The sequence below is a fragment of the Thamnophis sirtalis genome, unplaced genomic scaffold (assembly GCF_051295495.1).
Source record: "Thamnophis sirtalis isolate CommonGarterSnake01/CBP01778 unplaced genomic scaffold, rThaSir2_p1.2 scaffold_7, whole genome shotgun sequence".
Taxonomy (NCBI): Eukaryota; Metazoa; Chordata; class Lepidosauria; order Squamata; family Natricidae; genus Thamnophis; species Thamnophis sirtalis.
The window spans coordinates 3,582,819-3,654,907 of NW_028261387.1; positions in this window are offsets into that span (position 1 = coordinate 3,582,819).

The window sequence follows — 72,089 nt, forward strand, 5'->3', positions numbered from 1 at the left end:
GTTGTCTAGGCTATGAGCTAGGAATAGAAGAAAATCTCACCCATCAGATTTATAGACTAACCGAGCACCTGTATGCCTTATTCAGCTCTGCACTTTTCAGAATTATGTGACAAAATTGCATATTCCTATTGAAAAACAAATGTAAACAGTATGCCAAAAATAAAGGAAAATAAAGGAAAAGAGAAGAAGAAGAAAGAAGAAGTGTGTATAGAGTACTATTTAGATTAGGAAAGTAAAAACATTATATTCCTCGTGTAATTTTTTTAAATTATTGGTTGTGCAAAAACTTCCCAGTTTAGTTTAGGGCTGATTTGGAACTACATAAAATAGCCTTATTTGGCACCAGTCTTAAGATGTTCCAGTCTGATTGTCTGATTAATGTTAGTGTTGTGGCCCAGCAGGAGCCGTTGGAGCTGCCACCAGACTCCGACACCGAGGGGCCCTATGAGTCGGCTCTGGAGGATGTGGAGGACCCTGGACAGGGTTCCGACTCCGAGCAGGGCGGAGAGAGGCAAATTTCTAAATATGGAGATCTTATTTGGGTTTTTGCATGATGGAAATCTACTTCAGTTAAATCAGTCATGAACACTTATTTAAAAGACAATTAATCAAAGGGAGAGATTTGCTTCCTTGGGCCATGATTCATTGATCACAAAAGAAATATATTCAATACAAGTTAATACAAATTTGAAAAGATTTGTAATAATGTATTTGACTGAAACATGTCAATTGTAATTATGAAAACTATAAATTAAATGCTGAAGGGTTGGGAGACAGAAACTCAAAAATATTAAATTCAGTTGTATTCCTAACTCACTGTGAACCTGTGTTGCTTAGTGAAGGTTAATAGAGCAGCTACAAATGACACTTGAGGAATCATTTAAGCAACGGTCCCCCACAGGTTGTGCATTTTATTATATACTAATTCTTAGTATATTGAAAGGAAATCAAATGAGCTTTTGAAATCTTACTGCAGGGAGGTAAATTTGAGCTAATAGATATAATTGAGAGCTGGTGGGACAGCTTCCTTGGTTGGTATATAACAACCGAATAATATAGCTTGGTAGAAAGGAACATTAAAATGAAGAGAGGTTGCTATATCTCATAAAAATGCCTCCCTCTGCATTGAAATTTAAGATTTAAGAGAAGAATTCTTGAAAGTCTCTTAAAAGCCTGAGTGCAACTTTTCCCTCAGAAGATAGAGGATTGCTTCTCCTTTACATACTCCTAACCAATAAGAAAGACTTGGTAAATAAGTAGAATCAATTAGAACAGCAAGGGTGAATCATTTGAGCTTAGTTTGCCAAAAATTTGGAAAACATTTCATTTGACCCTGCTGATATGTCACCTCGATGCAAGATCTTGCATGATTCCTGGAGGCCTTGGATGCTGTGTGAGAGCACAGGACTCTCATAAAATTTCCAGAGACTGCACAAGACGACACCCCAAAGGCCTCCACCGCATCCAAAATTAAATGCTTTCAAGAATATGTGTTGTCAAACGTTGGCGAACACTGGCATGTCACCCAAGAGATTATGGCATTGACAGATAAGTTCACCATCACTGAATTACGGTAAAATGTTGAGGGAAAAGGACCATTCATATAAACTTCCTGCCTGCCATGCAGTGGTGGGTTTCAAAAATTGTTCGAACCTACTCTGTGGGTGTGGCCTCCTTTGTGGGAGTGGCTTGCCGCCCATGGGACCGGATATGAAGATGCCGACGACACTTGTCAGAACCACCTTAAATTACCTCACACACAGTACTGGCATGCATAAGAATAGGATGTAAACTTGTTTTTTCAAAAGGCATCTTTGGTTTGCGTTAAAACAACTTCAACACACGCAATGTTCTGATTGCACCACAAACGCAGTAGTCATCCTTACCTTTCACAGAGGCACCGAGTTTTATAAATAGGAGCATGATAGTGTAGAATAATCATATCCAAGGACCAGTGGTGGGTTTCAAAAAATTTTGGAACCTCTTCTGTAGGTGTGTCCTGCTTTCCAGGTCCACTGGTGGAATCTCTTCTAATTGGTTCGGTAAATTTGACGAACCGGTTCTACCAAATAGGTGCAAACTGGTAGGAACCCACCTCTGCTGCCATGGTATGAAAACATCTACCAGTCATTTGTTGCAGACATATCCTTATAACATAGCTTCGCTTCATTGCTAAAGTCAGCCTAAGTTATTCAGCACAACAGTAGTGTGTTATTCATTTCGGAAAAAATAATGAATATTGAAGGAGTATTTTTTCTTGGTAATAGCATGTGATAATATATGAAATGGAGGTGATTAAGTAGGATGGCTGCTAAAAAGCAAATGGAATTTTTAGATTATTTTCTAAATTGTGGAAAATAATACATTCCTTACAGTGTGCCTTGTCAAGCCTCTTCTCAAGTTCTAGGTCAAATCCTGAACATTATCATTTAAAGAAAATACAGAATACTGGAGCAGGTGTAGAGTAGGGCAAGAAGCCAGAATAGGGTTTGGGATATTTAAGTCTTACAAGAAAAAGATGGAAGGTCCTAGATATGCTTAGCCTTAAGAAAAGACAACAGAGGAAGAATATAACCTCACATTTCAAATACCTAAAGGAGTGCCAACACAGAAGAAAGTAAAAAACTAACGTTCTACTTTTTGAAATTGTAGAATAATGATTTTAAGATTCTTAAGATTTCAAAAGGGCAGATTCAGGCTCAGTGTTAGAGAATTTTTTTTGCTAACAATAGGAATAGTTTCACAATGAAACTCATTATCAAGAGAGGCGTTTAGGGAAAAAAACTGGACAGCCATCCATCAGGAATCCTTAGTTTAGATTCCAGCATCATATATTAAGAGGGGTGGGCTTGAAGGGTCCTCAGTGGCTCTTTCCAGGTGTGTAATTCTGCGAAGCTTGTAACAGTTTAACAACCTTTCAACCAGCGATTGCCGAAAACATTATACTTGAACAAAATGCGAGATTTTCTTTCTGACTCTCAGCTGAACTTTGAGAAAATAGTTTTTTGTTATAAGCACTTGCCTTCAAGTGATCATGCAATTAATTCACTTTTATGCAAACATTTGCTGGGCCAAGCCTGAAACATGCTTTCAGCATAATAACCTACCATTCTCTGGTTTTCTTATTCAGAGCTGAAAACAGTGAAATTGTCAAATGGAGAAATCAGACATCAGGATTTTTTAAAATCATTATTACTATTTCTTTATACTGGGTTTCAAATAGAAGATGTAGATGGAATAAAGTGCACGGAATAATGTTGAGTAATGTCTCGTTCAAACATAAAGCTGTTTGGGAAAAAAAATAGGGCAATTTTTCACATTGTATCTTCTGCAAATGCACCTGGAAGCCCTGTCAAGAACCAGCTGAGAAAATAAATAGACCCTCCGATATTTTTTAAAAGAGATACGAAAGCTTGGCCAGCATATCTGTGTATGGAAAGTTCAGTTTCCAAGTATTAAGTTCTACAGAAGCATACAATGTCTTTTGCAGAATTACACAATAGCTGAAATACTCCAAGTCTGTTGTGGCCTGCCGGTGGCCTGTGGAACTGGCAGCAGAGTCAGACAGTGAGGAGGTTGGGAAGGAACCAGAGGTGGGTTCCTACCAGTTTGCACCTATTCGGTAGAACCGGTTCGTCAAATCTACCGAACCGGTTAGAAGAGGTTCCACCAGTGGACCCAGAAAGCAGGCCAGGTTCCAATTTTTTTGAAACCCAACACTGGTCCTTGGATATGATTATTCTACACTATCATGCTCCTTTTTATAAAACTCAGTGCCTCTGTGAAAGGTAAGGATGACTACTGCGTTTGTGGTGCAATCAGAACATTGCGTGTGTTGAAGTTGTTTTAATGCAAACCAAAGACGCCTTTTAAAAAAACAAGTTGACATCCCATTCTTATGCAGGCCAGTGCTGTGTGTGAGGTAATTTAAGGTGGTTCTGACAAGTGTCATCGGCATCTTCATATCCGGTCACATGGGTGGCAAGCCACTCCCACAAAGGAGGCCACTGGTGATTAAGTTGGCCCCGACCCTGTAAGCCTTTCCTAAGACATTAAAAACCTAACTGTTTTTCCAAGGGTTTGATTTGTGTACTTCAGTAAGCTGTGCTGTTTAATATTGGTTTGTTCATTTCAGAAAGTTAAGAGGATCAGGCTTTCTGGAACCTAAGTGTGAATAATTAAAAGTAGGAGTCTTGAGTCCAGGAGGACACTCAAAAACTATACACCAGCTCAGTCCAGGGGAGCGTTACTATGTCCAGAGTCAAAGATAACACAACACCAGACCTTGGGTGCCAAAAACTCAATGTCACTGGCACTCAATGTCAATCATTCTGCAAAGGTTGAGTTGCAGTTGGTTCCCCCCGCCCCAATCCAGATTCTCTCAGGCTCCTGTAACTGGGTTAATATTATTCTTTGTGAGTTAAATTGTTTGTGACGATAGGCGTTTGTTTTTGTTGAACGGTTGCTGTTGGGTTTAAGTCTTATATGCTGCTCAGACTTATTTATGAGAAACAGGTGGCCTTATCAATTATTTAAATAAATAAATATGGTTAATCTTCAAACTAGATAACAGAGAGGACAGCATTCACCTTTACAGAAATTCAATTTTAAGTTAATTATGAACTAATTTAAACTTTAATCTATTTCATTATTCTAAACTGAAAAGTAGGTAACCCTTCCCTTTTTTAAAATAGATAAATGTTGCCATTTGTTGGCGTGTTTTCTTTCAATAATAGTGCTATATTTCAAAGATTCTCCACTGCATCTGTTTACCGTTCTAACTGATCCTTGGTCTTTTTGACATTTATGTATAAAGTCAAGTTATTCTCATTAATGTAAAATAAACAAACCTTATGATCATCTCATTGCTTGCATTACCATGTATACGAATGGCTTTTCTTTTTTTTTTGGTAACAGACTGACTGGTTTATAAGTGAAGAAATTTGTACATAAATGTTTGTCCTTAGTACATTAAACACATAAACAGCTGTGTTTGTGGTACTGGAGCATCATTAGCTCATGAAAAATTCATCAAATGTCCCGAGATCTGTGCTGCTTATTTAAAAATTCATACAAAGTTTTGAAGAGTAAAAATGGCTTGACAAGTAGGCATGCCACAAAGAAACTGACACATCAAGGGAAGAAGATCAAACAAGAATATAGCAGGCATATTCATACTGTAGGCTGTAGAGCCAGCCTGGTCTCCAAGGGGGTTGAAAGAACAAGTCGACATAAAATAGAAAGAAAGAATAGAAACAGAAATCTCAAGGTGGAAGGAAGACAGACCATTTGACATTCAAAAATTGAATTTATTTTTCCTGGTTTTTTTTTTGACATCCAGTCAATAAATACACCTCTCAATACCTTATTTCATTCAGTATAATAGTTTCCATACGATGAAAGTCCATCGAGCGAAGGCAATGCTGCTTATTTTGCTACAATACATTCGTATCATGTATGTTCATACCTAGCTCATCTCTAAGCACCAGTTATCAGCCACACACAAGAGAGAGAGAGAGAGAGAGAGAGAGAGAGAGAGAGAGAGAGAGAGAGAGAGAGAGAGAGAGGAGGGAGGGAGGAGAGAGAGAGAGAGAGAGAGAGAGAGAGAGAGAGAGAGAGAGAGATATTAGGAGGCTTCAGTTTGGAAAAATGCAGAAGAAACTTGTGGGAAGTCATGTGGGAGAACAGCCTAGCAAATATTGAATATCCTGAGTTGGAATATTAACTCAGCGAAGATTGGATTGTGGAGCTGAAAAACAAAAGGGATAGAATCCCTGGACAAAAATGTGTATCTGGTTAATTTCATTTTTGTTATTGTATCTACCGTGTGTGTGTGTGTGTGTGTGTGTGTGTGTGTGTGTGTGTTTAGATTCAATTTGATTCTCCTTTGGAAAAAAAGGGCATGGATGCAGTGTCCAGAATGAATGTCACCATGTACAAGATATAGGAGGAATCATAGCAGTGTAAAGCCCCAACACTTTTATATGGATGTTACGCACATTCTCAAAAAGAAAGGTTTTTATTATGAGATTCTTTAACCACTATCTTGCTGATTTTGACCTATAGCCCCCTGCAGATACCGCTGAATATATTATATGTGTGTATGTTCAAAAATATACTTACGGTAAGTTTGTCGGTGAAAGTGTTATTAGGGCAACATTTTCTTTTATTTTTTTCCCCACCCATTCTCTGATTTATTTGGTTTTGATTTTTTCCCTCCCAAAAGGAAAGCATTTAAATTTTCTCTTGAAAATTGGCATAAGCCTTTGTTCACAAAGTGGCTGAGAATGGACACAAGTGTCCGATTTTTCACTGTACAATTATTACTCCTACAGGTGTGTGACCTTCCTAATTTTCCATATGTACATCTAGTCCCTCAGGAATATCAAGGATCTCTTCTGATGAAGTTGGAGAAGCAGAAGTAGCCAAAGGATATTATAGGAGATATACATCTAAGAACAACAATGATGTCTGATAAGTTATTAACTGAAATTAATGATATGTGCCAGTGGCTTAAATAGCAGAAGACCAACCAGTAAAAGAAAATGCTTCTCTCGAGTAACTGGCCTCCTTAGAAAGCTAGGTATTATGCCAATTAAGTGAATCAGAATAATAGTTCAATAATCCAATAATCATGTCCAAGGACCAGTGGTGGGTTTCAAAATTTTTTGGAACCTCTTCTGTCGGTGTGGCCTGCTTTCCGGGTCCACTGGTGGAACCTCTTCTAACCGGTTCGGTAGATTTGACGAACCGTTTCTACCGAATAGATGCAAACTGGTAGGAACCCACCTCTGAATAATACATAGAAATATGTTTACATAGAAATATACAATTGTCTATGCAAAAAGGAAATAAAAGGGAGGGGTGGGATATGTGTTTGCAAGTTTGCAGATATCATGGTGTTACTGAATCAGACAAAAACAGTGTTAGGTCAAAGATCGTATTAGTCCAATCCGTTCAATGGTTATCTAGTCTTCTTTTTTTTTTTTTTACATCAGCGATGACTGGGTGGATAGAAGATCAATGATAGAAAACTACTGAAGATTGCTTTGCACTCTTTTAATCAATTGCACTGTGTTAGGCAATCTAAACTTGCAATGGCATGGGATAAATCTAACAGCATACTAATTTGAGGTTATAGGAAATGTTGCCTGAGAATGAAGGAAATATTTCATCTAAGATTTTTTTAAACAATGCCAAACTCTCTTTTCTATCTCAAGAAGCCCATAAGACATAATTGAAAGTCTTTTCTAGAGTTCATTACATAGATGATGTTATATCGAAATATTCCTCATAGGTTTTTTTTTTTTAACATGTTGGAATTATATACCGCAATGATTTCTACTGCCTAAACGAGTAGAAATTACATTGTATAGTATATAAAATAACATGATCTTATCAATAAAGTAACATGCAGTAATTTAAATCAGGGGTGTCAAACTCGATTTCATGGAGGGCCGCATCCGGGTTGTATTTGATACAGTGGTGGGATTCAAATAATTTACCAACCAATTCTCTGCACTAATGACCAGCTAGGTAGGTGGGGCTCGGTGGTCATGTGATCATGTGGGCGTGGCCAACTCAATGTCACTCAGGTCGATGGACGCTTCATCTTAGCTATTACAATGTAATAAGGGTTAACTGAAGAGGCAGTTTCTGTAAGTAGAGCAATAAAGATGAGGCTAGAAACAACACCAGAATGTTTCCTTCCTGCCTTCCTTACAGGATTAGCCCTGTAAAGTGGGAAAAAACAAAAGGAGATTTCTTCCAACAACCTGTTCTCCCAACTGCTTAGAAAGTTACCAACCGGTTCTCCCAAATCGGTGCGAATTGGCTGAATCCCACCACTGATTTGATATTTGGGGGCCAGGGTGGGCATGGCCAGCTCAATGTCTCTTGTGTCAAGGGTGGCCGAACTCTGTTTTCAGCTGCAATGGCCTCCTGAAACCGTCTGCCAGCAGCCTTCCATTTTGGCTGGCAGAGGCACCATAGGCTGATCCTTCACTGTTTCCGGAGTGGCCCCCACAGGCTAGATCTAAGCACTATGTGGTGCCAGATCCAGCCTCCAGGCCTTGAGTTTGTTGACGCCCGTGATTTAAATCATTTGTAGAAAACATATCTGAAAAACAACTGAGATGTAAAACCTTTCCACAAATACCACTTTTTAAAGGGGGAAAAAAAAGATTCCATAAGCCATATTTAGCAAAGAAGCAAACTAACCAAAAATACAGCCATGTAGTTTTTAACTTGCCCTTATTCATAAAAACTTTTTATTTTCCATTGTCATAACATATAACCACATGTATACTATTACATAGCCAATATCATGTTGTTAGTTAGTTAATAATTACGTCAGTTCATCTTGCCATCAACTCCCGAAAAACAAATAAAAAGAAAAACCAATTATTGGCTCTTCTGCTCTCCATACACCCTATTTATACCTTATCCAACACTTTCTTCTGCCTCTCTCCACCCACTCCATACCTCCTTTCTTCCCTCCATCATCCTTTTCTACTCTACTTCCCCTTCCTTTCTCTTTCTCCTCTCTCCCCTTTCCACTCCTCCTTATTCTCCTCATCTTCCCCCTTGCCCTCTCTCCTATCCCTCTCTTCCTCTCTTTCTTCTCTCCTCTGCTTCCCACTCTTCCTCTCATTCACTTAGTGTATTTCAGCTTCTGAGCAAGCTCCCTTTTGTGTTGATGGTCGGACTTTAACCATTTCTATAGTGCATCCACTACAGTTTATTTGTTTGTTTGGTTATCAAATTTATTTGCTACCCATCTCAAAGTTTAGGTGACTCATATAGCATTTTGTGTTGATGGTATTTATACTTCCATTTCAATATACATAACATATCTTTGTTTTAAAATAAAAAAATAAATATTTTTTTTAACTTGCCCTTATTGAAAATAAACAATTGTCAACACTTTCAACCGGAACGGAACTTTCTTCAAAAGCCTAGCCCTTTTTTAAAAAACAACTATGTCCTCAAATGCCAATAAAGAGGTGGTTGGATGACCTTTAATAAATAATGAATTCAGAAGCGTGCTTACTAATGCAGAAGTCATGGTTTATGAGTCTATGCTGTGTTGGTAACAGGCTGGATCATTACATACAGCAACAAAATGTACCAACAGCTTGCAATGCTAGTATGCTGAAATAATTAAAAAAATCTATGTGTTTTAAAAGGAGAAAAGTAAAATCATGATAGTAAATACTGGTATCTGCACCTTAGAGGCCCATTTATTCAACAGCAAGGATTGTGTCTCCCTGAGAGATCTCAAAAGCCTTTCTAGCTCATTGACTCAAGACTAAATAACCCCCAGCTGCGTAAAGAACAAATACCTGTCAGATAAGTCTGCTAATGGTGTGCTGATCTATTAGTGCCCCTCCTTCCCCAAGTCCCAGGCTTTTGCCCTTAGATTTTTCAATACCTTATATTTAATATTTCCTGGTGGGGTGATAAATAATCTACTGCTTAAGGAAGGATCAACAATGACTCTGTCCTCCTTGTTTGAAGACAAACTGTGCTGGTCTTTATCTTATTTATAGGAACAGAATTTTGGAGATGAGTGGGAAGGACTATTTCCTTGCATTTCTCCAATGCTTGAGAGCCGAGGTGGTGCAGTGGGTAGAGTGCAGTACTGCAGGCCACTTCAGCTGACTGCTATCTGCAGTTTCAGCGGTTCAAATCTCACCGGCTCAAGGTTGACTCAGCCTTCCATCCTTCCGAGGTGGGTGAAATGAGGACCCAGACTGTGGGGGCGATATGCTGACTCTGTAAACCGCTTAGAGAGGGCTGGAAGCCCTATGAAGCGGTATATAAGTCTAACTGCTATTGCTATTGCTATTGAATTACACCCACACTTTGCTGACCATCCCCAGCCCCGTCCTGTTTCTGACCACTCTCTCTCTCTCTCTCTCCATTATTGTTACTAAGAGCAAGAACAATTTTGTACAAGCTACAATCACACTAGGCTACTAGTGTGAGGGACACGGTGGCCCATTGGCTAAGACCCTGAGCTTGATGATCAGAAAGCTGTTTGAATCCATAGTACAGCTTCTTCCAACCTAGCAGTTTGAAAGCACTTAAAAAATGCAAGCAGAAAAAATAGGGACCATCTTTGGTGGGAAGGTAACAGCTCTCCGTGTGCTTTCGGCATTTAGTCATGCCGGCCACATGACCATGGAGACATCTTCGGACAGTGCTGGCTCTTCAGCTTTCAAACGAAGATGAGCACTATCCCCAAGAGTCAGGAATGACTAGCACATATGTGCGAGGGGAACCTTTAGCTTTACTCTCATCATTAGATGTGTAAGAGGAGAATAATAATGGCTTTGTTCTTAACATATTAGGAAAATATTAGGTGAAAATTCTGCAAAGGGACCATTTGGGTGGAGAGGGTGATTTGTGTTGCTTATGATACATGGGTAGTCATTGAATATACCGATATACATGCATACACACTGATTTAAATATTTAACATGTTTGGTTGGTTGTTGAAACATTGTCTCTTGTTTCCTGAAAGCATTCTCATCCTTCAGGAAAGAGGGTTATTTTTGATCTTGTTCCCATGGACCTGGAGAATTTCTTTTGATGTTGTTCTGAGCTTACTCTTATTTTGGGAAAGTTGAAAGGGGGTACCAGTGTGGATATACTTCTATATTCTTCAGCCCCTTTAGCAGTTTATGCTTCTCATTTTGAAAAAAAGGCACAAGGAAGAAGTTCCCTCATTATATCTTTTCTCTTGTATTTGATGGAAATAACAGAATCTCTTAGAGTTGGGCAGCTGGCAAAATTTAGAGAGCCTACAGACTGATGGCCATATAATGTGTGTGTGTGTGTGTGTGTGAGAGAGAGAGAGAGAGAGAGAGAGAGAGAGAGAGAGAGAGAGAGAGAGAGAGAGAGAGAGAGAGAGAGAGAGAGAGAGAGAGAGAGAGAGAGAGAGAGAGAGCGGCAGGCAGGCAGACAGATAGACAGACAGACACAGAGACACAGAGACACAGAGATGATTCATTTATTCATGCATTCTATGATCATAATAAAAGATTTTGATCTGAGTTACAGGCATACACACTTTGTTTGCTCTCTGTAGGAAGATTCTTTGTCCCATTAGAAAAAAAAAAGCAGGATAAATTTTTATACTGTATTAATTCTAAAGATTGTTGTTCATCATCCAATTTGCCAACAAGAATGTTGGAGGTTGATACTTTTACCACTGTGAAAAAACTAGACAGATTCTGAGAGGAATAAATGCTTTCAATATGGGGTTTTAAAAGAAAATCACAACTGACAAGACTTCTTAAAATAAAAAAAATATGAACCACATTCCTCCAAATTTATAAGCCATTTTTATCTGCTTTGATTTAATATCAGTTCTTCTTCTTTCATTTGCAGTTCCCCAGTATGTTATATAATATTTATGAATGTTGAACATCTTTAAACTTAGAATAACGCTTTCTACTGCAGGCCATTTGGCTTGCTTCAACTGAAAAAAAATAGTGTAATTGTTTAATTCTTGCTTTTAAAAAAAGCACGAAGAAACATGGTTTCCCGTGAATGAGAATTCCACAGGTAAAGTTCAGTTCTATCAATCATTGTCCTTCGGCCAGACTTAACTCACAGGTATTTGGCCAAGTTTAAGTGGGACACCACTAGAAAAGAAACTTATAGGTAATGATTAATCCTGCAAAATCCTTGTTTACTGATTGCCTCAGTTAGCGGCTGTTCAAACTTACAGTGACGCTGAAAAAAAATCAATTTACAACTGGTCCTTGGACTTATGGCTGTCGCAGCATCCCTGTGATCACATGATCACCTTTCAATTTCTTGGCAACCATGTTGTAGAAAAGACAGGACACGGGTGCCAGCTCTTCAGAGAAGGAAATGTTTATTGCGCAGGTTCAGGAACAATGGCCTGAACCATGAGTGAAAGTCAGGAAATTCCTTATATAGTTTATCGCTTTCAGTTAAAGCCATCTGTTAGTTTTGGAATCACCCCTCAAGATTTGCCCTTGAGTTACAGCAATATTATGTCTCCAGGAAGTCATAATACATAGTCAGCCAATGGACACACATGCATGTATTTTGAGGAACTAATAATGTGTCTACCAGACAGATTTATAGTCAAGCTAGCAGATAGTTGAAAATAGACGCTTTGCGCAGTTGAAGCTTAATATCATGAAACCCTAGTTTGGTTCAGGCTTGAGGCCTACTTTGGTTCAGCCTGCCACCTTAACCAGAAGACATTTATGGCGGTCACAGCTTCCTGAAGTCACATGACCATCATTTGCAATTTTCACAGCTGGCTTCCAACAAGCAAAGTCAATGGATCCCCATCCAGCAGCAAATTGCGAGTCGTAGTCATTCATTTTCTAAATTAATTGCAATGCACTTAAAGCCATTTTTTTCCGTGGGCGTCAACAGAATGTGACAAATAATATGACAATGTCATTATGCAAAGGATACAATTCACACAGAGTGGCATCCGATGTCAGAACACACGTTCATAATGGTAGCACTTACTTGATGATATCACCATATCACCATATATTATACTGTAACGCGCTCTACATGGGGCTGCCCCTGAAGAGTGTTCGGAGACTACAATTGGTCCAGAATGCAGCGACGCGAGTGATACTGGGTGCACCGAGATACACCCATGTTATACCCATCCTCCGCGAGCTGCACTGGCTCCCCATTGGTCTCCGAACACGCTTCAAGGTGCCGGTTATCACCTTTAAAGCCCTACATGGCTTAGGACCCGGATATCTATGAGACCGTCTTCTGCCACATACCTCCCAGCGTCCGATAAATCACACAGGATGGGCCTTCTCCAGGTGCCATTGACTAGATAATGTCATCTGGTGGCTCCTCGGGGGAGGGCCTTCTCTGTAGCTGCCCCGGCCCTATGGAACGATCTACCCCCAGAGATCCGGACCCTCCCCACTCTCTCGGCCTTCCGAAAGTCTACTAAAATCTGGCTGTTCCGGCAGGCCTGGGGTTGTTGACCTCATGAACGAGGTCCAGCCCCACTAAGGTTGAGTGCATGATGCGTCTTTTTAATTTGTTTCTCTCTATTTTAAATCTTTTAGTATTCTTTTAGAATTGTTTTATGTAAGCCGCCCGGAGTCCTTCGGGATTGGGCGGCATATAAATTTATTAAACCTTGAAACCATACCTGTACAATTCTTTCAGCATCATCACAGTTAGCTTAGGTTGCTGCTATCCTCCCTCAAAAAATACCGTGTGTTATGAATCTGGAATGGATTGCATGTACCTCTGTCTCTCTCCCTCTCTTTTTTTCTTTTATTTTGAGAAAGACACAAGTTGATTACAGAGGCTTTAAAAGGGAGAGAGAAAGCAATGCAGGTGCGTCTTTTTTGACGTCTCCTCCTCCATTACCACTAACTGCAGGCTAATTTTCAAAGCTTCCACTACTCTTGCACCTCTTTCTAATCCTACATCAAAGTCTATTTCCAGCTGTGCTAAGTGATACTTTGTTTTAACCAGATATGAATCAAGCTTTTCAGTTGCTCTTGTTCTTTATTCTTGCCTGACCCATTTCTATCTGAGATTACAACTGAATTATCACCTCCATGCTGACAACTCTGCTGTCATTTTTGTTTGCAAGTTTCTCCTTCTCTCTCTCTCTTTATTTCTTCTCTAAAATAATAATAGGATACTGGTCCTGTCACTGATTTGTCCTCCTGGAACATTAAAGCAATACTGCTGTATCTTCCACAGGAGGATTCCTAGGCATTGCATTCTCACAAAGCTAGTTCTTTTTGTGGATTTTGTAAGGATGAAATGAAACAGATTGAAAATCTGCAGATTCTTCACATAGTCATTACGTGAAAAAAAAGTTGTTAGGCAACCATAACACATATTCAAATTGGAATTAAAGGTTTTCAGAGATAAAAATTGCTGGTGACTCCCAGCTCCTATATATTTTAACAGGCATGCTATATGCTAGAGCAGGGGTTCCTGAACGCCTGGTCCGAGGGCTGGCACCAGTCTGCAGCATGCCAGAAATCAGGTTTCTGCAAAGAAGTGAAGGCCCATTTGTGGGATGCAGGCAGCATGCGAAACCACGGCCCATCTGGTCCATGGGAAAACCTTTCTTGGTCCCTGGTGCCAAAAAGGTTGGGGGCCACTGCAGTGTTGGGTTTCAAAAAACGTTTGAACCTACCTCTTCTAACCGGTTCGGTATATTTGACGAACCGGTTCTACCGAATAGGTGCGAACTGGTAGGAACCCACCTCTGGGTTAACCCCATAGAACTCATTTATTCATATCCTAAATGCATCCCTAATAGGTCTTACCCAAATTTATATTTCTTTATTATTTACATTACTAAGTGGACAACTACTGCTTTTATAAAGTGCATGCCTCAGAATTCTATTTTCGCCTATGCAGCCAAACAGACTATATGACTTGAATAATTTAAACAAGTGCAATTGCACTATCTACCCAAAAATAATTTGTATTTTGTTCAATGGGTTTTAGTTCCAGGTGAGCATTGCCTGTGGAAATATAGCATCATCATTAATCAAATCTACCGAACCGGTTAGAAGAGGTTCCACCAGTGGACCCGGAAAGTAGGCCACACCTACCGAAGAGGTTCCAAGATTTTTTGAAACCCACCACTGGTCCTTGGATATGATTATTCTACACTATCATGCTCATATTTATAAACCTCAGTGCCTCTGTGGAAGGGAAGGATGACTACTGCGTTTGTGGTGCAATCAGAACATTGCGTGTGTTGAAGTTGTTTTAACGCAAACCAAAGATGTCTTTTAAAAAACAAGTTTGCATCATATTCTTATGCATGCCAGTGCTGTGTGTGAGGTAATTTAAGGTGGTTCTGACAAGTGTCGTCGGCATCTTCATATCCGATCACATGGGTGGCAAGCCACTCGCATCCAGTCACATGGGCGCCAAGCCACTCCCACAAAGGAGGCCACACCCACAGAGTAGGTTCAAACAATTTTTGAAACCCACCACTGATAGATAGATAGATAGATAGATAGATAGATAGATAGATAGATAGATAGATAGATACATACATACATACATACATACATACATACATACATACATACATACATAATTTTTACCTAACTAAAATACTCTCTCATGTCCCATATAGTTAAAATCCACAACTTTCTTTTACAGAAAGAAGAATATTTGCTCAGCAATCTCTTTACCCCCTCCCCACTCCTTTTCTCTAGGGATTTGAATATGGGATTATCAACATACAAAAGAATCAAAGGCACAGTGGTAAATCCTGAATAAAAGAAGAACTATCATTTCTTAACCAAACCATACTGTTAAAAAGAGCTTGTATAGTCCATATTTTATTTATTAACAAAATAAAGACTAATTTTGGAAGTAAAAGAAAAGGTAAAATACTCCCCCCCCCCCCCCCCCGGAATAGGAAAAAATTCCTATTTGATTGCAACGGAATGCTTCAAGTTATAGAGCTGGCCTATTTTGATATAAATTAAACATCTGAAAAAAGCATTTTGCACAAATAAGTGTTGAAAGGCTTCTGCCTTATTTCATGCCAGGCTATTTGCCCAACAACTAACTACAATACCTTTGACTTTCTAACTTCTTAGAAATCTTTCACCTAATACAGTATCTTAATCCAATGAACCTGGGATACAGGCATACAACATACAGGAAGCCCTCAATTTAGGAACACAAATGAGTCCAACATTTCTTTTATTAAACGAGACATTCGTTGAGTGAGCTTTGTCCAATTTTACGACTTTCCTTGCCACGTTCACGTTTAAGTGAATCACTGCCGTTGATTTGTACCTTTTCCAGTTCTCCGTTAAAATTTCCCAAAACTTCCCTTGCCTTTGAATAGAATTCAATTGAAATCTCTAGCTGTTTAAAAGTAAAAAATCAAACCTACTGATTTATCCCAGTGAAATCAAATCTTTTTTCTGCTTTCCTTTCAATAAAAGGAAAGCTTTTCTTTTCTGTAAAAGTCTGATAGGGATGTGTTTCAGGATAATTATATCTGCATTATCGATCTTCAATCATATATTGAAATGCTGTTGCAGAATCTGATCTCTTGTCTTTTTTCAATTATCTGCATCCGTTTAGTAATAAATAAATAAATAAATAAATAAATAAATAAATAAACAAACAAACAAACAAACAAACAAACAAACAAACAAACAAATAAAATTCCCATGGAAGGTTTGAGTCAATTGCCTAATTTGTTTACAGTTTATCCAATGCAGCTTTATAGAAAAATTAATCTTTTAAAAAATAATATTCCCCTTTATTCATTTTAAGATTCTTACCGGTTATGTAAGAAACTTTCTGATAGGTTATACTTATGCACTTCAGCATTTACTTTTTATGCTTTATTTTGAAATTTTCCTGTAGTGAAGAGATTAATTTCATGAGACTGGGGATTGATTGTTTTTAAATCAGATGTTGAATAGGGACTTTGATTTTCCAATCTGTTATTATTTGAGGAATGAAACAGATTTTACTTCTCAGTCAGATTGCTATCTTTTATTTTTTTAATTAACCCAGTTAAGAGGATGTCTCCTAGCTTGTTAAATAAATCATGGAAGTTAGAATATTTTTAGAAGTGTTAATACAAGTTTGCTGTCAGATACTGTAAAACATTCATTGATATGTGTCAGATTGTAATGCTGATTACTACAACTTGTAAGCTGTCATATCATATCATATGTTGTATAATAGACACTGCAGAATGTTGGTTTCTCTCAAAAATAAACAAACACATGTTGGATGTCTAATGATAAATCATTCAAAAATTATCTGGCTAGTATCTATTAACACATTCACAGAATAAAATTTTGGAAAGCAAATTAATTTTCATCACTTGTAAAGTGCTGCTTTGAGCTTTTAAAGTTGGATATAATCACAATCATTTAATAAATTGTTTTTTTACTAGGAAATGCTGTGGAAAAAAATAAATTATGCTTCCTCTTTGGAAGTTCATGAGATACTGCTCAGAAATGTATCAAATTCCTTTTAGTGGCAGTATAATAATCCTCCCATTATATATACCATAATAGCCATCATTCATTGAAATAACAAAAATTCTGTAAATTCCCAAACATGAATAAAATATATCTTTAGCATCTTTAGCAGAGTTGGCATTCAGCAGATTCTGACCAGTTCTGGAGAACCGGTAGGGGAAATTTTGAGTAGTTCGGAGAACTGGTAAATACCACCTCTGACTGGAGGTGAGAAAATTTCTTTCTCACCTCCCCTTTAATGTAGTGCATCAATGGCATCTACAGAGATGTGTCTCAAAATAGGGATCTGTTCTGACCCCCCTCGTCCCAAACCAACACACACTCTGAGCCAAAGATACGTTACGGCCTTTAATTAACGGACAGACGGGTCCTTGGCAGCAAACTGGCACAGACAAGCTTGGGCAGCAATCCAGCACAGATAAGCCATGGCAGCAATCCAGGCTGCCAAGCTCACAATAATGTTCTCCGACATTAGTTCCTGCGTTGACTTCTGCAAGAGGGGCATGTACACAAGCAGTCCTTTTTATAGTCTGGAGAGGAGCCTAATGACAACCAGCTGAGTGCAATTACCTCCTGTACTTGCACAACTGTTCCTGACGCCTATTAGCTCTTTGGTGCCGGAACAACTCACTGCTGACCTCAGGCTCACACTCTCTTGTCTCCTCCCCACTGGTCCAAGGGTCAGGTGCCTCCTGGTGGCCAAACAGCCACTCTGCGCCCTGTTCAGAGTCGGAACCCTGTCCAGGGTCCTCCACATCCTCCAGAGCCGACTCATAGGGCCCCTCACTGTCGGAGTCTGGTGGCAGCTCCAATGGCTCCTGCTGGGCCACAACAGGGATCGATAGTACACTTGTGCAAAAGGGCAAAGCTTGGATTGTGACACTGCATCTCTCATCTTGCCTATTTTGACACCGCCCTGATCCTGCTGTCCATAATTATCCTAGAGGGTGGCAAAGAGGGCAAGAGAGGAAGCATACGTCATAACATTGTGACATCCCCACCGCATAGTTGTGTGCAATACTGAAACCCAATTAGAAAAGGGAGAGGTTTACATTTTGATCTCGACACAAATTTCTTTGTTTTGGCATCACTGAGATTCAGAGAAGATACCTGTAGTATCATAATTATATATTATAAAGCTGGCTATACAGTGATGTAAGAGAAGTTGCAGAAACATATAATTCACACAGTTTGGACACATGGAAGCAGGGGTGGGTTCCTGCCAGTTCTAACCTCTTCTATAGAAGAGGTTCCACAAATCTACAGTGCCGTTTAGAACCAGTTCCAGCTCCCTCCCCCCGCCTGTCCTCACATCATCAAGATGAAGAGCGAGAGGAGGAATTCTGGGAGTTGAATTCCACAAGTCTTAAAGCTGTCAAGTTTGAACACCCCTGGGGTTTTTTTTCCTAAAGGGTTAGTGGTTCAAGGGTCCTGTAACTTGACAGTTTGAAGACTTGCGTGCTTCAATGCCAGAGTTCCTGAGCCAACATTTTGGTTGCTAAGCAAGAGCGTTGTCAAGTGAGTTTCACCACATTTTACAAGTTGGCCACACCCACCCAGCCACATGGCTGGCAAGCCACTCCCACCCAGTCACATGGCCAGCAAGCCACTCCCACAAAGCAGGCCACACCTACAGAAGAGGTTCTAACAAAATTTGAAACCCACCACTGCATGGAAGTCTCTCAAAAGCTGCCTGCATTCCAGAATTCAACTGGTTTAATTTGATCAGAGGCAAACCATAATTATTTTATCACGTCTACGTTTCAAAATTTATGAATCATACAGGTTGTCCTCCACTTACAACAGTTTGTTTAGTGACCAATCAAATTTACAACAGCTCTGAAAAAAAAAGCGATGAATGGCCTTTTTGAACACTTATGACTCTTGCAGCATCCCCATGACCACATGACCAAAATTCAGATGCTTGGCAACTGACTCACATTTATGATGGTTACAGTGTCCTGGGGTGATGTGATCACCTTTTGCAACCTTCTGGACAAGCGAAGTCAATGGGGAAGACAGATTCATTTAACAAATAATTGTTACTAACTTAACAACTGCAGTGATTCACTTAACTGTGGCAAGAAAGATTGTAAAATGGGATAAAACTCTCCTAACAAATGTCTGACTTAGCCACAGAAATTTTGGGCCCAATTGGAGTCGTAAGATGAGGATTACCTATACTCTGAAGAACTGATGGGCAAGAAACACCTGAATTCTGGAAAAACTTTCCAGCACGATCAGTGGTGGGATTCAAATAATTTACCAACCAGTTCTCTGCCCTAATGACCAGCTGGGTAGGCAGGGCTCGGTGGTCATGTGATCATGTGGGCGTGGTCAACTCAGTGTCACTCACATCAATGTCACTCACTTCGCCTTAGCTGTTACAATGGTAATAAGAGTTAACTGAAGAGGCAGTTTCTGTAAGCAGGGCAATAAAGATGAGGCTAGAAACAACACCAGAATGTTTCCTTCCTGCCTTCCTTACAGGATTAGTCCTGTAAAGTGGGGAAAAAAACAAAATGAGATTTCTTCCAACAACCAATTCTCCAAACTGCTTACAAAGTTACCAACAGGTTCTCCCCATAGGTGCGAACTGGCTGAATCCCACCACTGAGCATGATGTATTTCAATACATCTGGACATATGAAAGAAGAAAGTGTACCATTGCATCTTTGTTAATGAATGTTCTTCTTTGATGGTACCAACAGTTCAAAGAGAAGATCTCAGTTGGAAGCTAATGAAACAATGTAGTGTTATTATTGAAAATCAAGCCATTCAGCAGAGCTTTCTGTTTTCTCCCAATCATTCCGTCTTTTCTTTTCCAAACAACTTATTCTACAAACGTGTAAATGACACTTCTCCTTTCACATTGTGCAAGCTCCGTGGCTCTTACTGAGATACAGAGATGAAATTTGTGACTTCGTTAATGAGATGTTCTTCTTAAGAGCTTCTCAACGTATCCTTGGGCTAAAAAAAGAAAGAAAGAAAGAAAGATAAAGACACCATGTTTATGGAGCTTCGCAGAAATGGTTAGTAAAATGGAAATGAGTGCACAGTTAAAACTGCCAATTTATTCTGAAATCCAAATTTATTTCTCTTCACTCTTTTTCTCCTTTCTCTGTTACATGGTTGTTATCAGATTTGATGCTATTTCTAAAAAAAATCACTTTTAAAAACCTAGACTATTTTTACAAATGAGACAAGAGTGTTTAATTTGTAGATTTAGGGACTAAAGACCAAAAAAGAGGGGGATCTTCTCACCCAGTTCCAGTCACTGTTCACTAACTCTGCTCCAGCACCAGTCTTAAAAGTTTGTCAGCTGCCCCAGCTTTGTGGCAGCCATGTTTAGGCTGCCTCTTCTCCAGGCCATGGCTGAGAGGGAAAGAAAAGTCCCGGGTCAACAGGAGAGTTGCGACTCTCTGGGATTTCACAGGTCACCCCTCTTTGTTTTTCCTCTCCTATAGGAGGGCTTTGGCTCCTTTTGGAGACCACCAACCAGGAGAATTTGGCACGGGAGCATGGAGACCCGTCCCTGGTTTCCGATCTCACCACAACATCAGCTGATTCCCTCTTCTTAAGAGTTTCTCAACTTATCCTTGGGCTTAAAAAAAAGAAAAAGAAAGACAAAGGCACCATATTTATGGCACTTCATAGAAATGGTTAGTGTTGCAGGAGCCGTTGGAGCTGCCACCAGACTCTGACAGCGAGGGGCCCTATGAGTCGGCTTTGGAGGATGTGGAGGACCCTGGACAGGGTTCCGACTCTGAGCAGGGGCAGAGAGGCTGGTTGGTCACCAGGAAGCACCTGAGCCTTGGACCAGTGGGGAGGAGACAAAGGAGTGTGATCCGGAGTGTGATCCGGACGTCAGCAGTGGGGAGGAGCCAAGGGAGTTGTTCCTAGATGCCCGGTACCGGAGAGCTAATAGGTGTAAGTAACAATTACGCAATTACAGGAGGTAATTGCACTCAGCTGGTGGTCATTAGGCTCCTCTCCAGACTATAAAAGGACTGCTTGTGCCCCTCTTGCAGAAGTCAACGCAGGAACGAATGTTGGAGAACATTACTGTGAGTTTGGCAGGCTGGATTGCTGCCAAGCCCTATCTGTGCTGGATTGCTGCCAAGGACCTGTCTGTCTGTTAATTAAATGCTGTAACTTATCTTTGGCTCAGAGTGTGTTGGTGTGGGACGAGGGGGGTCAGAACAGATTAGTAAAATGGAAATGAATGCACAGTTAAAACTGCCAATTTATTCTGAAATCCAAATTTATTTCTCTTCACTCTTTTTTGCCTTTCTCCATTACATTGTTGTTATCGGATTTGATGCTATATCTAAAAAAAATCCCTTTTTAAAAAAATGCCTAGGCTATTTTTACCATGAGTCAAGAGTGTTTAATTTGTAGAGGAGTGTAGATGGAGACAAAGGTCAATCCTTTGTTGAGGTGCTGAGAGCAGCTTAGAAGTCTTTTTATATTGAGTGCATTTCCCACCTACTTACATCTCTCAAGGATCTCTCTCTCAGAAGTTCAAAAGATCTGAGATTGATTTAAAAACCAAGAGAAATATTAAGCTTGATTCATTTCGTGCACACAAACCCATTTTTTTTATTTACCTGATTATATAATTTGTTTCATAACACATTGTATTACCTGAAGCTAATAGAAAAAAAAATGCATATATCAAGAGTTGTGTAACGAAAAGAAGGGACGCAGTGGCTCAGTGGCTAACACACTGAGCTTGTTAATCAGAAAGGCCAGCAGTTCAGTGGTTTGAATCCCTAGCGCCATGTAACGGAGTGAGCTCCTGTTACTTGTCCCAGCTTCTGCCAACTTAAAAGTTCGAAAGCATGTAAAAAATACAAGTAGAAAAATAGGAACCACCTTTGGTGGGAAGGTAACAGCGTTCCATGCACCTTCGACATTTAGTCATGCCGGCTACATGACCACGGAGACGTTTTCAGATAGTGCTGGATCTTCAGCTTTGAAATGGAGATGAGCACTGCCCCCTAGAGTTGGGAACGATTCGTATGCATATGCAGGGGAACCTTTACCTTACCTTACCTAAAGAAGAAAAAAAGTATTATCCCATATTCGAAGAGTGCTATATCATATATTATAAATAAATTGCTTTTTATCTATAATAGCTATGAGCAATTGATTCAAGTCAAGTATAGACTAGCCTTTCGAATGTTGTAGAATAATTATTATGAGTAATCAACATAAAAAAATCCACATCTTAATATTTTGATACCAAGGTGTTCTGACCCCCTCCTCCGTCCAGTAACGACTGCCGAGACAAGCTTAACTGGAATGTACTTTAATAGCAAGACACCAAAACCTCGGTGGCTGAAAGCCAAGCAGAACAAACAGATAAGGACCTTGGCAGCAACTCAGACAAACTCAGGTAGCAATAAACACAGATAAGGCTTGGCAGCAATCCAGCCTGCCAAGCTCAGACACAGTTCTCTGACATTCGATTCTGTGTTGACTTCTGCAAAGAGGGGCGTGTGCACAAGTAGCTTTTTATAGTCTGGAGAGGAGCCTACTGACCACCAGCTGAGTGCAATTACCTCCTGTACTGTTCCTGATTCCTATTAGCTCTTCGATGGCGTGCATCCAGGAACAACTCACTACTGGCGTCTGGCTCACTCTCCCTTGTCTCCTCCCCACTGGTCCAAGGCTCAGGCGCCTCCTGGTGGCCAACAATCCTCTCTGCACCCTGATCAGAGTCGGAACCCTGTCCAGGGTCCTCCACATTCTCCAGAGCCGACTCAGAGGGCCCCTTGCTGTCGGAGTCTGGAGGCAGCTCCAACGGCTCCTGCTGGGCCACAACACCAAGGTATTTATCAAACAAGCACAGTCACTCAGAATAGAGTTGGAAGGAACCTTGGAGGTCTTCTAGTCCAAACCCTGGTCAAGCAGGAGACCCTAAACTATTCCAGACAGGTGGCTGTCCAGTCTCTTCTTAAAAACCTCCAGTGATGAAGCACCCACAACTTCTGAAGGCAACTTCTGTTCCACTGGTTAATAATTGTCCTCACTGTTAGGAAGTTTCTCCTTAATTCCTTTTCTCCTTGCTTAATTTTCATCCGTTATTTCTTGTCCTGCTCTCTGGTGCTTTGGAAAATAAGTTGACCTCCTTTTCTTTGTGGCAGCCCCTGAAGCCATGGATGTTACAACGGCACTGAAAAAAAGTGACTTATGATCATTTTTCACACTTACAACTGTTGCAGCAACTCTGTCAGCGTTCCAAGTATCATGTAGAATTAAATCAGAGTCCAAGGCAAAACGATCCTTAAAGTTCCAATTTAATAAAGCAGACATCTTAGCACATCTGTGTTAATCCCAATTCTGGAAATTACATCACAATTCCACCCAGTTAAAAGTTCACGATCTTGTCCCCACACCCACAAATCCATCACATGGTCCAATCTTCTTCTTCCACGCTGGCGTCTCCACCCAACTGCTTCCGGTCAGGTGTAAAAATGCGAAGACAAAAGATGAGCTTGGTTTCTAGTAAAGAATGACAACAATACATTCCACAATCCTACTCCTGTCTATTCCCCCCTCCCATCAACTATACTAATGAAACAGCATAATGAAATAAGAGAAAGTGTGGCAGGCCAAAATTCTAAAAGGAATATAATTGCAGGCCTGACAGCCTCATGGTCTCGTAATCAAAATTCAGATGCTTGGCAACTAGTTCATATTTACGACGGTTGCAGTGTTCCAGGGGTCATGTGATCACCTTTTGCGACCTTCTGATAAGCAAAGTCAATGGGGAAGACAGATTCAGTTAACAACTGTATTACCAACTAAGCAACTTCAATGATTCACTCAACAACTGTGGCAAGAAAGGTCATAAAATGAAGCGAAACTCACTTAACATATGTCTCCCTTAGCAACATAAATTTTGGGCTCAGTTGTTGTCATAGGTCGAGGATTAGCTGTATTCTTGGGGACATCCAATCTGGTACTTATAAAGTAAATAATTGTTTTAATACCCTTTATAGTCCCTTCCCTCCGAAGACAAGCATATGTCTTTCCCAGTCTCTGAAATGGTTGTCTGGAGGATAAGATGTGTTGCATAATTTCCGGAGGTGTCACCATTCTAAACAATAAATTGCACCCTCTTTCTTTGATAACAAGACAGAAGATAATCACTTGCTTCTGGTTCTAGTAATATCAATCAAACAAGATAATAAAACTGCAAGAAGTATCTAAGTATGCCGATGCCTCGTTGACTATAGTACCGTCTTGATATAATCTCTTTTTAGCAGGTTATTGATAGTATACCCTGAGCAGCGGAAGAAATGATGATGATTAATTTAAAAAAAAGGCAAGGAACAATTTCCCAAAGATTCTTATTACTCTTTTTTGCAATCCAGGGCAACTAGAAAAGCTCTGAATCAGAAGCAGAAAATCAAAAAGAATACTTTTTTTTCCCTCCAGTTTTTTTTTAAACCCTATGCCTTTTAAAAAAAAACTCTACCACAATTCCTCAACTTCAACTATCCAACAGCTGATTTTATCTTTTATTCTGGAACTACACACATCATAATACAATTAAAGGGAAATCATTCTCAAGACTATCAAAACTTTCCAAATAAAGCCACATTGTGGTATTGGTAGAATTGCCTCTTCCCAACCTCTATCATGAAAGTTGGCTAAATATTGGCATGTTTGTTTCATTGTGAAGCTAATTTGTGCCGCTTGAAAATGCTTATTTAAAAATGCAAATCTTCATTAGCTAGACTTGATGGAGTCCATGACACAATATATTCAAACCTGGGCTATATTACATATTAGGTAGACGTCTTAGCCATTAAGCCACAGGCTCTGATCCATGATGGCTAAGCTTAATGGCTAAGACGTCTGCCTAAGATGCAATACAGCACAGGTTCGAATCCCAGTAAGGGTATGGCTAGCTGATGAGAGCTAAATAGCTTGAAATAGATCTATACTAGTCTCCCTTTGTTTATTTATCAGCACAAATACAACATATTTGTGCTGATAAATAAATAAAGGGAGACTAGTATATATACTATATCTTTTTATTTGTGCTGATAAATAAATAAAGGGAGACTAGTATAGATCTATTTCAAGCTATTTAGCTCTCATCAGCTAGCCATACCCTTACTGGGATTCGAACCTGTGCTGTATTGCATCTTAGGCAAACGTCTTAGCCATCAAGCCACAGGTCTCCTCCTGGAGGAGATTGGGATTTTGCAATAACCTTTCCCTGGAGTGGGGTGGGAATGGAGATTTTACGGTATCCTTCCCCTGCCATGCCCACCAAGCCACACCCACAGAATTGGTAGTGAATGAATGAATGAAATGAATCCCACCACTGATTCAGGCCCTGCCTAATAACAAATAAGACAGGTTCAAATCTAGAGTTTATTATGTGATCTATTTCCTATTCCTTTTCTAAAGAAGTATAAAATCAAAGTGTATTTCAAAAGACCACTCTTAAACTCTGTAACAATGAAGCAGGAAAAAAAACACAGATAGAGACTATGGGGGAGATAGAATGTCTTACGTTATTATTCAGAATTATATAGCAATTGGAACAAAATGCTTAATGAGAAAAATTGATGGCTGTGTAAGTCATTGTATATATTATGCTTTAAACAATTAGCAATACATGTATTTGCAGCCAGGTGGAAAGGAATTAGAAAAAGCCATGTCTGCAGAAATGGCGGAAGGTAGGTTGGAATCTATTAATACTTTTCTGGAAGACTTGCAGTAAATTGGCAGTAATAATTAGGATAACAAGAGGGCTTGCTCCTCTCCTGAACTGCACTATAAAAATGAAGAAACCTTGAAAAGAACTATATTCTGATGCATAGAATGTTTGAATTCTAAATGTATATCAAGTTGCATCAGACTGAACAGAGTAGATGGACTTAAAGAGCATGAAACAAAGAAATGAAGGTTTTACACTGAGCTGCATTGCTAAATTCAAGGCAGAAACATATCCAGGCACATAGGCATGCACACACAAACACACATACACACACCAATCTGTTGTGGCCCAGCAGGTGCTGTTGGAGCTGCCACCTCCAGTCGGCTTTGGATGATGTGGAGGACCCTAGACAGGGTTACAACTCCAAACAGGGCACAGAGAGGCTGGTTGGCCACCAGGAGGCGCCTGAGCCTTGGACCAGTGGGGAGGAGACAAGGGGGAGTGAGCCGGAGGCCAGTAGTGAGTTGTTCCTGGATGCACGCCATCAAAGAGTTAATAGGCATAAGGAACAATTGCACAATTACAGGAGGTGATTGCACTCAGCTGGTGGTAATTAGGTTCCTCTCCAGACTATAAAAAGCTACGTGTGCACACACCCCTCTTTGCAGAAGTCAACGCAGCATTGAATGTCGGAGGACTTTGTGTGAGCTTGGCAGGCTGGATTGCTGCCAAGCCTTATCTGTGTTTATTGCTGCCCAAGCTTGTCTGTGCTGGTTTGCTGCCAAGGACCTGTTTGTCTGTTAATTAAATGCTGTAATTTATCTCTGGCTCGAAGTGTGCTTTGGTGTGGAATGAGGGGGGGGGGTCAGAACACCAATCCTAGTGAGAAATATCCAGGAGAGACATTTTTAAAACTTGACGGTTTTGGAAACAAGTTGTGTAACTTGGTAAAAAATATTTAAAGAAGTAAATAATATTTGTAAAAACCAGAGTACATTGAGAGGCCTTATATACTATATGTATGGGACATGCCTAATTTCTTCTTTAAAAAATAGCAAACATATATAAAAATAACATGCAGGAAAATAATATCTGTAGATCTGGGTCGAATTATGGGGTTCTTGGTGCTGTTAACTCAGTTCTTTGCATGCAGTGATCACTGAACACTTGTAAGTGCTGATAATGTTATCTAATTCGACAATGAAACATCTGCAAGAAAACCACAAGGCTCAGAGAGCACCAAGGATCCCACAGTCATAACTGTATTAATTACACACACTCACGATTCTGCTATATACACATGAACACATTAATTCGACCCTCCTGCCTTTTTACAGCTCAGCTGTCTCTTTTACACCGAGATCCATAGAGTCTTATGCCTGTGTCAGTGGTAGGATTCAAATAATTTCCCAACCAGTTCTCTGCCCTAATGACTAGCTGGGTAGGTGGGGCTCGGTGGTCATGTGATCATGTGGGCGTGGCCAAGTCAATGTCACTCAGGTTGATGGGCGCTTCGCCTTAGTTGTTCCAATGGTAATAAGGGTTAACCGGAGAGGCAGTTTCTGTAAGCAGGGCAATAAAGATTAGGCTAGAAACAACACCAGAATGTTTCCTTCCTGCCTTCCTTACAGGATTAGCCCTGAAAAGTGGGGAAAAATCAAAAGGAGATTTCTTTCAATAACTGGTTCTCCAAACTGCTTAGAAAGTTACCAACCGGTTCTTCTGAATAGGTGCGAACTGGCTGAATCCCACCACTGGCCAGTGTATTCTGTCACTAAGCATCATCAAATCCTTGTCCTTAAAATGAGGGCCAATATTTTCCTACCTTTGCCCACTGTAATTATCGAGCAATGGGACTGGGAAATAGCAGTTAGCAATAGCAGTTAGACTTATATACCGCTTCATAGGGCTTTCAGCCCTCTCTAAGCGGTTTACAGAGTCAGCATATCGCCCCCACAGTCTGGGTCCTCATTTCACCCACCTCGGAAGGATGGAAGGCTGAGTCAACCTTGAGCCGGTGAGATTAGAACCGCTGAACTGCAGATAACAGTCAGCTGAAGTGGCCTGCAGTACTGCACCCTAACCACTGCGCCACCTCGGCTCTTGCATTGAAAGGGTTCAATGCATCAGTGAACATTATGGAAAAAAATAAAATAAAAGAAATTGGGGAGGGTGAGAATTCATTAAAATTCCCCTTCCCCAAATCTGTTCAGAATAAAGAACAGAAATTGTAATTGTAATTGTAATTTACATCAAAGAAAGCTTTGAAATGCATCACCAACAAATATCCGAGGACCTTACTTTAAAAGGGGAAATGAGAAAGTAGAGAGATCATTAGCCAAAGCAGTGGAAACCAGTGGAACTTTTTAGCCAGGGTCCTACAACTGTTTCTTTAGAGGGATTAGTAAATTCCTCTTCTTAAAAGAAACATTTATCACCTTCACTCCTGCTGGCTCATATCAGCCAGGATGAATAGGGGTACAAAGACCAAATGTTCAATTTCTCTCTTCTGAGGAACTTATCCCCGTCCTCAGGCAGAACAAACTGAAACTTGTCCCATAAAATTGAATAATTGATTGTTTCAATCATCTTAGAAGAATCGGTTCTGGTGTGAAATACAAATCAGATTTTATCTGCACAGTGTCCTGCAAATTCATCACAGTGAGGTTTTTGGAAGGCCTTGTCACACTGCCCTGGGGTTTAGGAAGAAATAACTCTTCTTCACCTGCCCCACAGCTTCCTCTTTAGACAATACGGCGCTAAATGGAGATGGAAAAGAGGCCCAGAGAATTGGGCCTTACAGAAGATCCAACATATGTTTCATTGTGTTGAGTCACGGTGGATGAATCACCACCTCTGGACATCTACCAGTTTGTTGAGTCAAGAAAAGAGGTCAACTGATCATTTATCTTTGCTGTATTCATTTCAACAGAGGGAAGGATTTCTATGCTCTGAAGTTGAGATATTCTGAACTTCTTCTGATCATCTTAAACCAGACCCCGCTTGAAGTACTTCTGTAACTGCAGAAATTTAATAGACATATTGGTGGTGGAAATGCCAAAACAGTTGTTTACTTGCACATCCAAATTGTGCAGGAGTTTTGGCTTGTCAGAAGAGATTTCAGATTTCAGATTTAGTTTATTTGTATGCCGCCCTTCTCCGGGAGGGACTCAGGGCGGCGAACAACTCAAAAGGGGAAAAGGGAACATAAAACACAATACACGTAATTAAAATAAACAAGAATCATACAGCCATACGAGTCGAGAGTGGAAGGGAACTCATCAACCCCAGGCCTGCTGGCACAGCCAGGTTTTGACGGCTTTCCGGAAGGCCTGGAGAGAAGTGAGGGTCCGAATCTCCGCGGGGAGTTCATTCCAAAGGGCTGGAGCTGCTACAGAGAAGGCCCTCCCCCGGGTGGTAGCCAGATAGCATTGGCTGGTGGACGGAACCCGGAGGAGGCCGACCCTGTGTGATCTAACAGGTCTTTGGGAGGTAATTGAGATCTTGTATACCACCTGGTTATGTATTTCTAAAGCATATTTTTCTTCTTCTTCTTAGTAACTTTCATTTTTACTACTGTGCAATGTTTCATCCACAGAGTCATTTTTGCTTCTCTCCCCCCCCTCCCCTCCGATCTCCCAGGTAACACAACTGTGACTCTCAAAGTGACCCAAAAGCAAATATCAGATTCACGTTGAGTTAGAAGATAATTTATATAAGACTTTGAAATAGCAGAAGAGTAAACAGAGAGAGTATCTTCTGTTTCTTCTAGAAATATAGGCAGGGAGGGGGGGAATTAGGAAATATTTGGACATATTGAAAGAAAAATCAAGGGATAAAAAATTAGATTAAAAAAGGGCATGCTGCATAGTAGGTTATTGAAGGCAAAAGGAGAACATAATGACAGAGGATGAGATGGTTAGATAGTGTCATGAATGTAGTAGGGGTGGATTTGACTAGACTCAGGGAGACAGGAGAGGACAGGAGAGTTGGGTGTGCTATGGTCCATGAATGTTGAATGTTGTTGTTGAATGTTGATTTTATTTATATGCCGCCCTTTTCCCCTGAAGGGGACTCAGGGCGGCTCACAACTCAACCAGGGAAGGCGGATACAAACAAAAAATTAAATGACACAAAACAATACATAATTTAAAACACACGACAGTCATACCATTCGAGATGGGGACAACAATTCTTTAGCCCCAGGCCTGTCGGAACAGCCAGGTTTTAAGGGCTTTGCGGAAGGCCTGGAGGGTGGTGAGGGTTCGAATCTCCACGGGGAGTTCGTTCCAGAGGGTCGGAGCAGCCACAGAGAAGGCTCTCCTCCGGGTAGTCGCCAGTCGACACTGGCCGGCGGATGGAATTCGGAGGAGGCCTAATCTGTGGGATCTAATCGGTCTAGTGGAGGTAATTGGCAGAGTTGGACACAACTTAGCAATTGAACAATAACAACAAAAGCATAGTATTGGTGGTGACCTGGAAAAACGATGGCTTGCTTTTGACTGCGTTTGAAATGTGTTCATTCAAAACTTCCTGAATAAAAAGGAATTACTAAAACCATGTTTAAATATAAGGAAAAAAAATACAAATAAAATATATGCCAGCAGCCATTTTCAGCATTGAACACAAAGCTTTTTTGATCATGAAAAACCCAACTTGTCTCTTAGATCCTGATACAGAAGGATGGGCCTTGACTAGTTGTCAGCTGTTGGTTCCCAAGGCAAATTATAAATTTGTTTTTTTATTATTATTATTATTTTAGGTTTTGTTATTGATATTTTCCCAGAAATGTAGTACCCCAAAGTATCTTTGCCGCTTAGGGGAACACTTAATTTGTCCAAATGGGTGAGATATCCCTACCAATGTCCGTACTAAGTCCTTAACAGAGGCAGGAGACAAGACTTATTTGCTCATTCCCAACACCCTTCATGTTTCATACAAAACATTTAATAAGGGATTTTTTTTAATGAAAATGCAGGACCAACAGTTAATAGGCACCCTTGTTAAAATAAATAATTTACCTATTAAGAATTATACATTGCTGATATTAATCAGAGCATCCACAGAGATGATAGTTTGAGAATTAAAGATCAACTTCTTAAGCTGGCATTCTCGCTCATTAGTCACAAGGCAAGCCCTTGCTTTCTTTTCCAGTTCTTATACTGTAACTAAAAGTCATAAATAGCTTGTGCAGAATTGCCCACTGCATGATAAATAAATTGAGACAATGAGCTTGAGCTTATAAAAAGTGACAGTACTGCAGCCTCGCAGAGAGGAAGCAGATCAGTGGTGGATGAGTTTTCTTGTTGGAATTACAGCAACTGCTGCAGAATGATTAGTGAGAATAGCAATAGCAATAGCAGTTAGACTTATATACCGCTTCATAGGGCTTTCAGCCCTCTCTAAGCGGTTTACAGAGTCAGCATATTGCCCCCAACAACAATCTGGGTCCTCATTTTACCCACCTCGGAAGGATGGAAGGCTGAGTCAACCCTGAGCCGGTGAGATTTGAACCGCTGAACTGCTGATCTAGCAGTCAGCTGAAGTGGCCTGCAGTGCTGCATTTAACCACCGCGCCACCTCAGCTCAGAAGGAAGAAATTGTTACCTTGACCTGTAACCATTGGGAGTGGGGGAGCCATTGAGACTCAGAAATACATGGAGATGTCATTCATTTCACATTTAAAGTGAAGTGGCCATGATAAGCTGTTGCCTGTTGTGCTACCTGGACCTTAATCATCCTTGACATTTTCGCTCCTCTGAATTTTTTTTTCAAACCTCGCCCTACTGCCCCTGCCTACCCCAAAGATATTACGAAATGGTATTTGAGGATAAAAAATATACGTCAGAAATAAATGAATGACTTTATGATGCTCGTAGAGGCAAAGTGCAAACTTTGAGAGGAAATGCATCCAAAAAGGATTTGGGCAAAATTTGGTTTTTTTAAAAAAATCTAAATTGATTCAAGTCAGTGGTGGGTTTCAAAAATTGTTGGAACCTACTCTGTGGGTGTGGCCTCCTTTGTGGGAGTGGCTTGCCACCCATGTGACTGGATGGGAGTGGCTTGCCACCCATGTGACCGGATGGGAGAGGCTTGCTGCCCATGTGACTGGATGGGAGTGGCTTGCCGCCCATGTGACCGGATATGAAATTATGAATTAGTACTTAGGTCGGTCCAAGTATCTATTCAGAAGTTAGTGGTTAGAAGCAATCGTAAAGCAAGATATAGAATTGAAACTAGAAATATTTTGTTGGCTATTTGAAAGGGAGTATAATATATATTTAATTTTACACATGTTAGCAGCTGCTGGAATTGTGCTTGCACAACAGTGGAAAAACAGAGATATGTAAATGAATAAATATTACAATGTACAGGAATAAATAAATTGACAATTAAAATCAAGAAGGCTTTGAATACTTTTTCATGTGGGATTGGTTTTAGCAATTGCCAACTAACGGAAACAGAAATTAGAAATCCAAAAGTATGAAAAAAAACATCAATTATGTAAAGAAAGGTCCCTAAAATGTATAAGGAAATATTACTAGATCATTATTAACGTGTAGATAACTGCGGGACATTACACACCCACCAGTGGTAGTTTCAAAAAATTTCGGAACCTCTTCTGTAGGTATGGCCTGCTTTCCGGGTCCACTGGTGGAACCTCTTCTAAACGGTTCAGTAGATTTGATGAACCAGTTCTACCGAATAAGTGCGAACTGGTAGGAACCCACCTCTGATTCAAGTTGAGGATTTCATCCAAAACCTATTTCTTCTATGTTTACTTTATCTTTGTCTGCTCCACCCACTTCTACATTAATTTGGAATTAGCTTTAAACATTTAAATGTGTTTGTCAGACATACTGCAAGTAGCTCAGTGATTCGAGTGCAGTATACAGGCTACTACCACTGCCTGCAATGTGGCAGATTGAATCTCACCAGGTTCAAGGTTGACTCAGCCTTCCATCCTTCCGAGGTGGGTCAAATAAGGACCCAGATTGTTGGGGGCAAGAGGCTGACTCTGTAAACTGCTTAGAGAGGGCTGTAAAAGCACTGTGAAGCAGTATATAAGTGCTATTGCTATTTGATGATAAATATATCAGAATATTTGGCAAGTGGAAAAGTCAGTGATTAATTAATTTCTGGTGAACACACTTGTACAGAAAGCATGGATACAGCAAGCAGATATCATTTTTTTCCACACATTTTTATTTTTTATTATTTATTTATTCAACTGATATGCTGCTCATCTCATCTAGAGGCAGCTATAGACAAATAATTCTTTAATGAAAGTCTAAAAAATAATTCATATATATAATAATTTATCAGCACAAAGACAACACAAATGTAACAAAGGCAGCATTAAAAATAATGGCTTTCTGTCTGAATGGTCTCTTGGGATGAGCCGATAGACAGAAAAAGGAAGCAGTATGCCCCTCCCCCCCCAATATTTCGGTATACCAGGGGTTGTGACACTAAATACATACCTATTTCCCTGGCTCAGCTGATAAAGGAGGAGAACCTGTGGCTTAGTGGCTAACACAACTGCCTAATATGTAATACAGCCCAGGTTCAAATCCCAGTAAGGGTATGGCTAGCTGATGAGAGCTAAATAGCTTGAAATAGATCTATACTAGTCTCCCTTTATTTATTTATCAGCACAAATGCAACACACACACACACACACACACACACACACACATGTTGAAAGTTAACTGTGGTTTGTAAAGAAACTGTCGTTTGTAAAATAAGCAGAAATTGACTGGGTTTGCACATACTGTCAAGCCATAACACTTGTTTTACAATACAATGGCTACACTAATTGCTGATCCAAACTCAAACAGACCATATGATGACTTGGTCATGTGAACATAACCCAATCCTTGTAAATACTTCAGAACTTGTCTCAATCGTCTGACATATAGAGGCCAAAGTTACTCATTAGTGTGTGTTAACCTTACAAGTTTCTAAATATACTGGCCTACTACTGATCCTTTCGGGAATCACTGTAAACATGTAAGCATCACGAAGCATAAAGGGGAAATGTACATTTAGCATTGAAAAACAAATTGGCTCCTTCTCTTCTATTGTACCCCTCTTCTCTTGTCAGAAATGTTCCAGATTTGCAAAATCTCAACTCCATGGCATTCATCGTTTTCCATGGTGGATAAAAATGCTGAACGAAATCCAAAAGGAGATCCAAGTTCAGGAAGAAGGCATATTCTGTTGTTTATTAAGGAAACATAATGTAGTAGGACCAATGCAACAGAGGCAGGAAATAGAATTTTATCTCCCAACCAGAATGGTACAGCTTTCAATACACAGGAGATGATTCATGTTTCTTGATGAGGAATCTACCCACCCCTCCTCACCCCTGCGTCTTTTAATTGCTTCGAATAATTTTTAATAGAGAAAAATGGAAGGAATGGGGAGAAATGCCTCTGGCACACTATGAACTTGTTAAGATAATGTAGATTTCTGGAATCCATCCTAATACGCATTCTCAGCATATACGCCTTTGATTAGCAAGGAACAATTTTGGGGAACGTGATGCATCTGGCTGGCAATATGATAAATCATTTAATGAAACACAATCCAAACAAATATACAGGAACTGTTGCTTCAAATGCAGAGGAGCGTTACGAAAAAAAAAAAGAAATCTTGCGATTTATAACACTACACACACTCAGGGCAGAAAATGTGAATGGATCATTGAAATTCTGAACTCTTTTCCCCATAGTCTGGGAGCTGCTCCTTGTGACCTACTTATAGTAACATGCTTATCACAATCCTCAATATTTGAATATGTGAATGCAGAGCTTAACACCTTCTGTTGAGTATAACAATGAAATCAAGCTAATTGTGCCACAGGGTTACAATGAGAATGGATAACTGTGGGCCACATAACTCTCTTTCTCTGTGTGTTTCCATTCTCTCTCTCTCTCTCTCTCTCTCTCTCTCTCTCTCTCTCTCTCTCTCTCTCTCTCTCTCTCTCTCTCTCTCTCTCTCTCTCAGCGCTGAAACCATGCTACTGAATTGCAGTGTCAAACCTCTGAGAAGCAATCACAATTCCCTTCTATTTTTCAGCATGAAAAAACTCCTCTTCAAATTAACTCTTCCCATGCAAATTGAAATAATGGAATTAGCATTCTTGCAGAATGACTACCATAGACACCTGGACCTTTTTTTTTTCTTAGGCAGGTAGATGCCAGAAGACTATTTATGTTATATTTTCTAAGAATTCAGGTGTGGTTTACGGTGGCCTGACAAGTATATTTGGAAACATGTTACTTCTTGGAGACTTTCATTCCACTCCGAATTAGCCATCGGTGTAATTTAGAAGTGAACAATTATGCATAGTGTGTGAATAACAAAATAAGGCGAAGTTTTTTATTGATAAGGTTTATATTGCATTTGTGGGGTGTGGGGGAGACATTCTGGGCAACTGTCAGTAATAATAGAAACATAATACATGGAATAGTCCAATAAACATGCAAGAAAAATGTGACACACAATCAAAAAATATCATCCAGCTCTAAGGTCTCCTGGGGGTTTCAATGCTACTATCCCCATGCCAGGCCAGCTCTTAATGTCTTTCTGGAAACCTAAGACTATGGAAAATCTGTCAGATCTCAACGGTGAGGGTGTTCCATAAGTCAGGGGCTGCCACAGAAAAGGCATGCTTCCTAGCTGCTACTAGATGGCAACATGTAAGGGAAGGATCCTGTATGTGACCCAGTGGGACCATAAAACATCCTCAGGAATGGTGGGATTCAAAAACAAATTACTGTCGGTTCTGTGGGAGGGCCATGGCTTTGTGGGCATGGCAGGGGAAGGTTACTGCAAAATCCCCATTCCTTCCCAAGAGGCATCCAATACCATGTGAGTTGCTGCATCCTCCGAGGCAGCGGATCCCGGAGACCCCCTTGGTTTACCGAGGAACTCCGGGAGATGAAGCGCCGGAGGAGATGCCTAGAGCACCGTTGGAGGTCCGATAAGTCCGAAGCGAACCGAGCAATGGTAACCACCTGCACCAGGGAATACACCAGAGCACTTAGGGCAGCAAAAAGATCGCACATAGCCACCCTGGTTGCATCCGCTGAGTCCCGTCCAGCCGCCCTGTTTAGGATAACCCGCTCCCTATTGAACAAAAGGGAGGCGGGGGAACCCTTGCAGGGCAAGGCTGAAGAGTATGCCCAATTCTTAGCGGACAAAATTGCTCGGTTTCGGTCGGACTTGGACTCCACCCCCGCAGTTCCAGCCGAGGCACAAGGGGACCAAGTAGAACAGCTCTGGGTTGAGTTTCAGGACGTTACCCCCGGGGATGTGGACAAGGCCATGAGAGCTGTAAGTACCTCCACCTGTGTTCTGGATCCGTGTCCCTCATGGCTGGTTACGAACTGCAGTGAGGTGACACGAGGCTGGATCCAGGCGGTCGTGACCGCCTCCCTTCGGGAGGGGAACTTCCCCGCCGCACTGAAAGCGGCGGTGGTGAGACCCCTCCTGAAGAAACCATCTTTGGATCCAGCTGTTCTTAATAGCTATCGTCCTGTCTCCAACCTTCCCTTCTTGGGGAAGGTTGTTGAGAAGGTGGTGGCCTTCCAGCTCCAACGGTCCTTGGAGGAAGCAAACTACCTAGACCCCTTCCAGTCAGGCTTCAGACCCGGTTACAGCACAGAAACCGCTTTGGTCGCATTGATTGATGATCTCTGGAGAGCCAGAGATGAAGGACATTCCTCCATCCTGGTCCTCCTTGACCTCTCAGCGGCTTTCGATACCATCGACCATGGTATCCTTCTGCGACGACTGCGGGGGGTGGGAGTGGGAGGCACCGTGCTACGGTGGTTCTCCTCCTACCTCTCGGACAGGTCGCAGTCGGTGTTAGTGGGGGGGCAGAGATCGTCCCCTAGGCCCCTAAATTATGGGGTGCCTCAGGGCTCGGTCTTATCCCCCCTGCTATTCAACATCTACATGAAACCGCTGGGAGAGATCATCCGCAGGCACGGGATTAGATACCATCAATATGCGGACGATACTCAATTGTATCTGTCCGCCCCGTGCCAACTCAATGAAGCGGCAGATGTGATGAGCCGGGGTCTTGAGGCCGTTATGGACTGGATGAGGGTTAACAAGCTTGTGCTCAACCCAGAAAAGACCGAGTGGCTGTTGTGTTTTCCTCCCAAAGATTTGACTAATATTCCAACACTCAGGCTGGGGGGTCAAATTTTGCACCCCTCAGAGAGGGTTCGCAACTTGGGAGTCCTCCTGGATCCACAGCTGTCATTTGACCACCACCTAACGGCTGTGGCCAGGGGGGCATTCGCCCAGGTTCGCCTGGTGCGCCAGTTGCGACCCTACCTGAATCGGGAGGCTCTCACAACAGTCACTCGGGCCCTTGTGATCTCTAGGCTGGAATACTGCAATGTGCTCTACATGGGGCTGCCCTTGAAGAGCATCCGGCGGCTTCAGCTAGTGCAGAACGCAGCCGCGCGAGTGATCGCGGGTGTACCTCGATTCACCCGCATAACACCCATCCTCCGCGAGCTGCGCTGGCTGCCTGTCGATCTCCGGATGCGCTTCAAGGTGCTATTAATCACCCATAAAGCCCTACATGGCAGTGGATCTGGATACTTGAGAGACCGCCTTCTGCCAATTACCTCCCTGCGACCAATAAGATCCCATAGACTAGGCCTCCTCCGTATCCCATCGGCCAGCCAGTGTCGGCTGGCAACCACAAGGAGGAGGGCCTTCTCAGCAGTAGCCCCGGCCCTTTGGAACGAGCTCCCCGTGGAGATTCGTACCCTCTCCACCGTCCAAGCCTTCCGCATAGCCTTGAAGAACTGGCTCGCCCGTCAGGCCTGGGGATAAGGATAGTTACCCCTCCCGAATGATGAATGTATGTTGCCTACTATTTTATTATATGTCTTCTATCTTGATGTTTGTGTTCCCCCCTTCCCAGTTTTATGTGAGCCGCCCTGAGTCCCCTCAGGGAAAAGGGCGGCCTACAAATTCTAATAAAACTACAAACTACAAACATTGTAAACCAGCTGAAATTTCTGGGTGACCTTCAAAAGCAGCTCCATTTTTAATACATTGCAGTAGTCAAACCAAGAAATCACTAAGACGGGATCATGAGCATGGCCCTCTGGGCATGTACTAACGATCTTCCCAATCAATATATGTTGAGGGCCATCAACACACGCTAAGAGAGGTATTGCAAGGTATTGGAAGGAGATGGGTAATTAAGAAATATGAAGTACACATAAAATAAAATAAAATAAAATAATAAAATAATAAAATAAAATAAAATAAAATAAAATAAAATAATAAAATAAAATAAAATAAAATAAAATAAAATAAAATAATAAAATAAAATAAAATAATAAAATAAATAAAATAAAATAAAATAAAATAAAATAAAATAAATAAAATAAAATAAAATAAAAAAATAAAATAATAAATAAAATAAAAAAATAAAATAATAAAATAAAATAAAATAAAATAATAATAAAATAATAAAATAACAAAATAATAAAATAATAAAATAATAAAATAATAAAATAAAATAATAAAATAATAAAATAATAAAATAATAAAATAATAAAATAATAAAATAATAAAATAATAAAATAATAAAATAATAAAATAATAAAATAATAAAATAATAAAATAATAAAATAATAAAATAATAAAATAATAAAATAATAAAATAATAAAATAATAAAATAATAAAATAATAAAATAATAAAATAATAAAATAATAAAATAATAACATAATAACATAATAACATAAAATAATAAATAAAATAAATAATAAAATAAAATAAAATAAATAATAAAATAAAATAAAATAAATAACAAAATAAAATAATAAAATAAAACAAAATATAAACTAAAATATAAAATAATAAAATTAAATTAAATTAAATAATAAATAAAATAAAATAATACATAAAATAATACATAAAATAAAATAATACATAAAATAAAATAAGAATATAAAGCCATCTAACAGTGTGTATCCAAGCCACCCACCCAGCCTTAAGCACTTTACTCAAAGAAGCCTTTTTCCAAGCCTTGGGACCAATGGTTTAACTTTAAGGCAATGCTAATTACTTTATAAAGAGTCTCTCCTCTTTTCATTTGGATAAAAAGAATCACACTGCCTCCACGATGCATTCATGCCCTTTCATCAAAGGGAACTTACATCATTTTGCATCAGCCTAAGGTGCAGTCACTTTTTTGCCAAACAGAAAAATCTGTTTTGTTTTTCAGTGTTTTTTTGAGACAATGAATAAACAATCCTAGCATTAACTAACACAGTTCAGAGAAGAGTTTTTTCAAAATCTTTCCTGGTGGAAAAGATTGCTGCCTTCGAAAAAAAAACTCAGAAAGTTTCTCACTGGCTTCAAGCTTTCCTGAGGCGGAGTTGTAGCGTCTCTAGCTAAAAAAGAAAAAAAGATAGTAACAAAGAACATCTGGACTTTACTGTATATCCTTTTGGGTTCTGCTTTTGGAGTATATATTTATTCTTTATGCAAGGAAAATTAAATCCCCTCCTAATTGTCATTAATGTTAGAGAGTAGTGGCAGGAAAGCTTATCTATAAAAGATTTTTTTTTTAAAGTAAAATCTTATGGTGAGGAAAACATCTAAAAAGTTCTGCAGAAACTCTTCAGAGGCTTTCTGTAGAGTCTTTGATGTATTAATTGCCAACAGATATAACAGAAGTTCGGTAAGGATTGTCAGATGGATGATGCTTGGACTGTCATGCCAGCTTTGGCGGGCAATCCTCTGAATATTTGTCACATGAACATATTATAAGTTGTGTTGTTTCCCACAGTCTGAAAAAAAAATATAATAAGAAAAGTGAAACAGGTTAGTAAATGTCATAAACTTTGGAAGGTGGAAAGGTACAGTTGGAACATTTGAAATATGTTTGCCTTCAGAAGATGTAGGCGCTCCATCATTGGAGGTTTCTAAAGAGATTGGATGGCCATTAATCTCAAGTGGCATAGGGTACTGCAGGCTACTTCAGCTAACTGCTTATCTGCAGTTCGGCAGTTCAAATCCCACCAGGCTCAAGGTTGACTCAGCCTTCCATCTTTCTGAGGTGGGTAAAATGAGGACCCAGATTGTTGGGGGCAATATGCTGACTCCGTAAAACCGCTTAGAGAGGACTGTGAAAGCACTATGAAGCAGGTGGAATAAGTGCTATTGAGCAGGAGGTTGTTATTCTGCTCTGTCCTGTCTCAAACAAAGCTTTCCATTGTTTCTGCTACTCAAAGAAGTTTCTAAGGAACGGATACCTCATTGACGTCTCAGGCTAGTAACTAGATTGTAAATGACAATGTGTAATTCATTTTAAATTTAATTATCTTGTTTCAGGATATTGATTCACAAAGAATGTACGAGGAGCTGCATTAGGAAGAAAACTTAATTTGGAATCATCTGGGAAAAATATAGACAGCATCAGGAGAGACACAAGAACATGTATCATTGCAACAGCAAATCTGTTCCCCTAATAAACCGCATTGAAGTCTGTGGGATTCTCACTTCTGAGCACAGATACACCAGATACAAGTTGTAATTCAGGTAATTTTATGCTTTGTTCACAAGAAGTCTTGATTTAAATAGCTTTAAAGGGGGAATCAGACCCTGTTTTTAATTTATATATGGTTTGCCAACTAGACTGCCTGAAAAGAAAGGTGGGATATGTATATAAATTTTATGCAGGATGGATACATTCAGAGATAGAATAATTTTGATCTTTGAGCAAGCAAAGCAAGTAGTAATTAATAGAATGAGGGACATGGAGCTCCAAGAAGAACCAAATAGGTTGCCTCTCCATAGTAGGGACAGAATCAAATGGTGTGTGTGGGAATTGGCAAGATATCTAAATGACCTGATCTCCCCAAAACAAAGAATAGCTTTCTTCAGAGCCAGATTTAACCTTCTTCCTTCAGCACTCCTCCCGGGCAGGTATAAGAGAACATCTATGGCAGAACGGGTTTGTATATGTGGTAAAGGAGAAGTGGAAGATAATTCACATGTTCTATTACCCTGCGAGCTATACAGAGCTTGTAGGTCTGCACATATTCTGCCCTTGTTAGAGAGATTTCCAGGGAGGGCAGACCATTTTTATCTAGGCTTCCTCCTCCAGGACACTAACCCGGTTACCACGTCTGCAGTGGCAAAGTTCTGTGCTGCTGCAATGTCCATAAGAAAAAAAAATTGGCTTCAGAAGTATAGTACCATCTTGTTTATAGCAATTAGACTTATATACCACTTCATAGGGCTTTCAGCCCTCTCTAAGCGGTTTACAGAGTCAGCATATCGCCCCCAACAACAATCTGGGTCCTCATTTCACCCACCTCGGAAGGATGGAGGGCTGAGTCAACCTTGAGCCGGTGAGATTTGAACAGCCGAACTGCAGAACTGCAGTCAGCTGAAGTAGCCTGCAGTGCTGCATTTAACCACTGCGCCACCTCGGCTCTTACCAATTGTACCAATTATCTGGACATACCTTTAACAATCTTTGGACCATTATGTTATTGTCCACTTTTAATGTCAATACTTTTTAATTATATTTTAATGTTAGTATTTTTTTTAATATAGTGTAAAAACTAATGTGTATTGCTGGTCTTTGACCATAATAAAGATTTTACTTACTTGATCTCAGTGGCAAGAATAATTATTGGCTGTTCTGTTATTTAAAAAAGGTAAAATATCTAGCCAAGTTATATGTATTTTTGGTCTCATACAACAGACTCTCTTACTAAAACATCAGATTAATGGGAATGTTTAATTATGTATGTTACATTTGTTTACTTACAACAACAATTAATTGCTTGACCATTAAAAAAAAACCCTTGGCTGCTTCTATAAGGAGCTGATGTAAAAAAAAAGGTTCTTTTTTTCTTTACAAAAGGTGCAATTCAGAAAGTGTTTGTTATTGGGATTGAAAATAGACAAAGAATGTGTAGCAGTGAGATAACACATGCCTGCAGGAAAAGAAGGCAGACTATTATTAAAAACGTATTTGTACTTTTTTTAAAAAAAATCAAAATTGGGAAAAATAACATGAATGAATATTGATTGACACAACGAGCAAAGAAATTTTTTTTAAAAAATCATTTACTGGACCTCCAATCTTCAAATCCCATCCTGTTACTTGAATTAGATGCCTCTAGCCATTGATTTATCTGAAAAGCTAGTTCAGTTCTTCATTGGGAATTCAGTCTCTTCTCCTAGTTCTTCTTTGGTGAACATATTTCAGATTTACTAAATCCAACTGTTTGTTTACTTACTTACTATGATGTTGCCACACCCTGATTAAAATCCTCAGCCAACTTGCAGCATATACATCCCTCTTCATTTAAACTTTCTGTAAACTGCAGTTCCTTATTCAACTAGTTATTTTGCATATAAAGACATTCGTAATAAATAATAAAATTGTTGTATTATTTTTCTGTAGTGATGATCCATACATAGATGCGTTATGCATTTGTTGTCACAAACCATGCTATTCTTATTATCTTATGTTGATGTCCAATTTAATTGGACCCTAGTTTACCTGTTCTGACCCCCTCCTCCATCCAGTAACGAAAGCCGAGATGAGCTTAACTAGAATATACTTTAATAGCAAGATCAAAATCTCGGTGGCTGAAAGCCAAGCAAACAAACAGATAAGGACCTTGGCAGCAACTCTGACAAACCTTGGCAGCAATCCAGCCTGCCAAGATAGTTACAGCAGTTCTCTTTAATCAATGTGTTGACTTCTGCAAGAGGGCCGTGTGCACCAGCAGTCTTTTTTATAGTCTGGAGAGGAGCCTAATGACCACCAGCTGAGCGCAATTACCTCCTGTAATTGCATAATTGTTCCTGACGCCTATTAGCTCTTTGGTGCCGAGCATCCAGGAACAACTCACTGCTGGCTTCTGGATCACTCTCCCTTGTCTCCTCCCCACTGGTCCAAGGCTCAGGCGCCTCCTGGTGGCGCCTGGTGAGCCAACCAGTCTCTCTGCGTCCTGCTCGGAGTCGGAACCCTGTCCAGGGTCCTCCACATCCTCCAGAGCCGACTCATAGGGCCCCTCACTGTCGGAGTCTGGTGGCAGCTCCAACGGCTCCTGCTAGGCCACAACATTTACCTATTCTCGTTATTGGAGGATTACAACTCAATGTTCCAGGGAGTTTTAGGCATTCCCTTTAGGTCCCTTCTGATCTATTCTGATTTTTATTTTCTGTCCTAATGGTGATGGTTGCCACAACCACCAAAATACAATGAGTTTTATTTGACACCTGACCTTCTAAATTAGCCTTTTATACTCTTTAATCATGGTTTTCACCAGTTTATCCAGATGAGATATTAATCAGGTGAATCTGACATTATCTAGAGCAGGGTTATCAAATTGGCAAATGTAAGTGATCGCTACATATATATATACCAATTTTTTTAATTATTCCCTTATTAAAATTATTTATCAACAACAAGATATCATTGTAATATGTTCTTAAGGTTATATATTATCAAGTATACATGAAATCGTTGTTATCCTTATCCTTTTTAAAGCAAAAAATTCTAAAGAATTCAATTCACAGATGTATCAGTTTTTCATTCTATCGTTGTTAATTTATTTCACAACTTGATTGTGTTAATTTTATCATACTTTCTGATGCTTGTTACAATCCTGCCATTACTTTTTCCTAACTGCAAAACCCAAGGTTTTTCCCATGGGAGAAGTCTTCAGCAGATCCTCCCAAGAGAATTTGCACGATCCTAAAGAAGAGCATACTGCCACATGAAGGGAAAACAGGCAAGGGGGATAAAAATGAACAAACTGGGAATTAAACTGAAACATTTCAGCACCTAGCTTTCATTGATCTGTTAGTAAAGGCATGAGCAATGCATCCATGTTCTCTGGATATTTTGCCAGATGTATATTTTTTTTCCAGGAAGCAGCTGCTCAATATATCATTTCTTATGCAATATATAAATCAAACTTTTCCAAGGGATGTCATGAATTTATCTAGGCAAGGTTACTTACACTGATTGACAGGGGGAGTCTATCATACTTCTTAAAGGACACCTGAGATTTTATTAATACTGATGCTAGCTATTATTACATCATCATATGAATGTTTAACTACCAAACAATTATTTCACTTCTATAATGAGAAGAGGCAGCCATGGGATAAAACCAGAGTCACTCTGTGAGTGTGATGGGTGGTCTCTAAATCTGATATATACCGTAAATAAATAAATGAAACAGATGCACCTGTGAATTTGGAAGACCGCCTACTGCCGCATACCTCCCAACGGCCGATAAGATCGCACAGGGTGGGCCTCCTTCAGGTGCTGTCAGCCAGGCAATGTCGGCTGGCGGCTCCCCGGAGGAGGGCCTTCTCTGTAGCCGCTCCGACCCTATGGAATGAACTACCCCCAGAGATCCGGACCCTACCCACTCTCATGGCCTTCCGAAAGGCTATCAAAACCTGGCTATTCCGGCAGGCCTGGGGTTGTTTACCTCATGACTGAGGTCCAGCCCCGACCAGATTGGGTGTATCCCAAGCATCCAAGACCAACTCCCTTGTCTCCTCCACACTGCTCCAGTGCATGACATCAGGAGCACACTCCCTTGTCTCCTCCCCACTGGTCCAAGGCTCAGGCGCCTCCTGGTGGCCAGCCAGCCTCTCTGCGCCCTGCTCAGAGTCGGAACCCTCTCCAGTTGTCCTCCACATCCTCCAGAGCCGACTCATAGGGCCCCTTGCTGTCGGAGTCTGGTGGCAGCTCCAACGGCTCCTGCTGGGCCACAACACTTAGCTATATTCACTGCCTTGAGTTATTTATGAATTAATAAAGGCAAGATATAAATCAATAAATCAATAAAATATATTTCCCATTAGGACACAGCTTTTTCAATTTTTTGGTTGTACTCGGATTTATCACATGGGTGTGATACACTGGTGTGTAGTCTTCTCTGAGGTTCCCAATATGTTGAAAGAGAAGAAAAATACTCCACTGTTTTCCAATATGTGGATAATACCCAGAATGCCCCATAGGGTTTGAAATAGTCAGTTTTACTCTGTCTGTATGAAAAAAAGCAGTTTTTTTATGTTTCTGCAGGAGAAAACTGAGAGGGAAGGCATAAGGAACGTTCCATTAAAACATAACAGTTTAGATTAAAAAGGTACACTGAAAAACAAATATTAGGATAGGAGCGTGGGGAAAAGGGAGGGAACAATGTTGAGATTCAAAATCACTCCCATTGTAAAAAATCTTCCTTGTTTTCTGACCTCATTCCAAACGGACCTGACTTCTGCTTCTGCTTATGTTAACTATATTTATGGATCCAAAGAATATGGTTTCCATAGCAACTTTTCCCAGGTTTTGAGCAAATATCATCTCTGAATGTGCTCTTCCTTTAATTTCTTCTGTTCTCTCTTTTTTTTCCCCACCTCCTTTCTTTTTTTCTAGGGGAGGGAAAGAGGGCTTTGCATTTTGTGGTTATTCAATTAACCTCGCGAGGGGTGTAATGTTGTTTATAAATAGCAGGGTTCAAAGCAGAATACTGTGTTCCACATGGACATTTATTCTATTGTAAGTGAGAAAAATCTACAAGAATTCTGCAGAGCTGTGTTTCTTGAGCCAAATAATGACCAGTGAGAGAGAGACCTGTTTCCCATAGAAAAGAAAACACAGGGAGCCAGAAAACCTGGGTAGGCGTGGCTGGGGGGTGTCATGTGACTGGGTTGGAGTTAGTGACGTTGAGTTGGCCACACCCACCCAGGGTTTTGGGCTCCTGCTGTTATTGTTTTCCGTGGGAAATGGCTCCAAATCACTCTTTGAGTGTTTCATGTTGAAGACCTCTCTGGTCTAACCAGATGCCAAACTCATCAGGGTCAGAAATTGATGGAACTGTTCAGCCACCTACATCCTTACTCTTGAGCAAGGTAGAGTTATTCTATAGAATAATCATGGTGTGACTTTTACTCATGAATGTTTTATTATTCGTCAAATAAATTTATTTTTAAATTTTATTTTTATTTCACTTATTCAATTTCTAGAGCTGCCCATCTCAGTCAATAACTCTGGGCAGCTTACAATTCTAAACAATATACAAGTTAAAAATACTAAAAGCGTTTTAAAATAATAAAAGCACTAAAATGGGTAGGTAGATAGAAAGATCGATCGATCGATCGATCAATAGACAGACAGACTGACAGTCAGACAGACAGACAATATTTTGATCTCTACAAGGATGACATCCTGTTCTGACCCCCTCCTCCGTCCAGTAACAAAAGCCGAGACAAGCGTAAAATGGAATGTCCTTTAATAACAAGACCAGACTCTCGGTGGCTGAAAGCCAATTAAACAAAGAGATAAGGTTGGCAGCAAGTCCGACAAACCTTGGCAGCAATTCGGACTAACTCTGGCAATAATCCAGCCTGCCAAGTTCGTTTCTCTTTAGTCCAAGCATTGACTTCTGCAAGAAGGGCGTGGCAGAAGCAGTCTCCTTTATAGTCTGGAGAGGAGTCTAATGACCATCAGCTGAGCGCAATTACCTCCTGTAATTACATAGTTGTTCTTGACGCCGAGTAGCCCTTCGACGGCGTGCATCCCGGAACAACTCACTGTTGGTTTCTGGATCACTCTCTCTTGTCTCCTCCCCACTGATCCAAGGCTCAGGCACTATCTGGTGGCCAACCAGTCTCTCTGTGCCCTGCTCGGAGTCGGAACACCGTCCAGGGTCCTCCACATCCTCCAGGGCCGACTCATAGGGCCCCTCGCTGTCGGAGTCTGGTGGCAGCTCCAACGGCTCCTGCCAGGCCACAACAGGATCCTATTCACAGTTATGTTTAAATACATTCACTTCAAAGAAGAGATCATATGTCTAAGTAAATATGTTTAGGGGTTATGTGCCATTTTCCCTCTGCTGTTACCTGCATACCATAGCAAGTAACCAAGTATTTATGTGCCATGCAGTTATAAAATACCCTGATCTCAAATTCATGAAGCACATCATGAGGCAATAAATAATTGTGGCTGCATTACCTCAAAAGATGAAAATAATTTTTACCAAGCCATCTGTCTACCTATCTATACATTTTATTTTGAGTTAGTGTTTTATCTATTTCACCACTGAGGGAATGGAAGCATGATTAGATATGCTTTCCCTGGAGTGATTTATGCAGATGTGTGTAGATACTGGATTAAATATTGGAGGTTCCGTATGTTCCTTACATAATAGATTTCCTACTTGAATAGCCTTTCATTTTTCCAGTGACTTATTTTAATTCTACCACAATGTTTGGTTCCCATCTCCTAAAAATGAATTTCATTTTTATTTACATCTAATCTTCACTTTGCCCATTGCATTAAAAAAAAAAGTCAGTTCCTGTGTGAGGCATCAAAGACAATAAGTTTTTTTTAAATATATTTTTATTCTTTTTAAACAAAACAACACATACAGAAACAAAGCAAGAGAGGAAAAAAAGAACAACTTTCCTCCATGTCATCAAGCATATCGTTTGGTTACAAGTTTTTGTGCATCAATTCTTAAATTTAGGATTAACATCACTGGTTTACATTAAACATAGCTAAATGTTTTGCTGTCATTGAGCATTACACACTTAGATTACCATTAATATTATTTCATTTGTAACAATCCTTATTTCCTTAAATTCATAATTATCTATCAAATAACAATAAGTCTTTGAACTATTATAGTATCACCTATCTCTAAAGAGAAAAAGCGAAGATTGCGACAAAGAATTCCCATTGGTTTATAATAAAACATTCATATTTTCAATTGAGAGACCGCCTGCTGCCAATTACCTCCACTAGACCAATAAGATCCCACAGACTAGGCCTCCTCCGAATTCCATCAGCCACCCAGTGTCGACTGGCGACTACCCGGAGGAGGGCCTTCTCTGTGGCTGCTCCGACCCTCTGGAACGAGCTCCCCGTGGAGATTCGTACCCTCACCACCCTTCAGGCCTTCCGCACAGCCCTTAAAACCTGGCTGTTCCGACAAGCTTGGGGCTAAAGACTTGCAGCCCCACTCCGAATGGTATGATTGTTGTGTTTTTAGCTGTGTATCGTCTTTTTGTTCTGTAACTTTGTTTGTTTTTCCCCCCTCCCTTGAATTGTGAGCCGCCCTGAGTCCCCTCAGGGAAAAGGGCGGCATACAAATAAAGTAAATTTAAAAAAAAAATTAAAAATTAAATTGACCATAATGTCTCCAATCGTCCAGACTTCCAAGACAATAAGTTTTGTTGTTGCTAGGCTGCCGTAATCCTTGGTAAAACTGAATTTATTAGCACAATAGAGAATACGTTAAAATATAGGGCTGGGTTTTGGCCTAAACTAACCTTGTTAGTTTACTGGATGCTCCTTATAATCGTTTGTTTAACAGAAGTGTCAAGAAAAGTTTGAGTGGATCATAACACCAGAATTTAGAATGAGCCTATTGGAAAATGATTGTCTTGTTGACTGGTTATATGTGATCAGGTTGATGTTTATTCTTAGCATCCACATAGACCTTATCCAGGATGATCTATCTCTAGCCCAGCTATTCATGTCACTCAACAGTGCTCAACAATGCCATAGCTACTGTAATTGAGTCTGTGCAATGTGCTGCTCAGCCTTTCCTTCCTCCCCCTCCCACCCTTTCAAGGTATCTGGGACTTTGCATAATGCATTCAAAATATATTAATTTGAGATTGGTCCTTTTTGCCTCAAGGGAGAACTCTACATTGATTTGTTCCGTGATTTATTTTCTTGACTATTCTCAAGAGTCCTCTCAAAAAGCAACTTCAAAAACCTTAGTACTTTGTTTCTTCAAAGTTCAAATTTCAGTTCCATAGAAGTCATGGAGTACACTGAGAAAATAATTCTGATTTGGATAGGTGTTCTGACCCCCCTCGTTCCACACCAGCCTGCAGTGCTGCATTTAACCACTGCGCCACCTTGGCACCAAAGCACACTCCGAGCCAAAGATACTTTACGCAAAGAGAGATTGAAAGAGCTGTTTAGCCTTGAGACGAGATGGCCGAGGAGTTACGATAGCCCTCTTCAAATGCTCATTCTAGATACGGTGTGTGGAAAATTACAGGGTGTAAAAAATATAGAGTACAGAAAGGAAAGTTATACCATAAAAATATCCTAACAATAAAGATGGTTCAACAATAGAACCAATAATCTGAGAGGCGGTAGGCTGTTCTTGGGTGTTCTGACCCCCCTCGTTCCACACCAAAGCACACTCCGAGCCAGAGATAAATTACGGCATTTAATGAACAGACAAACAGGTCCTTGGCAGCAACCCAGCACAGACAAGCTTGGGCAGCAATAAACACAGATAAGGCTTGGCAGCAATCCAGCCTGCCAAGCTCATAACAATGTTCTCTGACATTAGTTCCTGTGTTGACTGCTGCAAGAGGGGAGTGTGCACAAGGAATCTTTTTATAGTCTGGAGAGGAGCCTAATGACCACCAGCTGAGTGCAATTACCTCCTGTAATTGCGCAACTGTTCCTGACGCTTAGTAGCTCTTCGATGGTGTGCATCCAGGAACAACTCACTACTGGCTTCCGGATCACTCTCCCTTGTCTCCTCCTCACTGGTCCAAGGCTCAGGCGCCTCCTGGTGGCCAACCAGCCTCTCTGTGCCCTGCTCAGAGTCGGAACCCTGTCCAGGGTGTTCCACATCCTCCAGAGCTGACTCATTGGGCCCCTCGCTGTTGGAGTCTGGTGGCAGCTCCAACGGCTCCTGCTGGGCCACAACAGATATAGACATCATGGCATTTGGATATTTTTTCCCAAAGTCTTCACCATTATCCTACCAAATGCTAATCTGAAACTTATTTCTTGACCACTGGTTCATTTATTATTTATTGTTAATCCCAAAAGAAGAAAGTATAGACCACTTCAGTATGTTCATTGTCGATTCTAAGGCTGGCTATTGTATCTATTATCATTAGTTTAGTCTTTTTTATCAATAAACCTAGTCTCATTTTCCACATTATCTTCCTTGACTTTCATTTCTATAATGGGCAGATCGTTAACATTTTCAACTATCAGTCTTATGCTATTAGCATAATGCAAATCATGTGCTTCTTTCTCCAGTTTTAAAACCATGCTCAATTTCTTCTAATTTTGCCTCCTTCAATAGACAGTCAGCATATAGTTTGAATAAATAAGAAGAGTTTGAAAAAATAAAGAAAGAAAACAGGCAATGTCTGATTCCTTTGTCAACATGGAGTCAATCTATTTAGCTGTGATTTGTCGAGACCGGGCTTCTTAAAATAGAATAAAATAACAGAGTTGGAAGGGCCCTTGGAGGTCTTCTAGTGCAACCCCTTGCTTAGGCAGGAAACCCTACACCACTTCAGACAAATGGTTATCCAACATCTTCTTTAAAACCTCCAGTGTTCACAACTTCTGGAGGCAAATTGTTCCATTGATTAATTGTTCTAACTGTCAAGAAATTTCTCCTTAGTTCTAGGCTGGTTCTCTCCTTGATTAGTTTCCACCATTTGCTTCATGTCCTGCCCTGTTCTGTCCCCCCTTCTCCGCTCGTTAACAGACGACAGGCAAACAAACTTAAAAGGAACTTTCTTTATCAGTTCGCAGCTCAGACTGGCTTTGAGCTTAAAAATAACATAAATACAGTCTCTGACCAGATGCAAAATAAATCTCTCTTACGGCAACACAAGTTGAACAAAATGAAAGCAAAGCAAGTTTTCCAAAGTCTCTACGAATCAGGGTTACAGAAATCAAAGCACTTCTCCAAGTGTATCTTCTTGAATCAGGGTTACAGAAAACAAAGCACTTTTCCAAGTGTATCTTACATAAACCATGACTGATGATCAATCAATGTTGAACGAACCAAGAAACGTTGACTCCTGCAACTAGGACGTGGCACCATCCATCCTTTTATCCCCAAAACCCCACTAACGAGCCCCAGCTGCATCGTTAATCTTGCATTCTGAAAAGACTCACAGAAGACTGCTGCTGAGTCACAACATGCCCTCAGGTGCTTTGGAGAATAGTTTGACACCCTCTTCTTTGAGGCAACTCCTGAGATATTGGAACACTGCTATCTTGTCTCCCCTAGCCCTTCTTATCCATGTATAAATCAGATTGAGTATCTGGCATTTCCCTTTCCATACAGGATTGCAGTCTAGTTGGATAATCCTAATCATTATTTTGTTAGCATGTGAAATTAAGGATATTGTGTGATGGATTGTATGCTCTTCATAACCTGCATAATTAGTATTGATATATGCTGCATACTCTCTCTCTCTCTCTCTCTCTCTCTCTCTCTCTCTCTCTCTCTCTCTCTCTCTCTCTCTCTCTCTCTCTCACTCACTCACTCTCTCTCTCTCTCTCTCTCCCCACTCTCTCTTTCTCCGTGGAAAAAGTTTGGACTTCTTCCAAACTTTTATTGTTTTTCAGATTTAATGGCGTTGTTTGGTTAAAAACTTTCTTATTATTGTTCTGTTGTTCATCATATTACTCTAAATATTCCATAACTTCCTCTAGCCATCCATCTAGGTAATGAAAGTGGGATGCTCATCAAACAGCATTTTTTAGTTTTTGTAAATAGGGAATATCTTCTAAGGCATCTTGGAGGTTGACATTTCTACTGTATAGAATCTCAGCATACCCTTGCCATTACTGTTTGATATTCTTTGAACCTGTTATTATCTGCTAATTGGAGTCCTTTAGCATAGCAATTTGAAGTTGGAACCCCCAGAGATGCTTTGGAAAGCTTTCCTTATTTTTTTTTCCACGACTGCTTTCATCTTTGATGTCTTTACAGAAGTTGTCATACTGCTTCATGTCTTTTCTAAGATTCTAGGAAGAGAACTATGTTAGTCTATGGAGACCAAAAAAAATGGAAACATCTGATGAAGGAAACATTAGCTCACAAAAAATATTTTTTTTAATTAAAAATTGTTAGTTGGAAAAGGGGATACTGGATTCCTGATTTTTTTTTTTTTGTCTTTTCTAATGGTTCACTGACAAATGCGCGCATGACAAAACTGCGCCGATGAAACTGTGGCGAGAAAACAGTGAGGTCGAAATCGCGCCCACAACAGCGCACTGACAACAGCACACCGCCAAAAGCGCGCTATCAACAAACAATGCGAAAACAAAATAATAACCCTAACCCTAACCTAATCACGCTTTTGTCGAAGCACTGTTGTCGGCGCACTGTTGTCGGCGTGATTTCGAACTTGTGGTTTTCTTACCACGGTTTTGTTGGCACACTTTTGTCGTGCGCGCATTTGTCGGGTCAGGTTTTCTAATGGGTCTCTAAAATTCTTTATGAACTTTCTTCCTGAGGTCATTATCTTCCTTTATTTTGGCTTCTCTTTCCATTATCTATTTTGATATCCAATTTATTTTGCTTTCTTTTTTCCTCAGTCTTTTGCAATCTCTTTTCACATTCTTAATAATGCTTTGATTCCCCATTCCATGTGCTCTGGTTCCTTATTTGTGAAGTTAAGGAGTGAGTAAACTGATTCATCTAGCTTTCTAATTATAAGACTATTGTTGAATCAGGCTAATATTATATAATGCAGACCTTTTTTTGTAAACTGACAGAACTTTGACATATTAATAGCAATAGCAATAGCAGTAGACTTATATACCGCTTCATAGGCCTTTCAGGCCTCTCTAAGCGGTTTACAGAGAGTCAGCATATTGTCCCCAACAATCCGGGTCCTCATTTTACCCACCTCGGAAGGATGGAAGGCTGAGTCAACCCTGAGCCAGTGAGATTTGAACCGCTGAACTGCTGATCTAGCAGTAGCCTGCAGTGCTGCATTTAACCACTGCGCCACCTCGGCTCTGTTTCTATTGAAACAGAGATCATCTGAAGCATTTCCAGTCTTATTATATGTTTGAAATGTTTATTCCATTTGTATGCCGCCCTATTCCCGAGAGACTCAGGGCGGCTAACAAGCAGGGGGGGAAGGGGAATACAAACAAAGAACAAAAAACAGGCAAGTTAAAACAGAGCAACAGTCGCAACAGTTTAAGTGGTGCCGGGAACTCATCAGCCCCAGGCCTGCCGGAACAACCAGGTCTTAGTGGCTTTGTGGAAAGCCGGAAGGGTAGTGAGGGTCCGGATCTCCACGGGGAGATCGTTCCAGAGGGCCGGAGCAACCACAGAGAAGGCCCTCATTATTATATGAATAATTTAGAATGTTCAGTCATAAACCCTGGTGTGTGTGTAAATAAACAAGGGTACCATATAAAGTATGGCATGTTATATTTCTAGCATCTATGTTATGTTGTGGTAGAATCATACCATTGCATGACGTTTGAATCCCACCATTTTAGATCTATAACATTTCAAAGTTCCACTGGAAAATTGTAGCTAGTCTTATTAAAGTTATTTTTTGTTTCTCTTGAAATTCCTCTGATTTTAATACAGGAAAGAGCTTTTGGATTCAACTAAAAATATTGCTTATGCAAATGAATCCTGGAATATAGGACTGTGCAGCTTTGAAGTGCTTCAAAGCTGCCCAATGAGTTTGATAACTATATTAGATTTGCTGCCTCTCAGAGATCTTTCACTTGCTCAGCAATCGGTGTCTTTAACATATGTAAGACCTCTAACACCTTAATTTTGCTCTCTTTCATAATAGTTAACTGTTCTGACCCCCTCCTCTGTCCAGTAATGAAAGCCGAGACACACTTAATGAGAATGTCCTTTAATAACAAGACCAGACTCTCGGTGGCTGAAAGCCAAATAAACAAACAGATAAGGACCTTGGCAGCAAGGCCGACAAACCTTGGAAGCAATTCAGACAAACTCTGGTAGCAATCCAGCCTGCCAAGTTTGTTTCTCTTTAGTCAAAGCGTTGACTTCTGCAAGAAGGGTGTGGCACAAGCAGTCTTTTTTATAGTCTGGAGAGGAGTCTAATGACCATCAGCTGAGTGTAATTACCTCCTGTAATTACATAGTTGTTCTTGACGCTGAGTAGCTCTTCGATGGCGTGCATCCCGGAACAACTCACTGTTGATTTCTGGATCACTCTCCCTTGTCTCCTCCCCACTGGTCCAAGGCTCAGGTGCCTCCTGGTAGCCAACCAGCCTCTCTGCACCCTGCTTGGAGTCGGAACCCTGTCCAGGGTCCTCCACATCCTCCAGAGCTGACTCATAGGGCCCCTCACTGTCGGAGTCTGGTGGCAGCTCCAACGGCTCCTGCTGGGCCACAACACACATCTATGGGTTTGATTACCCTTATTTTTGATCCCTGGATTGTATGTCGACTACACTTCGTTGGCTTTTCTTCTTTCTTGTGACCAACATTCTTTCAAGAACCTTCGCTGGACGTGATACCTTCACAGTTTCTGTTTATATATATATTTGAGTGGCAATGTCATACCATTTTGACTACATTGCCAAACTTTTGAGGAACATAGACAGCCGTGTTCCTCAAACTGGGGATGTGAGGAAGATAAATAAGGCAGCTCTGCTTCCTCTTCATCGTCTGCTTGGTTACATAACATTTTCTAAATACACAAGAAAGTCTGTTGGCAGCCAGTGAACCAGAGGGAAGGCCAGCTCTCAGAGGAAATAAGACAAATGCTCCTCAGGATGGAGAAAGAAGAAGACAACTATCTTCAAGTTCACTTCCTGGGGAGCATATGCTACAGTGAATGCTACTAATTAAAAATGCTATCTGGTTTAACATGTCGTGTTGAGACTTTCCAAGTTTACTCCTTCTCCAAAATGGATCACTAAATCAAAATGACCCTTATAAAATTGCAGTTCTCAGTATCTCTTCCTTCCTATGCGGTGGCCAGTTGGATTATTAATAGGGATCGAATTTATTGTAACTTTTAAAACTTATTGTATTATTTATATTTAACATAACTATGTGATAAACGCTGCTTCCGATATTAAAACGTAGCTTGAATGTTAACAATGACCTGCATTTTCAAAACTATAGTAAGAATTTCAGTCCTTCAAAACCAATTAAAGAAATTGTGTACCCTGCTTGCAATTTTCTTGTTTATTCAACATTTTAAAAATCATTTTCTCCTTTACTCCCTATAAATGCCATCGCCTGCTTAGCTATCCCCCGCTTAAATAAATATATGTTTAAATGCCCCGTGGCAGCTGATTTATTATATTTTCAAATTGAAAAAGTTAGATGAAAGGACTGGCTCTTTCATGTTCTTCATGGAATATATGCTGAATGAACATATATTTCAGGAAAAAAAAACATTTAAGTAATAATTAATCATATTCATATACCATCCAAGTTTATTATCTTAGTTTTTCACAGGTTCACTTATTTGGAATAAATTTAATCTAAAAAAACGTGTTGATTTCATACATAAAATAAATAAATAAATTACAATAACAACAACAACTTGAGAGACCGCCTACTGCCAATTACCTCCACTAGACCGATTCGATCGCATCGATTAGGCCTCCTCCGAATCCCATCTTCTAGCCAGTGCAAACTGGCAACTACCCGGAGGAGGGCCTTCTCGGTGGCTGCTCCGTCCCTTTGGAACGAACTCCCCGTGGAGATTCGGACCCTCACCACCCTCCAGTCCTTCCGCGCTGCCTTAAAGATCTGGCTGTCCCAGCTGGTCTGAGGTTAAGATTGTAGCCCCACTCGAATTGTGCGATTGTTGTGTTCTTTTTAACATGCTGTATTGTCTATTGTTTGTCCTTTCCCCCTCCCTTTTTGAATTGTGAGCCGCCCTGAGTCCCCACAGGGAAAAGGGCGGCATACAAATAAAGGCAATAACAATAATAATAACAACAACAACAAAAGATTTCTGAACTTGTGTGCCTTCTAAACTTACAGATTTTACAGCACCAGAAAGTTTCGATTTCAATGTTCCTTTCTTTCAGTTTTTAGCTGCATCATTTTCAGTTTACAACGGAACTAACAATAACATAAAGGAATGGGAAAAAAGCCTGATCTACTTTGTGTACTAAAACAGCTACTGCAAATAAAAGCTGCTGCCTTTTTTTTTGTTGTTCTTGGATAATTCTAACTATCTTTGCCATTAAAGTGTCAATTCTTTTTATAGCTGTTTCCATACACGATATGATTCGATTGCCACTTTAACAGTAACTAATCCTGGAGAGGCACTCAATTCTAATCACATTATAGCTATGTGGTCTCTATTAGCATCCTAGTTCTTACACATTTAATGAAATTGAGTGCGTTTCTGATAAAAGGGCCTTATTTTGCCCATAAAATCATATGGTTTATTGGTATTTTTCTCTGGAATAGTTTTGTTTTTTGTTTTTTGTTTGCTTTAGTTTGTTACTTTTAAGAATCTTGATTCTCATCTCTGTTTTGACTGCATATAAAGAAGAAGGATTGTAATGTATCCTGGCAATTTGAAGGAGGAAGTATCTCATTCAAGCCTCACTGGAAATTTAACCTTATTTTGATGTCTTCTGAGTCACATAGTTTGAACAGATGTATGAACAAACAAGCACGCTCTTCCTAGAGCCTCCACTTTGGATATTACTAGAGGCAACTGTAATCAGAACTACTTTAGTTGAGAGACCGCCTGCTGCCAATTACCTCCCACAGACCCATTAGATCTCACAGGGTTGGCCTCCTCCAGGTGCCATCTACCAGCCAATGCCACCTGGCTATTACCCAGGGGAGGGCCTTCTCTGTGGCAGCTCCGGCCCTCTGGAATGAACTCCCCGCAGGGATTCGGACCCTCACCTCTCTCCAGGCCTTCCGAAAAGCTGTCAAAACCTGGCTTTGCCGGCAGGCCTGGGGGTGATGAGTTCCCTCCCCTCTCGACATGTATGGTTGTGCGACTGTTGCTTATTTTTATTATTTGTATTTTGTTTTTATGTTCCACTTTTTCCCCTTTTGAATTGTTCGCCGCCCTGAGTCCTCCCGGAGAAGGGCGGCATACAAATAATAAAATTCTATTCTATTATATTCTAACTAATTTATATAGTATAGTCCAGTGGTGGGATTCAGCCAGTTCGCACCAGTTCGGGAGAACCAGTTGTAAAACTTTCTGAACAGTTTGGTAAACTGGTTGTTGGAAGAAATCATTAGGGCACAGAACCGGTTGTTAAATTATTTGAATCCCACCACTTGTATAGTCTCAGACTATTTCATTTGCTTCTCAATAATTATCCCCTCTTCCTCGCCAGAAGTTGTCATCTTCTTTATCAAGCCGAAACCAAGAAGTTTGCGGCTCATCATTCTGCACTATGAACTTTTACAGATAGTACTTGACTTACAATAGCTCATTTGAAATTACAATGGGGCTGGGGGAAAAAAGTAATTCGTGACTGTTTTTCACATTTAAGATCAACATCCTCATAGTCAGGTGGTCAAAATTCAGGTGCTTGGCAAACTGACTCATATTTATGAAATTCGTGTAATCACCTTTTACAACCTTCTGACAAGCAGAGTCAAATGGGGAAGCCATATTCACTTAAGAACTGCAATGATTCACTTTATAGCTCTGGCACTCAACAATTACCACAACTTAGAAAGAGCCGAGGTGGCGCAGTGGTTAGGGTGCAGTACTGCAGGCCACTTTAGCTGACTGTTATCTGCAGTTCAGCGGTTCAAATCTCACCGGCTCAAGGTTGACTCAGCCTTCCATCCTTCCGAGGGGGGTAAAATGAGGACCTAGATTGTTGTTGGGGGCAATATGCTGACTCTAAACCACTTATGGAGGGCTGGAAGCCCTATGAAGCGGTATAAGTCTAACTGCTATTGCTACTGCTATTAACAATTATGTTGAGGGCTACACGTATTAACAGAGCTTGGAGAAAAAAAAGACTTCATCGTGTCTTCTAATTGATAATTTTCATCTCAGCTGAGTCATCAAGGAGACCAACATGAAATCTCTGCTCTGTGAAATCATTTGTCAATTCAATCAGATTGGCAAGCTATGGGTCCCAGCCTAAATTCACATGCTTGATCAAGATGGCATGCTCAGGGTTGGGATTCAGCCAATTCAGACACGTTCTGGTGAACTGGATGCTAATTTTACACCTGGTTCGCTGAACCGGTAGTTGCAAAACTAGGCTGGCCCCACCCCTCCCCTCCCAGCAGTCTCCATGCGGCCCGTTTAGATGCCAGGTAAGTGCAGGCCCCGTGTGGAGCAGTGGTGGGTTTCAATTTTTTTTAGAACCTTTTCTGTAGGTGTGGCCTGCTTTGTGGCGGTGCCATGTGACCAGGTGGGAGTGGCTTGCCAACCATGTGATCAGGTTGGAGTGGCTTGTCAGTCATGTGACTGGGTGGGCATGGCCAACTTGTAAAATGTGGTGAAACACACTTAACAACGCTCTTGTTTAGCAACCAAAATGTTGGCTCAGGAACTCTGACATTGAAACACACAAGTCTTAAAGCTGTCAAGTTACAAGACCCTTGCACCCCTAACCCTTTAGGAAAAAACCCTCAGGGGTGTTCAAACTTGACAGATTTAAGACTTGTGGATTTCAACTCCCAGAATTCCTCCTCTTGCTCTTCATCTTGATGATGTGCAGGCAGGCGGGGGGAGGGAGCAGGAACCGGTTCTAAATGACATTGTAGATTTGTGGAACCTCTTCTACAGAAGAGGTTAGAACTGGCAGGAAGCCACCCCTGGTGCGGAGGCTCTGGGAGGGTGAAAAACAGGGTTTCTGGAAGTGCAGAATTTAACCCACTTGCTTTTGAGCATGAGTTTGATACCCCTTCTCTAAAGATTATTAAAAAGATTGCTTAAAGTGGCAACTTTAAGACCTATGGAGTTCAACTCCCTAGAATTACCTAGCCAGCCATTCTGGGAGTTGAGCTCGTAAAGTCTTAAAGTTATCAAGGTTGAACACCCCTGGTATAAAGGTATTTATTCACTCATATTGAACTGCATTGGTAATATATATATTGGATTAACCAATAGAATTAGAAATCTTTTTTTTTTAATTAAAAGAATTGTAATACAAGTATTGCTTGCCAAGAAATCCTAGATGGCAATAGCTTTAGTTCAAACATATTTTGACATTTAGATAAGGGCTGACATTTTCAAAATCCTCTATAGTACTACATGATTTAACACTTTTGGTTTTTGCCCCCCAAATAATATGCCTTAAAATGATTATAAACAGTTGTTAGAAGACATTACTCTTAGATATTCAAACATGTAAGGGTGTATAGAATAAGGGACAGGAACAGGAAATGAAGAACCATTTTGGCATCTCTGTGCCACATGTTTTTAAGACACAAATATTATTTATGTCCATTAAATCCTTGTCCTTTTAAAAAAAAGATCAGATACTTATCTTTTTCGGAAGCTTTTGATGGCTTCATTGAATTGCTAAAAAAAAATAATGCAATGCTAGTTAATATGAGATGGTCTTTTAACCACAAGTGACACAAGTTATTTCACAAATTAATTTTGCTTTTGGAAAATTCATACCAAAATTGAGCTGTCAAGTCGGGGTTGTCCCAATTGTGTAAAGATTAATAGTTTTGGAAAATTGGCTGTAATAGTTAATATGATATTATGCATGTCATGAAGTGGATCATAGTCTACAGAAATTAAACCAGAATATCACAGAAGCTTAAGCCATAAAAAAAAATAGTTAGCCTCATAACTCTTTCGTCATTTCGGATGTGCTATATATGGCATTGTTTTCTTTAGCACATTATATTGCCATCTTCAGAGAGTTTGAAGGAAGGTAGGAAAGCAAAACCAAATCTTTTTAGGCCTATTTCTTTTTATTGATTTTCAGAATGACTGCTCAATCAGATCCAATTTCCTGTTCAAATTTCCTCAAGTGCTCATAAATCAAAATTATCAGAAAACAACAAAGGCTTTCCTAGTATTTGCGGCGTAGATGTGAACATAAACAGCGTGAACAGTGGGAGACGGGAAAATTGCTACATACAAATCACTCTCGACTCTTTCAAAGGGCTACTTTGAAACTAAATCACTATCTAGTAGGAACATCTCAGCACAGAGACCACTAAACCACAACCAGCAACGTTTTAGGCTTAAAAAAAAAAAATCCTTCTGAGCCACTGTCACGCCAAGCAGCGGAGGAATTGATCATTAGTTTATCTTCACACTTAGAGCCGTGTACATCCCAGGTTTCCCAAAACATCCACAAGTCAAAAAATAAAATAAACAGTTCTAATTGTAAGGCCATGAACTACAAGAGGTAAGAAAGGGTGATATTAAAAGCCTTGAAAAGATAACAAATTATTCCTATACTGTCGTGTTTTCACATAACAGAATGATACTTTCCTGAAACGATCCATTTGATGGAATAGTTCATAAGTCCTTCTATTGAAAAGGTTCTTGATTATTGAGCCGAGGTGGCGCAGTGGTTAGGGTGCAGTACTGCAGGCCACTTCAGCTGACTGTTATCTGCAGTTCAGTGGTTCTAATCTCACCGGCTCAAGGTTGACTCAGCCTTCCATCCTTCCGAGGTGGGTAAAATGAGGACCCGGATTGATGTTGGGGGCGATATGCTGACTCTGTAAACCGCTTAGAGAGGGCTGAAAGCCCTATGAAGTGGTATATAAGTCTAACTGCTATTGCTATTTAATGGAAACACTGAACTTCTCCTTGAAACCAGAGTAGTTAGCATTGTTTTACGTTTTCTTACTTCGGTGTTTCTATTTCCCTTTTTTCTCTGGCAAGATAGCTGCTTCATCTTCTTTCGAAAGTATGCTAATGGGCACACAGCAGAGGTGGGTTCCTACCAGTTCGCACCTATTCGGTAGAACCGGTTCGTCAAATCTACTGAACTAGAAGATGTCCCACCAGTGGACCTGGAAAGCAGGCCACACCTACAGAAGAGGTTCCAAAAATTTTTGAAACCCACCACTGGTCCTTGGATATGATTATCCTACACTATCATGCTCCTATTTATAAAACTCAGTGCCTCTGTGAAAAGATAAGGATGACTACTGCGTTTGTGGTGCAATCAAAACATTGCGTGTGTTGAAGTTGTTTTAATGCAAACCAAAGATGCCTTTTAAAAAACAAGTTTACATCCTATTCTTATGCATGCCAGTGCTGTGTGTGAGGTAATTTAAGGTGGTTCTGACAAGTGTCGTCAGCATCTTCATATCCGGTCACATGGGCGGCAAGCCACTCCCACAAAGGAGGCCACACCCATAGAGTAGGTTCGAACAATTTTTGAAACCCACCACTGGCACACAGGTACAAATGGACGTTGCATTGAGAATTTATTTAGGGCCAAGAAAGCATACTCTGCTTTCACCTTATTTAGGTGATCTAATTAAGATCAAGCATATACCTGTAGTTGCATCATGGAAGGTTTAGAGTTGGGTCCTATTTCATTTTGGCCTATTCTTGGAGGAAAAAATTCACCTTTTTTCTATGAAAGCTTATAAGAAACTGCATTTAATAGTCAACAGTCCCAACTCCATAGTTGATTGTAGTTAAATAAAGTAAGAGACAGAATTCTTTAGGATTCAAAGGAATAGGATAACAGCAATATTTTGAAAGGAATGAATTCTTTCAAATAGCACAATGGAAATTTGTTTCTAAATAATATGAAATTAATAGAGAGGCTCATAATAGTTGGATCAAGACCTTGTCCTTATTTCTAACACTGTTTTGCCTTTGTAAGAAAAATTTCTTTTACTTCACTTTTTTTTTAAAAAAAATCACAGAACAAAAACACTGAAAAGCTCCCAGTGTGTCTTCCAGATTAATAAAAAAACAAGATAGTTTTGTAGTGGCAATACAGGAGAGTGTATTGTTATTTGAAAGAGCCAGTGGCATATTTTGATTTCTCCTTCATATTAAGAAAAGTGTAGAAGTTTAGAATTCGTTCTTAATACAATACAATACAATATAATACAATACAATACAATAGCAGAGTTGGAAGGGACCTTGAAATTTGATTTTGATTTGATTTGATTTTACTTTATTTGTATGCCGCCCTTTTCCCTGGGGGGACTCAGGGCGGCTCACAATATAAGGGAAGGGGAAAATAGACAAGTTACAAACATGAAAACAATACACCGTTAAAAAACACAACAGTCATACCATTCGAGTGGGGTTGAAGTCTATAGCCCCAGGCCTGTCAGAACAGCCAGTTTTTAAGGGCGATGCGGAAGGTCTGGAGGGTGGTGAGGGTACGAATCTCCATGGGGAGTTCGTTCCATAGGGTCGGAGATCTTCTAGTTCAACCTCCTGCCTAGGCAGGAAACCCTATACCATTTTAGACAAATGGCTATCTAACATCTTTTTAAAGACTTCCAGTGTTGGTGCATTCACAACTTCTGGAGGCAACTTCTGTTCCACTGATTCATTGTTCTCACTGTCAGGAAATTTCTCCTCAGTTCTAAGTTGCTTCTTTCCTTGATTAGTTTCCACCCATTGCTTCTTGTTCTACCCTCAGGTGTCTTTGAAAATAGTTTGACTCCCTCTTCTTTGTGGCAACCCCTGAGATATTGGAACACTGATATCATGTCTCCCCTAGTCCTTCTTTCTATTAAACTAGACATACCCAGTTCCTGCAACCGTTCTTCATATGTTTTAGTCTCCAGTCCCCTAATCATCTTTGTTGCTCTTCTCTGCACTCTTTCTAGAGTCTCCACATCTTTTCTACATTAGCCACACATTAAACTCTGCTACCCGCTGGCCCTTCCCTTTTTGTTCCTTATATACTGGCAAAACCTCTGAAAAGATAAGCCTACAAATCTATACTATTAAGTTCATACCCCAAGCTCTGGAAATCATTCTTCACAGAAAGTACATCTTTTTGGGACAGATCATTTGTGCCAAGATATATAATAGCATCAACATCACAGTCCTTACTTGCATTCTTGACTATGTTCTGAGGTAGCCTGCTTAATTTTATCTTATTTATTTTCTACTCTTGTATACTGAATAAAGAAGTGGGGAGCTTTAAAGTTTCTCTTGCTGAGAAAGTCTCAGACTTTTGATGCCCATCTCAGTCATGTACCATCCAATCAAGGTAAGGTTATTCCGGACCATAACCACAGTGTCAGATTCTAGAAAAAACTGTGAGGTTACTCTTTTTTGTTTGCATGAAACCTAGGGCTGGTTACTGTGGAAATTGGCCAGTATCTTGGGGTAACTCTGCTATCATTATTAAGGAGCTGCTGACAGCTTGTAAGAGATTTGGGTATCATCTTGCTCAGTATGTATGCATTTTATGTTACGATTTTAAATCTGTTTGCTTGAGCTAAAAATAAAGCTTAATATCCCTTTATTTACTGGGGTTTTCATTGTCCTTGAATCCAATTGTCTGGGCATTCTGACAATTGGTAAAACAATTTCATACATACAGATTTAAAATCTAAAAAGACAAACATTGGGAGGGGGGATGAATTGGTCAGGAAAAGAACATTTGTATCTTTACTGATCTGTCTGTCAGCGTTCCAAGTATTATGTAGAATTAAATCAGAGTCCAAGGCAAAACTATTCTTAAAGTTCCAATTTAATAGATCAGACCTCTTGGCATTATGCTATGGGATCCCAATACTGGAAATGACATCAGAATTCCACCCAGTTAAAAGTTCATGATCTTGTCCCCACACCCACAATCCATCACATGGTCCAATCTTCTTCTTCCACGCTGGCATCCACACCCAGCTGCTTCCGGTCAGGTGTCAAAGTACAGAAACAAAAGATGACCTTGGCTTCTAGTAAAGAATGAAAAACAATACATTCCACAATCCTACTCCTTCTATTCCCCCCTCCCATCAACTATACTAATGAAACAGCATAATGAAATAAGAGAAAGCGTGGCAGGCCAAAATTCTAAAAGGAATATAATTGCAAGCCTGACACTGTCCTTACCAGAAGTGAGCCCCATGTATTATCTTAAATTTTCAAATAAATAAATAAAATGGCATCAGAGATTGTGGAATCATTCAGTTGCTCACAATATTTTGTGTTGTTTCCTAACTGGTGAGACCATTAAGTCTCTGTGAATCCACCTTCACTTTGCAGTTCTCACTAAGGTGTTTATTTAGAACAGACTTTCTGAGAAAGTGACATGGAAAGGTTGATTGCAAAAATGAAGGAGGTTCCCCCAGTTTTAAATCCAAGTGATTAAAAAGTGCAACATCCTGCTGCACTTTGAGCAAAGGGGTTTTAAAGTTGGTTCCAGGCCCCATGATCAAAAACACAATTTGATTTCCATCATTTATATGCAGATATCATTTCAGGATACTGAAATTTAAATTCAGAATACAGGCAGCCTCCATGATTATGATTTAATGATCTGGGAGCATAGTGGCTCATGCGGCTAGGATGTTGGCTTGACAAAGAACAAACCTGCGTTCAACTCAGGTTGAGGAGCCGAGGTGGCGCAGTGGTTAGGGTGCAGTACTGCAGGCCACTTCAGCTGACTGTTATCTGCAGTTCAGTGGTTCTAATCTCACCGGCTCAAGGTTGACTCAGCCTTCCATCCTTCCGAGGTGGGTGAAATGAGGACCCAGACTGTGGGGGCTGACTCTGTAAACCTCTTAGAGAGGGCTTTAAAGCATTGTTAAGTGTATATGTCTAGGTGCTATTGCCTTTCCTTCCTTCCTTCCTTCCTTCCTTCCTTCCTTCCTTCCTTCCTTCCTTCCTTCCTTCCTTCCTTCCTTCCTTCCTATCTATCTATTAGAATGCAGCACTGCAGTCTAACTCTGCCCACAGCCAGCAATTCAAAACTCACTGGCTCAAGGTTGACTCAGCCTTCCACCCTTCCGAGGTGGGTAAAATGAGGACCCAGATTGTTGGGGGCAAATATGCTGACTCTGTAAACCGCTTAGAGAGGGCTGTGAAGCACCGTAAAGCAGTATCTAAGTCTAAGTGCTCTTCCACATTGCTACTTGCAGGTGAAATTGCATTTTACAACCCTATCACTTTACAGTGGAGTTCCCTATCCCGATTATCATTGTTGACAGAGGACAATCTTGTTGTCATGCTGCAACTTAAGTACACATCATTTATGAATATATATTTTTTTATTTACTTTGAAGTCTCTTTTAACATTTTTTTTCTTTGCATGCAAATGAATCCCTGTTAAGTGTCACCGTCTCAATATCTGTTAGTCCTGGGAGGATTTCTGTTGCATGCTTCTACTTCAGTTCTTTTTTCAAATCAAGATAATAACCTTCCTAAATGTGCCCTGAAAACATTTGAGTTAAATATGCATATGATCAGCTTCACATTCAATTAAACATTTCATACTCCCCAGGCTACAAAATTACTTTATACAACACAACTGCCAGAACATGGCAAGTACAGTTGCTGTCTGTAACATAAAACACTCCATACTATCATGGCACAATCTCTTCTCTAGTACTTACACAGGGAAGTACTCTCCCGAGGCTGTTTCCTACGAGAGGATGAAAAATCTGTTACCTTCTCAATCGGCTTGGGAGACATATTTCAATTATCCATTCCAGGCGGCGGAATATTGCTGATCTACAAGGAATTGCAATGCTGCCAAAAAAAGAAAAGTTTTGATTTAATTTTGCTTCATTTTTTTTTCCTAGCTTCATTTGAAAGCATCCAAATGGCATGGATCCCCCCGTGTGATGTTGCTGTGAATAAATGGTCTTTCAGTTGACAAAGGTGTGAAGTGTATTAGCAAAGGGAGGGAAAGGGAGGATGTTTCCAAATCCTTTTTTTTCCCCCAACTTCAGGAGACCTTCTACCTTTTTTCGGAGCAGCTTTAGAACAGGTGCTAGGAAAACGAAGAGCCGTGGTGGCGCAGTGGTTAGGGTGCAGTACTGCAGGCCACTTCAGCTGACTGTTATCTGCAGTTCGGCGGTTCTAATCTCACCGGCTCAAGGTTGACTCAGCCTTCTATCCTTCCGAGGTGGGTGAAATGAGGACCCAGACTGTGGGGGCTGACTCTGTAAACCGCTTAGAGAGGGCTGTAAAGCATTGTTAAGTGTATATGTCTAGGTGCTATTGCCTTTCCTTCCTTCCTTCCTTCCTTCCTTCCTTCCTTCCTTCCTTCCTTCCTTCCTATCTATTAGAATGCAGCATTGCAGTCTAACTCTGCCCACAGCCAGCAATTCAAAACTCACTGGCTCAAGGTTGACTCAGCCTTCCATCCTTCCAAGGTGGGTAAAATGAGGACCCAGACTGTGGGGGCGATATGCTGACTCTGTAAACCGCTTAGAGAGGGCTGAAAGCCCTATGAAGTGGTATATAAGTCAAACTGCTATTGCTACTATTGCTATAAAACTCCAAATGCCATTAGGTAGATGCAGTCTGATCTTCCAGTTATGTTTATTGCAGTCTTTGCTTGATAATGGAATATTTTATTGTGTTATAAGTTTATAATGAAGCATTGGCAACTGTGGCAAGCAGAGTAAAAAAAATAACACCCAGCAGATTTTCAATTAATCTGCTGTTAAGATCCAACACAGAGAAGGCAACATTTCTGTTTCAATAAAATGTGCAGGAATGAGGTTATCATGGACCAGGTCATACAAGCAAAATGTGCGAATTCACTGATCGACTTGAAATACATTTACTTAAGGCACATCAAAGCATTCTTAAAGTCCGGTCTCTGATATTTAATTGTGCCTGGCTAATTTAATACTTGGTGCTCACATCAGTAACTAGTTGCACAAGCAACTAGAGAGCCGAGGTGGCGCAATGGTTAAATAAAATGTGCAGGAATGCGTAACCCGTCAAAACCGCGGTCCACAAAAGCGCAATCGCCGAAAGCGCGCATTTGACGTCATCACAGCGCGACGAAAAAAATTAAAAATTGAAATAAAAATAAAATTAAAGCAAGCCGATTCACATAAAGGTAAGGGTTAGGTTTAGGGTTAGCGTTAGGGTTAGGTTAAGGGTTAGGGTTAGGTTTAGAGCGTTAGGGTTACGTTTAGCGTTAGGTTAAGGGTTAGCGTTAGGTTTAGCGTTAGGTTAAGGGTTAGGTTTAGGGTTAGGGTTAGGGTTAGGTTTGGGGGGGTTAGGATAAGGTTTTCACTTTATTTTTACATTTTTCGATCACAGCGCGATGTTTTCGTCAAATGCGCGCTTTCGTCGACCGCGATTTTGTCGTCCGTGGTTCTGTGGTGGAACCCAGGAATGAGGTTATCATGGACCAGGTCATACATACAGTGGAAGCAAAATGTGCGAATTCACTGATTGACTTGAAATACATTTACTTAAGGCACATCAAAGCACTCTTAAAGTCCAGTCTCTGATATTTAATTGTGCCTGGCTAATTTAATACTTGGTGCTCACATCAGTAACTAGTTGCACAAGCAACTAGAGAGCCGAGGTGGCGCAGTGGTTAAATGCAGCACTGCAGGCTACTTCAGCTGACGGCAGTTCTGCAGTTCGGCGGTTCAAATCTCACCGGCTCAGGGTTGACTCAGCCATCCATCCTTCCGAGGTGGGTAAAATGAGGACCCGGATTGTTGTTGGGGGCAATATGCTGACTCTGTAAACTGCTTAGAGAGGGCTGAAAGCCCTATGAAGCGGTATATAAGTCTAACTGCTATTGCTATGTCCAAGTTTGGAGATTCAAGAATGAAACTGAGTTTCATACAAAATTGGACAATAATGAAGAGTTGTGCAGTTCTTTGCCATTTAGGGTAAAACCCACACTATTCTTCCCTTACACAGTGAATCAGGGCATGTTCATTCCCTTTTAATGGCAATAATGTACAATGAAATCTTAGAGGTGGGCAAATTGTAATTTGATAAGAGGGCTGCCTACAATAATTACTGTAGCAGGAGAAAGCTAGGAATCAAGGATATATTGTTGCAAGGCACTGATGGTCAAAATAGGCACAGTCTGTAGTGGCTTATTAAATATTCTAGAAGTGAAAATGCAAATGGATATTTGCACGGCTAAGGAGCTTAGTGTCCCTCGTGGTATGGATTTTATCAAGTCCAATATAATGGACAATGGCAAAGGACTGTATGAAACCATGCAAGCATGCAAACCATTCCTTCCTTCCTTCCTTCCTTCCTTCCTTCCTTCCTTCCTTCCTTCCTTCCTTCCTTCCTTCCCTGAAGTATAGCCTTGTATTAACACAAGGTAGCTAATACAACTGAAGAACAAGAATGGGGTAGAAAATTAGAGTACAAAAAAGTTCAAAAGGAAAGTACCACTAAAATAGAGAGCAAATCATACTTTGACAATAGAAGAAGGAAGTCATAATATAATGTTGAAGAGAGGGGATAAAATATAAATGTATTGATAGCTGTGAAGAAGATAGGAAGCCACTTCCTTATATCTTTATTTTCTTTCTTTTTTTTTGTCTTCTATTGTCACTTTTTCTTCTTTAAATCCATATTCTTTTTATTCTACCAAAAATTTTTCTTCAGTAAAAGTTAACCCCCCCCCCCCCAAAAAAAAAATACAATGGAGAGTAAAGTCATTTAGTAAATTAAAAGCTTGGTGAAAAGCATGAACTTTTATGGATTTCCTACATGTCAAGAAAGCAGGGATGAAACACGAATGTTGAGGGACGGCATTCTCTAGACTGGGAATAATGGAGAAGGATTTCTCCTGCCTGCCATGGCTACTCCAAGAAGACCCTTCTTCTGGTTTTAACAATTGCCAAATTTGTAATGGGAGTTGATGTCTCTTTGCTACTTAAGCCCCTAATATGATTATGATTTTAAATGTCAATACAAACATCTTAAACCATACCTGGAACGTAACTGGCAACCATTTCATATTCTTTGTACAGTCTCCAAGGATTCTTTACTTGGTGCCAATTAGAATGTGAGCTGCTGCTGATTTATCCCAATTACTACTACATCTGGACATTTTTCTTGAAGACTCCACGAAGGAATGTAAACAAAGCATATCAAGAAAAAACTAGCATCAGAAAATCCAGCTAGCTCAGGTAAGGAGGTGTGGCTTTGTTATATGTAAGTAGCTGATAACCGGGAGTTGCCCAGGTATTTATTTATATGGGGAAAATGTCCAGACCAAATGTAATTTCTAATGTTGGATTTTCCCCCTTACCAGAGTACTCCCTTGTGGAGTACTGTCAAGCCGTTACCATGACAACCCCACTGCACTGTACAGTAGAAGCCAGTATGGCAGTATTTTTATTATTTATTTATTTTATTATATTATATTTATATGCCGCCCTTTTCCCCCGAAGGGGACTCAGGGTGGCTCACAATTCAAATCAGGGTAGGGGGGTACAGACAATGGTTACAACTCACTGACATTGGTTAGATTTTGGTGCCAGAGTCATCACTGGGGGAAAAATAGCAATAGTCCTTAGACTTATATACTGCTTTTACAGTGCTTTCCAGCCCTCTCTAAATGGTTTACAGAGTCGGAATATCGCAACCAACAATCTGGCTCCTCATTTTACCCACCTCTGAAGGATGGAAGGCTGAATCAACCTTAAATGTCATCTCGATTATTCTGAAGATATTTGCTAAGCCATTTCCTGTCTTTCTTACTTTCTTTCTTTCCCCCTAACACAAATTCCCTAGAACTGCCTAGAAGCCTGGGGAGGGTGAAAATGGCACAACAGGCTGTATCTTAACAGAATACCCTCTCCCCCAAGGGGTGCTAGGGTGTCTTACCCTCCAAGTATTTTTCTCCAGAGTGTAAATCATCTGTGTACAAAGTTTGGTTGAAATTGCTCAAGTTATGCTGGAACACACACACACACACACACCTCCAATTTTTGAAAATTATTAGTGATAACAATTGCTTCCATGGGATTGGGTGGTATGGAGCATCAGAATATTAATGATTTCCTATTCCAAATCTAAGCTTAGATTAGAAACCCAGCTGTTTCATAAGGAGTGTTGGGTCAAGATAAATCCTTCCGAAGCATCATAGATTGATGATCTACCTGTTGAACAATGGTCTTCAAACACTACCCTCTGAGCATATCTCAACAGAAAGGAACAGACCCCTGGAGGGCAGCACAATTATCTGGCTTGCTTTGAATTTTTGTAAGTATTCCAAATGATATGAAGTGTTACAGCAAAGGTGTTTCAAAGAGTTATACAAATTTTCAAGAAAAAGTTTCTGACTGAAACCATGAAGCCAGTTAACATGAAAAAGAATACCACAAATGCAGTGTGTTGTAAAAACATCACTAACCCTCTGGAGGAGGTCTCAGAAGTTTTTAAATATATATATATCTTTGCTTAATTCTAATAAACCTAATAAGAGAAGCTAAAGTCCCAGAATTCCTACTGGTAGTAACTTATTTTGAGGATAATTTGCTTGAACATTATTGTATAGAGGTTAAAATTGACTCTGGTTTGAAAAGAAAACACTTTTTTAAAGGTGGAGATCTATTTCAGAAAAATATGAAATGACAAAAGCAAATAAACCGGATTTGTTATAACCTAAGTATGAATTTAAGAGAAGGATACATTGGTTTTACTCTTAATTATTATGTAATGATCAGACATATCCTGTTGACTTCAATAGTTTCACTCTAGGCATAACTCGAGAACTGCTTTCGATGTGTTTCTGAAAAAGAACCACCAAGAGGAAATTAAACAGATGCTGTGCAGTGGGCATCGTTGAGTGTAAATTATTTGGCATTCTTGACTTTCTTTTTCAATTAGCAGAAAGGAAATTAAAATTTACAACTGGCACATGTTCAAGCAGATGCTTATATAGAATTTGATTGAGGACCACTGAACTAAATGAAAAGGCTGCTAGAAGGAAAATCCGGAGTTTACTAAAGGGAAAAAAATCTAATTTGTGGTCTGATAATAAAACAGGAAGAAAGAGAAGCCCATTCAAAAAAAAAATAAACAAAGCCACCTAAAAATACTGTAGACAGGATGGATACTTTCCAAGCAATCTTATGTGCATCAGTTCATTCAATGGAGCTAGAATAATGTTTTGCAAACTGCGATGTTGGTATGTTTCCTCAATACATTCTTAATTATTTTGGACCTTACCCCCCTCAGGGCCAAATAGCCTGCTACTACATTTCAGAAATTTCCAGGCACAGAAATGTGTTTCCTAGGGGAAAATAGACAAAAAATGCATCCTTCCAAGAAAAATGCCCACAAATCTGCCTTCTATTTTCAGAATCCCTTTGGAAAAATGCAGATGCTATAAAACTTGCATATACCTCTCCTGTCCTAGAGGCAATTCCTGAAACCATCAGTTCCAATGACAGTTTAATTGGAATATTTGGTCTCCTTCAGGCATGCATAGTTGGTGAATCCGGCATTAGCAAGGCTATTTTCATTGTTCACATCAGGAGACTGTACTCCAAAGTCTCTGCTACTGCCACGAGGAATGTGGTGGCCCACCATATTGACAAAGGCAGCTGCTGAATCCTTGCCATAAAAATGCAAAGTCCCCTTCAAGCTGATGTAACAGCATGAAAAGCCAAGAAGATCCATTCATCCATTCATCCATTCATCCATTCATCCATTCATCCATTCATCCATTCATCCATTCATCCATTCATCCATTCATCCATTCATCCATTCATCCATCATCCATCATCCATCATCCATCATCCACCCACCCACCCACCCACCCACCCACCCATCCATCCATCCATCCATCCATCTATCTCTCTATCTCTCTATCTCTCTATCTATCTATCTATCTATCTATCTATCTATCTATCTATCTATCATCCATCCATCCATCCATCCATTCATCATCTATCATCCATCCATCCATCCATCCACCCATCCACCCATCCACCCATCCACCATCCACCATCCACCATCCACCATCCACCATCCACCATCCACCATCCACCATCCATCATCCATCATCCATCATCCATCATCCATCCATCCATCCATCCATCCATCCATCTATCATCTATCTATCATCCATTCCTCATCTATTATCCATCCATCCATCCATCTAATCATCTAATCATCTAATTTATAGGCCACTTATTCACTCTGAAAAAAGACTATGTTATCAGGAAGTGGGGAGAGGGGGGCTAACTCAGGAAATAGGCAACTAGCTCTAAAACTGCTAAATGTCCTACCACCAGCTGTTACTGAAACAGGTTGGAGAGGAAAAGAAGAAGGAAAAAAGTATCTTGCACCAGCTGAGCAATGAATCCCCATCTGCTGGCAGAAAGACGGATTGTGTATAAGAGGTAACTTGTAGAAAGCATGAGGCTTTCTACAAGTAACCAACCAGGAGCCGGCAATGATAGTCAATGGCGTTGTAACCTCGTAACCTCGTAACACCCTATTTACTTAATTTTTTCCCCAATTTTTTTAAATTTTAAGCTATTGAATTCTCCAAGATTCCAAACAAGTAATAACAATTTGGGCCCTGATAGCGCAGTGGTTAAAATGCAGGGTTGCGGGTAAAAACTCTGCCCATTGTCTGGAGTTCAATTCTGACCGGGCTCAGAATTGACTCAGCCTTCCTTCCAAGGTTGGTAAAAG